This window comes from Gnatocerus cornutus, chromosome 3 (assembly GCF_029298725.1).
Source record: "Gnatocerus cornutus isolate USDA-ARS CGAHR chromosome 3, icGnaCorn1.1, whole genome shotgun sequence".
Taxonomy (NCBI): domain Eukaryota; kingdom Metazoa; phylum Arthropoda; class Insecta; order Coleoptera; family Tenebrionidae; genus Gnatocerus; species Gnatocerus cornutus.
Window position 1 is genome coordinate 2,738,288 of NC_142235.1, and position 72,089 is coordinate 2,810,376.

Here is a 72,089-nt window from a genome sequence, read left to right on the forward strand (position 1 = left end):
TTTATTTGTAAATCTTTAGCTAAATATTAAACAAATTGATTAAATATAATCTTGATTTTTTACCAAATTTCAATTAAATATTAAGCAATCATACGAAGGTCCAAGTCCTATGACAAAGCAAGAATTCTGTAGATTCTCGCCATTGACTACATCGCACTTAAGTAATTTTCTATTGTCAGTGATTACAGTTCCAAAACATTTCCGTCCAGGAATGCATGTCATTTCCGGATTTGTGAACATAACGTGTGAAGTTAAAGTTAAAAAGTCAAACTAATAGAAAATCTCATTTTACCTCAGAGAAATGATTTATTCTTCCTCTTTGAAAGTACAAATACGATGGAAATTTGCATAAAAGTCGCTCTGCCAGTCATAAAACTACAAGTAGGGGTAGAGTGGTCAAAGGGAATCATCAAGATATTTTCACTTGAAATTGTTTTATATGAAGTGGAATCTCAGTCTATCTGATACTTCAATAATGTCATTCAAGTATTTGTAGCGTTCGTAGTGAGGTGATTTATTTACGTTTCTCTATATTTCAGTGCCGCGATTATTTTTGTCTGAAAACTTAAAAGTGCAATATGAATGTCATACTTCGAAAACAGAGACATAATGCGTCTATTAATAATTAGACAATTTCTGTTTAAAATTCTCCTAATTCTGAATTCGATTGATTGGTTAGATTCTCTGGATTTTTCTCATTTCATAAATTTTTCAAAATGTAATGGGTTGCAGGGAATTTATTTCATCATTAGATTTGTTGATTTAACCTTTTTGATTTTGGGTTGATTTCATTTATTTAATTTTTAGGATTTTTAGGAAAAGTTTGGGTTCTTTACACAAATTTCGTGAGTTTTTTTTTAATATTTTGATTTTTATAGATTGTTTTGGATTCCACAGTTTAAAGTTTTTTTTTAAATTATCTCTTTTTTATCTCAAGTTCCGTTGCTACATTCTGCGCATGTTCCTTTTAAATTTCTATAGCGTTTTTTTTTTTGTAAATTTCTTCAATATTTTTTTAAATTAAATTTTATCTATTTGAATTATCTTTATTATCTCTAGTGTTTTTGACAAATCTTTTAGCTCCCTTTGAGTGTTGAAAATTAAAACGCTCAATTTTAGATCATATCAGCCGTACATAAGTTGTAAACTGTAAATTTGTGAAATCTAATGCTTCAAGAAAATAAAAATCTTTAAATCAAAGTCATCTTAATAAGTATTGAATGCTTTCATGAGCTTTGTTGTTTTGATTTTTAAGTTTTTTACTTTTCTTTATTAATTTTTTATATTTTTACAATTTTTAATTTTAATCCTAGTAAGAATATGACAATTGCTTCTGAACTTCAAACTAGCTACTAATAAGCGATTTATGATGGGTAATACTTTTATCTCGGCCTGACCTTAATCCTCTAGGTATTTGAACGCTTTTTTTCTTAAGATGTGTAAAAATGTTGCCCATCTTAAATCACCTAAGAGGCAGTTGGCGGTTGGCGGTCATAAATCTTACTAAAATCAAAACTTTTTTTAAGAATTGTTAAATATCTTGTTACCACATCTTTTAATTCACATTTTCATCATTTTTATGCTTTTGGCGATAAATGGAACATAACATATTAAGTTTGCCACAGGTTTTTCAATTTTGATTTTTGAAAAACGTAGTTTGTTTTTTTTAGTTTGTTTGTTTTTGCGTAGTTTGTTTTTTTATTGTAATAAGTCAATATAAAAATTGAGATCTTTGTTTTCTGACGCGGTGTTGAACAAGTCATTATCTTTTGGCATTTAAAAGTTACATGACAAAGAATATGTAGTGATTTTTAGAAAAAGAATGTTTTGATTTCGTCTCAAGATTTTACAAAAACTGTAATTTGAATGTTCACTGAATTGTAGTTTTTTGATAAACCTTACGTTTTTAAATGATTTTATTGGTTAGACAAGAAGATCAAAGATAAAAAATATGCATCAACTGTTAAAATGTTGTTAGTCAATTTTTTATAATTTCAATAAATTAAAAATTCAGTTTTCGTATAAATTATAGTTATTTGTGTACCAAAGCCAAAAAGTGTTTTTTTTTGGCCGAGTTTTTTTTTAATAGCCGAGGCCAGAAAGAAGGCGTGGGCAAAATGGCACTTTTTGGCCGTGTTACACACAAGATTTTTTAGGCGACATCATTAAATTTTCATGTTAATTAATTTTTATTTATGATTTATTGATTTAATCATTTATAATAACTGAATAATTGTAAATATTTATGAATCCTTTAGAAAAGTTCATATTTTCCTTATTATTATTTGCAGTTCCGGCATCTGTAGCTTCACAATTTGTATGAATTAGGTTTGATGTGCTTTTTAATGTTGTTGCTTGCAGCAGCATTGCTAGACATGTTCATTTTCAATAATTCAGCACGTTTTTGTTGCACTTTACAGCAGTTTGTCGATTTGATTTTACCCAAATAATTATAAAATTGGGGTAATGTCGGCATTTTGATGTAATTTGCAAAACTATGGATAGATGGCGCCACCATAGATCGGCCAAAAATGTTTGCGGCCAGAAAAGACTTACTTTTAGGCCGCTTTTAAGACCTAAAAATTCCATTTTCAGTTTAAGTAGCCTAAAAAGATAATTTTGTCGCCTGAGATAAAATTTTCATAAAATTGATTCAATTTCAAATATCAAAATTAAAAGTGGAATAACCGTTTTTAATGAATGTAATTAAAAAAAAATACCAAGCGAAATATGGCAACTAGATGGCCCTTGGAAGTCGATGGACCTTAAAAACCCAAAATTTGTTGAATAGTATTATTGTGGAAGCTCCTTTATTTAAAGAATATTTTAATTTTTTGGATTTTTGGCTCTTCTTTAGCATCGATTCTTTGGTTAATTTGTAAAATATTCAGGATTTTTTGATATTTGTATTTTTTCTCTTTGGATCTTTATCTTGAGATTGTTTTTTAGGTGATTCTTTGAGGAATTTTATGGAAAAATTTTGAAGGAAGGAAATTTGGCTCGTTTTTGAGTGATCACTCGGTTTTTTAATATGAGGACAATCCTTTGACCATAATCTTCTAATGTAATTTCTAGTTGTTTCGGACAATTCTTCCTCAAAATAAATTCTTTTAGATAGTATAGGAAACTTATTTTTAGAAATTCGTGGATAACTTTCACATTCAAGGAATCTTTTAGTATTTTAGGTTTTCCTGATTTAATTTTTGATTTTGAAAGAACAAACTGAGAAACCAAAATTTGTGAGAAAAAATATTGGCTTTCATGGAAATTCAAACGTTAGCATGCATGCGAAACCGAAAGAGCGAAAGATACCAGACACCGGGCCTTCAATTAAAAATGATCTTGGCGCTAACACCAGATACCAAAGAAACAACTCTTTATTTGAAGACAATTCATATACAACTTTGCCACAACAATTACCGTTGCCTTAATTAAGGTTTTAGTGATGTAAGTAGACGAGTCATCACACAGACATCTTCAGACTGCAACCATTGACCCCAACAGACGTGCTTGTACCATTTTACGGTAAAGCCGGTATGACGTCAGCCGGAGATAAGAATCTTATTGGTTTTATTAGCCGCTTTCGCCGCGCATTTTTACGTGAAGTTGAATTACACGCGTAATAAGATTTCTAACAAAGCTCTTGAATAATGGAAGAAATACGATGTCATCCAGTACAGGAAATCTGTCCCCAAAAATCTCAGTTGTATAACCGTGCCGATTTCGTCAAAAGTGTGTAAATCCGCAATTTGAATAAATAAAGTAAACAATGATTAAGAGAAGTTATGATGTCTGGTTTCTATTGACCATATATGCAAGAATAGAAACGTGTATGTATGTTTTATTTGATCCGATGTTTGTGAATTGTTGGTAAACGGTAAACCACACAAAAGCTAAAGGCAATAGGTCAAATATTCGTGAAGGAGGCTTTCATACTTTCACACTGGTGGAAGAGCTCATTTTGCTTTCAGTTTCGTACGTTATTATGAGGACTGCTGGGTCTTCGTACTGTGGTTTTGTTTGCGCAATTCCTTTTTGGAAAACACCTACGGTTAAGAAACCTATTAACAAAATGCCATTTTTCTCTTCTTTATGAAGTGTGACAGGTATTGATTTGCAATACTCTTTGTTAAATTGAAAAACGCTAACAAGACTTATACAATGTGTGCAATCTACTCTGAAGTGTTTATTGGTATTTATTTTTCAAAAGTGCAATTTTTTTAGCAGAAATTAATATCAAGGTGGCTGCAAGAATTTTTTTTTCGTGTTGAGGACATTGAAAAGAGTAACAAGAAATAACTGATCTAGGTATAATTTTTAAATTTTTGCTTACTTTCGAAATATATACAGGGTGATTTTTTAAAAACGGCAAGCGTTGTAGAATTTTTATTTATAAACCGATTTCAAAAATTTTAAAAACAATTTAAATGGTTTTTAATTTACTATAAACTGATGATTTTAGAATTTTTCTAAATGTCTTAGTATCTTTTGGGCGATATTCAACTTTCTTATTTTAAATTGGCACACATATTTTTTTTTCATAATTTGGAAGATATTAATTTTCTTGATTCAGTAGTATGTTCTACTTTTACAAAAAATATTTTTAAAAAAATTATCAAAAACTAAAAAATTTAGGCAATAAAAGTTAATAAAATCTAGGTTCGTGCTGTCAAATAACACAATACCATTATTGTAATGTCAAAAAGCAGCAAATAACAGAAAAGATTCACAATCTTTTTTGAAATTATTGATAACAAAAGACAATAATAATTACAAATCGGAAAAAACATCTACCTAATTTAATTAAAATACTGTTGAATCGCCATCCCGTTTTTTTCATTGCACAATTGTCACCATGCACTTAGATTTTATTAACTTTTATTGCCTATTTTTTTCAATTTTGATAATTTAAAAAAATATATTTTTTGTTAAAAGTAGAACATATTACACATTTCTGAATCAAGAAAATTAATATCTTCCAAATTATGCAAAAAAAATGTGGGTGCCAATTTAAAATAAGAAAGTTGAATATCGCCCAAAAGATACTAAGACGTTTAGAAAAATTCTAAATTTATCAGTTTATAGTAAATTAAAAACCATTTAGTTTGTTTTTTTAATTTTAGAAATCGGTTCATAAATAAAAGTTCCACAACGCCTGCCGTTTTTAAAAAATCACCCTGTAGTAGACCCGGAAGTGCCGGAAATTAAAAGTAAGACTAAAAAAACTGCCTAAATGGATTTAACTCAAGCGAAATATCAATAAGTTTGACACCAATTCAGGCAATTTTAATAAAAACAAACACTAAAAAGAAAAAATCTCAATAATCTGTCTGAAAATAATGAAAATGTCAGGTGTTCCAAGGTTCTAAATTCAAATCTTCCAGAGAGTACAAAACAATTATTCAAAAACCTAATTGTATTGCATTTTTTTGCATATTTTTTCATAAAATCGTCATAATAAATACATTCCACTAATAGGATTTTAATAAATTCTATGTCCAATTATTTAAAAATCTTTGTTTTTCGATATCATTTAGGGTCCATAAAGTGGCCCTTTTTAGACGACGCCTGTAAAATGATAACGTAAAACGGCCATTTCTCAGTGTCATACAATTAGAAATAAATTAATGTCAAAATGCAAACAATCTTTGTAACCATAAAAACGGCGCACTTTGGATTCTTTAAAACAATAGCTATTTGTGTACCAAGGCCAAAAAGTGTTTTTTTTTTGGCCGAGCTTTTTTTTAATGGCCGAGACGCTAGCCGAGACCAGAAAGAAGGCGAGGGCAAAATGGCACTTTTTGGACGTAATACATAAGATTTTTTAGGCGACATCAATAGATTTACAAGTTAATTAATTTTTAATTATGATTTATTGATTTAATCAATTATAACAACTAAACAATTGTAAATATTTATCAAATATTCAAAAAAGTTCATATTTTATTTATTTACATTTGCAATTTCGGCATGTGCAGCTTCACAATTTGTATGAATTAGGTTTGATGTGCTTTTTGATGTTGTTGCAGCAGCACTGCTAGACATGTTCATTTTTAATAATTCAACACGTCTTTGTTGCACTTTACAGCCGTTTGTCGATTTGATTTTACCCAATTGAATTGTTATGTCGCTATCTTGATGTAATATGCAAAACTATGGATAGATGGCGCCACCATGGATCGGCCAAAAAAGTTTGCGGCCAGAAAAGACTTACTTTTAGGCCGCTTTTGAGGCCTAAAAACTCCATTTTTAGTTTAAGTCGTCTAAAAATTGTTTTTATTATATACAATCGAAGATAAATCCGGTGGATTGAGGTAAGTTCGAACGAAATTTAGACTAGTTGAAATTTCTCAGTCTCTACTGAATTGAATTATGAATTAATTTGAACTAAATTTAAACAAAAGTTACTTAAGTTAACTAATATGGTGCTCCCATTTATTTCAATTCAATTTGAAGGGAATGTATCAAGGAACGTTATGTTTCAAACAAGCTTATGAGCGGGGAAAAGATCTAATTAACGAAACAACTTGAACAATGTTCTTAGATAAATTAATATAAGACTTCATTGAATAATTCTGAATTTATTTTTACGTACTTTTGAATCATAGTTTATAAAATAAATTGAAAGTTTTTATTATTGCAAAATCGGTGCAAATTTGGACTTAGTCCACACTTTGGACACTTTAGCGTGTTCTTTTGATTCTTAAAATCTTGCAGTTCCAAAATTTTGTGAATTCTTGGTTTCATCTCGTTTTTTTTTCAGATTGTGCAATTCTCAAACGTTCTCAATATCCTCTAAATTGTCTAAATATTTCAGGATTTTTTAGATGTCTCTAGCATTTCTTAAAAAATCATTCAAAATTCTGTAATTCTCAACAATTTTCTAAACTTTTCTAGTATCATTCATAATCTTATGTATAGCTCAGTCAGCAAAAACAAATAATTCGAAAACTTTTAAAATTTGAAAAATCAATTGACAGTTTTGATTCCAAAGCAATGAAAGGTATAATCGTTAATCTAAAAGTCATTACTGAATATACGAAATTACAAAATTTTACATCAAGAATGAAGAATTTTTGAAAATGTTTTATTTTGAGGACGAACTAAAAATCAAAATTGTCTAAAAATTTTACAACTTTGACAGTTTTAGTCCTAAAACAGTTAAATTGGGTGGAAATGTAATTCGAGAGTTGTTTTTTGAATATACAAAATTACAAAATTTTACACCAAGAATTCAAATTTTTTGGAAATTTTCCATTACACATACAGGGTGTCCCAGAACTCGCGCCCCATAGAGCAAGGGAGGGTGCCGACAGCAATGCAGATGGTAAATTTCAAAACAAAAATTGACTAAGATTAATAGTATTCAAGAACTGATAAAAAGTTAATAACCAATCCCGAAAGCTTATTCGAGAAGTGGAGTAAAAGGCCATCCCAATTTCCTAGGCCACGAGAGTCTAATATTCATGTGACCAATGGATGATAGTATGTGTCCATAGTTACCAATTTTCAAATTCTGTTCAGCTTCAGGATTGGCTACAGCTTTTTTTGTCTTATCTCGGTTATTTTTTGAGTTAAAAAATTATAATTTCGAAATTTTGGTTCAGAATTGTTGCCTCTATAAGCCCTTTTTCTCCGGGGCGCGAGGACACCCTGTATTTATAGGACAAATTGAAAACTAAAATTTTTAATATTTAAAACCATTTTTGAAACGAAAATCAAATAGGAACCATCCTAAAAATCTAAAACCTAGATAGTTAAAAATTTATAATTGCAGCTAGTTGACAAAAGTATGTCAAAAACCATAAAAAAAATTTAACAAAAATTATTTTAAAAGTTGTAGAAAAAATTGTATATCAACTCGTGGCTGATAAAATTTTAACCATTTGTTTCATAAAATACTATTAAACATTTTCAAAGGTTCCCAGGATTCTCTGGAATGAAAATTCATAGTAAATTAATCTTAATAAAAAAAAAGTCTTATGAATATTTAAAAAAAATAAAATTAAAATTGAAAGTCACACTCTGCTTATTTTAATCAATAATCAGTTGGTATTTCAATAAACTGGTTGCCAAAAGTTACAGGCAATGAGCTACAAAACGATAAAAGTTAAAGTCAAACAACCAAACTAGATTTTCAGTGCGTGTTATTGGGGTCATTTTCAATAGGCTCTTTAAAAACGACAACAACGTTTAGTACCTTGTGCCACATCAATCAAAAGTACAGCTCAAGATCTATCAACTGGTCAAATCTCAGATCGGTAGGTCAAATAGTATTCGAGTGGCTATCAAAAAAACAAAAATCCAAAATTTTTTACCGTTGGATTTTTTTTCTGTTCAAAAATCGATTATAAAATTTTAGATTTTTTGAAAGAGGATTATAAGGGAAAAAACGTAAGAAAAACTATGGTGTAGACCGTATCTTCCTAACTGTCATTCCGGAGATTTAAAGCTCTACATTTCCGAAGTTCTAAAATTTTGGCAATCAAATACCTCTAATTCAGTTATTTGTTGAGGTATGTACAAGAAAAATACAAACAGTTTTTAATTTGCGTAAAATGAGTTCTTATGACATGAATTTCCTTAACAAGTAAACTAGATATACACCAAAATAGATTTTTAGAGGGTGTGTTCGAGTCATTGCCAAAAAGTTTACCTTTTGGTACCTTTGAGTTATACATCAATCGAAAGAGTAGCTAGAGATCTATTAAACAAGTGGCGATCAAAAAAACAAAAATTTTCACAAAATGTTTTGTCAAAAAAACGACCATCGAATTTTGGATATTTAAGAGCGGATTCTAAGCGAGGAAAGCTAGAAAAAAACCATGGCAAAAACCGTTTTTTCTCTATCTGTCGTAGTTTTGGAGATATTGAGCAAAAAATATTCGAAACTTAAAATTCACTTTCCGAAACTCTAATTGCTTCTAACTCGGTTATTTGAGGACAATTCATAAAATCCGCTCTAAATGATGACTAATATTCCTCAAAGGCAATCAGGTCGAGGTGTTTCGCTAAAATATAATCCACTTGTTCTACATCTTTTTTCAGCCAACTGACAACATCGTTCTCTCTTATATAGACAAGTCGACATCTCTTGTAGGATCGTAAACAAGAAGAATGCTGTACCTGTTTTTGCCACTTTTTGGTGACAGGAAGAAAGCAAACCGAATGATTTTGTCCCAGCAGGTGGAAAAATTAATGCCAGTAAAGAGATCTCCCGCAATAAATTAGCCTTGCAAATGCCGCATTAACTCAGCGCCAAGCAGCTAAATACACACATTCTTCTTGTAAAAACGGTAAAACCGTTGTTTACAGATGTTCCTTCCATTTCCGTTGCTCTTGCGCAAATCCATCTCCGCGAGAAAACTCTTCCTCTTACTCCAGCTGAGTGAGGACACGGAAACATCGCATTAATCGCCGTCCAACGAAAAATTACCTCATCTATTCTTCCAGAATACAGTCACTATCACTTCTAATGACCGTCGGCGGAATATTGTTCGAATAGGTAATGTCCTAGGAAGCGTATGCTGTTCATGTCGGTTTTTATGGTGCTGATGGTTTGAATTTACTTTCACATAGTTTAGTGACCGACGATTTCCGATACAGAGCCCATAAACGCGGAAGTAGCAGAGTTCAAGTGTTAGATTTGGACACAAATTTCAAATGTCAGCAGGCTGCAATTGGTTCGGATGCTGCCACATTGAGAAATCTGAAGATGTACAAATCGACCGAGTTATTCAGAGCGTAACCGTAATGAGAATCTATATAATAAATTATTGCATAATTGTCCTCTTCGTTTCAAACGCTCAAGATGCGTACTCCTCCGATTTTACGGCTGTTTCGTCTTCTTGCGAAAGAATGTTAAAAACAGGCAATTACACGAAATTTGACACTCCGCACTTTAATTAAGCTGTTATATCACAACTTAAATCATCATCATCATCATCTAGTTGGCGTTGTTTTGAAGGCAACGCACGTCTGTGATTAATCCGTACCATCGCACTTCACAAATGAAAAAGTGGGGTTATATTGTCCAGATTTGTCGGATTTGTCACATAGAAACGTGACAATGTTTAAAGCGACGCCAACTAGATGGCTTTTTTAATTGAACACTGGCGCAATCTTGTACTATAAACTAGGTTTACTGACGTATTAAATAATGATAAGTGAGTGCAGACGCGTATAAATTTAATTGCTGATTCAACTTTCACCGTAAAAGGGCAAAAGTTTGATATTACTATGAAATTAACCTGTTTGTGTTACTTTAGCTATTGGTATAATAAACTATGCTAGTAATGTAGATGAAATAAAATAAAAAATAAAATAAGATATCTTTATATTATAACAGCAAATTTGAGTTATCACCTGAATTCTTTATCTGTTTGAACATGTGTTTTACCTCGACATAAAACATTTCATAATTGACAGATTACAATGGAAAAGTGTAAACAAGACATACGTTTAGAAAAAATCGGCCAACTAGATAATTTAGTTGATCGGAATATTATGTAAATTTCTAAAATCCGTCCCTGTTTCTCAAAAAAATTGGGATTTGGGAAGGATGGTCAACAGATCAAAAATTGTAGTCATTTCGAATTTCATTGTGTTAGTGTTAAAACTACCAAAGTTACAGGTCCGAATCAAAAATATTGCAAACTTTTGTCTCGTCTTGAAAATGAAAATGTTTAAAATCCGTCGCTGTTGTTCAAAAAATTTGGAATTTTCGAGAAACAATCAACAAGTCTAAAGTAGCATTTCTTCCCAATATTTGTTGTCCTAGCGCCAAAATTACCAAAATTACAGGTCCGAATGTCAAATGTTGAAAATTTTTGGTTTGTCATGAAAGTCAAAATTGTTGCTTAAAAATTTAGGATCTAGGACAGATAGTCAACACGTCAAAAATAGTTTTTTTTAAATTTTATTGTTTTAATATCAAAACTACCCAAAATTACATGTCGGAATGTAAAATATTGAAAATTTTTGACTCGTCTTAAAAATAAAAATTTGTAAAATCCGTCCCTGTCTTTTAAAAAAATTGGAGTTTAAGGATAGTCAACAGATCAAAGATAGTAATTTCATTGCGTTAGCGTCAAAACTACTAAAGTTACATGTCGAAATGTAAAATATTGAAAAATTTTGACTCGTCTTAAAAATAACATTTTCTAAAATCCGTCCCTGTTTTTTAAAAATATTAATTTAAGAAGGATAGTCTACAAATCAAAGATAGTAATTTCTCCATATTTCATTGCGTGAGCGTCAAAACTACTAAAGTTACAGGTTCGACTGTAAAATATTGAAAATTTTTGAATCGCCTTAAAAATAAAAATTTCTAAAATCCGTCGCTGTTGTTCAAAAAATTTGGAATTACCGAGAAGCAATTAACAAGTCCAAAGTAGCATTTCTTCCCAATATTTGTTGTCCTAGCGCCAAAACTACCAAAATTACAGGTCCGAACGTCAAATGTTGAAAATTTTTGTCCTGTCTTGACAATGAAAATTTCTTAAATCCGTCTCTGTTTCTCAAAAAATTTGAAATTTGAGAAGGATAGTCAACCGATCAAAAATAGTAATTTCTCCATATTTCATTGCGTGAGCGTCAAAATTACTAAAGTTACAGGTTCGACTGTAAAATATTGAAAATTTTTGGCTCGTCTTAAAAATGAAAATTTTTAAAATCCGTCACTGTTCAAAAATTTAGAATTTCCGACAATCAGCAAGACAAAAATAGTAAGTAAAAGGGAAACTGTTTCGCTCTTCGCTGTCATCGTGTAATTTTATTCTACATCCCATTGTTAAAAAAAAACAATTTTTAATATTTAAAATTATTCAAATAGTATCACAAAGATCCAATAAAAATCCAAGCAGATTCTGAAAGATTTCGAAAATATTTTCAAAAGTCTAAAGAATGAGAACAAATAGAAGAAACCAAAGGAAGAAAAATCTAAAGAATCTGAAACGAGACTCCAAAAAATGCGAAGAATCAAAAACAAAATCTGATACAAATATTCGAAAATAGTACATAATTTAGGTCTTTGTGAACGAGCTCCATAAAGTTTGCGAGCGAAGCCAATAAATAGAGCTAGTCTACAAAGCCTAGTTATGTACGAATTACATACAAAGCTTTATTTTCAATTGTAGTAAAGAAAATTTTCTTTCAAAAGAATAAATAGTTGGCATATCGTCGAATGCAAAGAATGAAGAAATTTACAACGTCTGCATGAGCAGAAATTATATTTTGACATTAATTTATTTATAATTATTTGACACTGACAAACGGCACATTTTTAAAATTTCAACATTTTAATGTTTGTCTTCATTGATATTGTCTAAATTTGTGTTTTATTTTTTGATATGTAATACGCTTAGACGTATTCAGAAACTCATAATTATGGACCCAAAATTGCAGATTTTAGAAAATTTAAGCGTTGTGCTTTATCATTACGGACACCGCTCATAAAAAGCCACTTTATGGACTCTAAACGATATCGTAAAACATAGATTATTATACAATCGGACATAGAATCATTTTGAATTACGAAATAGAAACTGTAGGCACTAAAAACTTTACGAAATTGAGAACATAGTCATCTCAGTTCCTATCCTAAAAAAGAATTTATCAATTTGAAAATGTTTGAAACATTTTTTTTTAACAACAGCCAGTTCGAACTGTATAAAAATACGTTGTCAATACCAACGCGTATTTTAAGGCTTCTTAAAACACGCAAATACGAATAAAAAAGTAAATATGTCCTAGATGGGAATAAAGTAAATAAATACGTAGAAAAAAAAACAAAAATCAAGCGCAGTCCACAATCTTGGAAGAATCTTTTAAGAAATGAAGAATTTTCTATGGGATTTTTACGGAATTTTGGGTTACTGGGGTTTGTATACTTCTTTTCAATTCATAGCGAGGCCCCAATTTTAATGTCAACTAGTATACATGAGTGACCAGTATATTGTACTATGTTAGTAAAATGCATGAAAGTTGGTACTAGTTGGGATGTTTTGAAGAAGAGGGGGATATCGTGTCATACGTCAATTTGTCAAAATAGATTTGTTTACTCTAACCTACAAGCTTAAATTTTTAAACTTTTCTGGCTCTTAAAAAGTGCACTGTAAGTTGAAAGTAGGTATTAAAACACTAAAAAGTAAGATACCGGCCATTTCAATAACTCGACCGATGCGTAAACTGTCATTGAAGACTTCGCAATGATAGGTTACGTCCAGTACAAAAAGGTACCCCTAACTTATACAAAGGCAATTTGGGGCAAGATTATATCAAAATATATCAAAATTCTTCAATCCTTTAATTGAGTAAGCATTATTGTTTCAAAAAAATCTGCGAGATTTTATTACTTCACTGTTAATAACCAACAAAGAAACCACTTATTAAAAACCATCTCAATTTGTAAGACAATAACTTCATATTTTTGGAAGAATTCAACAGTTTTTGATATTATTCCAACGCGAAATGTAAATGTCTCATCAATGTTTTCAATTATGACGTTCCTGTCAAAATGCTGTCATACATGTCGGCAACTTTTGGTGTTTAAAAATGTCCCTATAAAGTACATTCCTCGACACAGTTTTTGGGTACAGTCCCAAATTTCAGGCCAGGTTCGACCTTTGGACCTCGCTAAGAACTGAAATCTAGTATACAAAAATCATTCAACAATCTGTAGAATTGAATAGATAGCAGGCCCATGACAACAACACATTTTTTGACAATAATAAAGAATTGGATAACATTACCGAGTAGGCAACCAGCAATACTAGTCAGCTATTTCAATTTCTCTGCTTTCCCTCATTAGATGTCGTTGGACGTTTATTTCACTTATACAGTTATAGTAGCCAGCTTTTACCATGGCGTACCTGACTTTTAGCAGAGATAACTTCGAGATCGTCAAGTCTTATGGCAGAGTTTATCCCATTTTAAAGCAATCTCGTGTCTCTGTCTGATGCGCATTTTTCCCAGTATATCGTACTCTGCCGTTTAGGTGGGCTTAATTAATAGATGGCCCTACCATCGCGTTTAGTACCAGCGGATGATATTAGATGGATACCAATCGCTAAACTGTCAAAAGTCAGTCAAACAGGAAACTGTAGTAAAAATTTGCACAAATTTGCAACTAGTTCGCATGCGTATAAAGTTTAAAGAATTAACGGAATTTACAATTAACAACACGTTCTTCAAAATTTTCAAAATGTGGACTTAACGTAAGTTTTCAATTTCACTATCGCTAGTTATATGTTTGTTTTCCAAGTGATCTTTACGTCTTTATCCTTTTTAAGGATACCATTCTAAAATTATAAGTCAAATTTAGCTGATTGGGGTCACGGTGAATCAAGTATATACGGTGGCCGCATCTCTCTAGCCGAGCAGAATGATGACGTCACAGTCGCCCTGAAGAGAGGCGCTTGCATGAACATTTTACGATTATTTCAATAAAATTTCGCAGAAATAATGTTTAAACTTTTATTAACATATCAGAAAATTAAACAACGATTCTTTTCACTTTAGGAAAAAGCATTTTCTAACCATTTCTTAGCTATAATTTACCATAAATATTATTTAAACTGTTATTATAATTTTTAATTCTGTAGCATGTTCTATCTGTTTTTTAATTAAAAATAACAAAAAAACACATAATAATAAAAATTAAATGTATGTATCTAATACTAGTGTTGGTACCCATGAATTAAAAGGATTATACAAGACATAAATATAAGACCTAAAACTAGAATACACAGAGAAATACACAAAACATTATAATTGTGGGGTTCAGAGAAAAAGTGGACCAAAACCTTAAATAAAAAATGTTTCTGTTAATTAATGTATTCATCAAACAAAAGTTTATTTAGTATTTAAACCAAAAATGTCAGCTTTGACAAGAAAACAAAAAAGTTTTGATAATATATTAGGTTATAATTTTTTCATTTTTTTTTAGCATTTTTAGATTTTATGTGTGTACGTGACTTTCTTTTTGCCCCCGCGGATTCTTCTTGACTCGTATTTAATCTTTCAACTCTTATATACAGGGTGATTTTTTAAAAACGGCAGGCGTTGTAGAATTCTTATTTATGAACCGATTTCAAAAATTTAAAAATTGATTTAAATGGCTTTTAATTTACTATAACCTGATGATTTTAGAATGCTTCTAAATGTCTTACGGGTCGATTTCAAGTCACTGCGTTAACGCAAATTTGCAACCGTTGCCAAGGTATGAGCAATGTGATTGGCGTTGCTATGTTGCAAATGGGATTTGCAGTAACGCAAGTCACACTTGAAATCGACCCTTTAGTATATTTTGGGCAATATTCAACTTTTTAATTTTAAATTGGGAGTCTTTTTTTTTCATAATTTGGAAGATATTAATTTTCATGTTCTATTTTTACAAAAATATTTTTAAAAAAATTATCAAAAACGAAAAAATTAGGCAATTAAAGTTAATAAAATCTAAAAAATCTAAAAAAAAAAATATGCGTGCCAATTTAAAATAAGAAAGTTGAGTATCGCCCAAAAGATACTAAGACATTTAGAAAAATTCTAAAATCGGCAGTTTATAGTAAATTAAAATCCATTTAATTTCTTTTTTAAATTTTTGAAATTGGTTCATAAATAAAAATTTTACAACGCCTGCCGTTTTTTAAAAATCACCCTGTATGTGCGTTGAAGAATATATGTAGCAATAATTTCCCCTGGAAATTCTTTAAAAAAATTTTATTTCATTAGTAATAGATTTAACAATATTTTTATTTTTGTTTACGGCTTTACTGTGAAAAGATTTAAATTTATTTGCAGTCTCAAGCCAAGACACTCGGCACTTTTTGATGTCGGTGTCTGATCAAACGCCACCTTGCATTTTTTATCAACGCGTAATAAAATAATAAACACAATAGAGTTCAGAACGGTTGGTCATTTAAAACGTACTCATTGTATTTTACAAAACTATCAAGTTAGAAAATGCATTTTATCCTCATTTTCGTACGACGTATTGTTAATAATTTTTGTAACAAAATATTGTACTGTACGCCGTAAATTATTCACTGCTGTAAGCTGTAAAGCATTATTGTCACATATCGTCGGTTTAAGTTGTTAAGTTGCTAAGTCCATTTTTGAACAAAATGCGTTTTCAATTTTATAAAAAGAATAACAGAATAGTACAGCATTGGATCATTCTATTTTCGTTCCCCAAAAAAAAAAAAAGATATCTCGACCTCGGTTAAAAAAATGGACTTAGCAACTTAACGACTTAATAAGCTGACAATATATTTTTAACGCACATATATGAAGGTAAAAAGATTAAATACGAGTCAAGAAGAATATGCGAGGGCAAAAAGAAAGTCACAAACACACATAAAATCTAAAAATGCTAAAAAAATGAAAAAACCAACACTAGTATTATATACATACTTTTCTTTTTTATAATTACGTGTTTTTTTGTTATATTTAATTCAAAAAACAGATAGAACATGTTACAGAAACAAAAAATGTAACAACAGTTAAAAAACTAGGAATAATATTTCTGCTAAATTATAGCTAAGATATGGTTAAAAATGTATTTCCCCAAAGTGAAAGGAATCGCTGTATAATTTTCTGATATGCTAATAAAAGTTTAAACATTATTTCTGCGAAATTTTATTGAAATAATCGTAAAATGTTCATGCAAGCGCCTCTCTTCAGGGCGACTGTGACGTCATCATTCTGCTCGGCTAGAGAGATGCGGCCACCGTATCTACTCGATTCACCGTGGATTGGGGTGACCCCGTATAACAACGTTCTGATTCAGACAAGTCATATTCATTATTTTAGTTTTTATTGTTCACTTCTTGTCATATTTCTAGTTATCAAGATTTGCAAATCGCATTCTGGTTTTGTGGCACTTCTACTTGTACAAACGATAATTTCCTTTAATACTCTCCGAGGGTTTCACCGTCAGGACACAAAACCCCTAAAAACTCTGTCCATGATTCACACTGAAAAATGCGAATCCCTTGAGTGTTTTTAAGACGTAATGAAAATTCCTACCTGCGTAACTATATTATTTATGTATGTATATTAGTCTTAAAAATGTTATTACACAATCATATTGTAGTCTTAAGATCTCTAATTGTGTAATATATGATTTTTTATTAACAAGAAAATAGTCTGTACTCCTTTGAAATTGAAAATAATTATTGTAATAAATTATTTGTTAAACCAAAGAGTTTTATTTACATTAATCTGAATGCGAAGTGGTTAGAATTGCATTAAAATTACAATTTATGTTAATTATTATCGTTTAGATAATAATCAACATAAATTGTGATTTTAATGTAATTCATAAAAATTACTTTGAATAATGAAACCTCAGTTCAGTTTTTAAATCGAGCGTCTTTTGACAAGTAGCGGCATCTACACGAACCAGGCCGCAAAGTCGACCAGACAAGTTCTCAGGAGTAGAAAAGTGCCCGTACTTGAGCATCTCTAAGTTATCTCTGCTTTTAGAGTCGAATATTATGTTATTGCACTCATAATGTGGAGGGTTAAACAGGCTATTGTGTCCGAAAATTAAAATTTACGACATCTTCAAGTAGGTAGAAAAAGGTGGACCCGTGCCTCTTCCAGGTATTAGCTCGAGATAATTTTTATTGATCCCTTCAATGTTTTCTTTTAAAAACGTTATTAAAGTTTTAATTTTTGTTTATTAATTTGAAAAACCCAAGAGACATAAATTTTTCAAACTTCTTCATTAGATTGATCTAACCAAGGTTGCCACACCATGAAATAGGTTGTAAAGAAAACAAAGTGAACAAAATTCGCCAAACAGTTAACATCAAAATGATTTTTCATACTTACCGGTCGTCTTTATACATATTACCACTCCAAATAGATTGTTTAAAAAACCTTTTAGTTTAACGACATTTTAATGTTCGACTTAAAGTCCCCACTTTTTCTAAAAATGAAAGAATTAAGAACAAATACATAGTTAAACAGACTTCTTACAAAATATTCTGGAAACTACCTATTTGTGGATTAATTAAACAGCAAAATTGGATTGCGATAGAAATCTAATTTTGCGTATGTCAAATACGAGTGCAAATGGTACCGTTCTGGGAAAAAACAATGAGAAGGAAACGAATGTTTATAATTTATTTCGCAAATTCAGAGACATCTTGTTGATATTAAATTTTGAATTACTATCGCGAAATTAAAATTTCCCACATCAAATTGATTGATGTTTAAAAATTGTAAACTGTCCTTTGTCTTTATAACCTTAAAATTTATAAACGGCACAGCAAGTGTCAGAAATTTACTTTGTATGTCAGTCACAATGACAATAAAGGTTGCTTTACATTGCCATGTCAAAAAGTGATTAAAAAATTCTTTATAATTATGTAAAATACACGTTCCAACATTAAAATGATGCTAATTTTTTCGATCTCATTGTAAAATTTTGAAAACTTGATAGCCCTCGATTTTTTTAACTTGTTTAAAATTTGAATTAATAAACAAAAATTAAAAGCTTATCAACGTCATTAAAAAAAACACGGTGAAGGGATCAACAATCATCTTGAGCCCCCGCGCTAATACCTGGAAGCGGCACGGGTCCACATTTTTCTACCTACTTGAAGATGTCGTAAATTTCAATTTTCGGACACAATAGCCTGTTTACACCCTCCACATTATGAGTGCAATAAGATAATATTCGACTCTAAAAGTCAGGTACGCCATGGTAAAAGCTGGCTACTATACTAGATTCATGAATTTCACTCACATACTAGTTCTACGCTCCGCATATACTCGTATACGGCCTACGATTTTTCGTTTTTGAAGCGCATTTTGGACTTTGAAAAACCGCTCGAGTTTTGTATGTGTGCATCTCAGGGAGATCTATGGAGGTGACATCTTCGAATTTTGAAAAAGTGAAGGATTTGACTTTAATTAATTAAAAACTGAAAATTCCATTTTTCGTTTTTAAGGAATATGAAGCACATACAAAGTTCAAAAAAACACCAACTTGTAGAGAATTAAAACCTCTATGGAGATGACATTTTTGTTTTTGACATTATTTCATAATTTTGAAGATATTAATAAAAAAACAAATCAAAAATAGGCAACCAACAGTACAGACATCAGCAAAGAGTACTTTTCAAAGATGATATACAACCCTCTGTAGGGGGTAATTGATGTTCCGCCCAACTGTAATAAACTGTTATCGGGTATAAGGAGGTAAAGACCCAACTGGCCGCTCTCGGCAACAAACATCGAAGACACTTGTAGCAAGTGTATTGAGAATTAATATTTTTTATCTCTGATAAATTGTCCGGCAACATTTGTGGTCAGGTCTGGCCAGGTCAGGTCATGTCATGTGTAAATTATTGAATTGTGTAAAATTATTGTTTATTCATTGAAAAAGCTCTTGCGAAAACACTGTGTCCGAATAATTGAGGTAAAGTTAAGCTAAGTTGAACAAAGTATCGGTTTTTTTTAATTCCCTGTACAAAATAATGAACATAGTTATTAAGGCAGTAAACCTTCATATTAATCCTGACATTGTAAATGCTTCTTTAGCGATAGTAGGGAGCAAAGGTATTTTCAACTGCGTCAACGCAATTTTGCGCCACTGATTTGAAATCAAGTCCTAAGTTTTTATTTTTCAATGTAAATAATTAACTATTTCTATTTAGTGTCCAAAACGTGCAACAATCAACGTTAATCAAAATTGAAGTGACTTGTAAAAATTTGTAGTTTGCCATTGTCCGTCATAGTTTTTGAAAACTAACTTGTTAAAACAGCAATTTATGCTCAAATTTTAAACATAAGTTGCATTAAATTTAAGATGAAGCTGGTCACAGTTATGTTAAAAAAACAATTCGCGAGTATTTACGCCAAAACTCAAAACATCGCTAAAAATTACTCTTCTAATGCATCGCGAATTTTTGCTTTAGATTGTTAAGCTTGATCAACCATAAGCGTATGCAAAATTGCAAATATTTGTCTTTGAAATTAAAAACGATTTTGAGGGTGATCATAACTGTTGCCGGACTCGGTATAAATCACTGTTTTTCACACAAAATTCTGTTATTTACGCATTAATTTTACATTTCGTATTTTCCAGTTCTAAACTAAAAGACCATTTTTCCGCAATTACAAAATATGTATTATTGGGAACATTTTCTATTTCAAAAACTTTATCCGATAACTCTGACTTAAAACCGCTATTTACATTTTCACTTTCGGAACTATTCCTAATATTTTTCATCACCGTTTTTTAATAAAATTGTTGGCACAAATCTTGGTGTTGACAAAATTTATAGCTGACCAACTTTAATCGACAAAACTCTAGAAATTTAAAAAAGTACATTGATTTACAAGTCGAGCACAGTCAAAAACACAAGTATCTAAAGATTGAAAGAATTAAAATATTTTTTCAAGATATTTATTTATAGGTTTTCCGAAATACAATTTTAATTGCTTTTGGATGATTTGAAGTTTTGGGTTTTACAATCTTTTCTTGAAATGAAAATTATGGTGTTAGCTTCGACATTTTTGAAAGCAAATTGTCTTATTGGTAACGTGTAAAATCCACCGGCAGCGGGTAATGATTAGCTTATTAGAGAAGAGGATTTTTATGTAAAATTCGTACAATTAAAGACACAAGTTGATACAGGTTTTTTAAAAAATAGTTTTTTGCATAATAACACTAAACGCCAATTTTGCTTTTCCTGTGTGGTTCTGGCTTGATAAATATTAACCAATATAGAAACTATGATAATAAAATTGTTAAAAATGAATTAGGGAAGTATTTTTATTGATTAGCGGGATGTATTATTAAAAAGAGTTAATTTTAAAATCACAGAAAACAACAGAGTAAAAAGGCCCAAAAACTCATGTGTCAGGTAAAAGATTTGGTTAAAAAAAATTAAATGCGTTTTTCTCAAATAAAAATAATAAAATAATAAGAAATTTATCAAGTTAGTTTCCAATTTAATTACGTCAAAATTAAGAACTACGTTTACACCCATCTGTCAGCATCTTGTGTCACAAATAACATCCATCCTTTGGATCGCTTTAGATTGCAACAAAAGTCTTACTTGGTAAAATTGTCGCTTTGTCGATGTTAATTAACGATTTCTGGTGTCCATAAAGTGCAACATGCCCATGTTATAGTTTGTACGGTGAGAGATTGAATGACAGAAAAGTCACTAAATCTACGCGATAAAAAGTGTACCAAACGCGCGAAATTTAAAATAACAAAATAACCCCAGTTACTGACAACCCTGTCAACCCATTTCGCGTAGGAATTTAGTGTTTTTAGTGTATTTTGTAGCATAATTTGCTACCAACCTATATGTCAACTGTCGAAATATCCCAATCTCTCACCGGATAAACTATAATCAAAATTAACCTCTATAAGAGGGAATGAAGTGACTTGTGAAATTTTGGTGTAAACGTAGTTTGCCGCTGCGCTGTCATAATTTTGAAAACTAACTTGATAAAACAACGTTTTTTTCGCAAATTTTAAACACAATTTGCATTAGATTTAAAATAAAAACTCAGATATTTGTATCACAGTTATGTTGAAAAAAAATTGAATTCGCGAATATTTCTGCAAAAACTCAAAAATCGCTAAAAATTATACTTCTTAGGCGTCTCGACGCTAACAAAACCGTGATAAAAAATAAATTTTTTCTAGAGCTTCTAGAGCTTTGTCAACTATGAGAGTATGCAAATTTTCAAAATTGTAACTTTAAAATTAAAGACGATTTTGGGGATGGACCCTGTATAATTATGCGACCGTTTTAATTCTATTGTACCTTCGTTAGTATGATTAATTTAACAGAAATCTATAAGTTTCTCGTTTACCGCTCTTTCAATGGTGCTGTTTCTTGCTGAATAAGGACATTTCATTTCAATTATCGCATCAATTCCAATTAACTCATCTGGGGTGGCGCCCAAAAATTTATCGTCTATAAACAAACCGCAATTTTGAACTTTTAAACCCGTGATTTCCATAAATTTATTTGTGGCTTTTTCTTCATTATCAACTCCTTATTGTAATGCATTCGGTAGTTTTTTTGATCTCAAACTAAAACCATATAACAATGACTTTACCGTGCTTGACGTGTCTGTTCCGTCTCTCATTTTACAAATTTTTCCGAAATTACTCGCTGTCAATCTAATTTGCCGTTCTTTGTTCCATTCGTCACTATGCCGCTGCTGAACTGCTTTTCTTTCAATATCTAAACTATTGACCAATGACAACTTTATTACAAAAATAAGTTGCGCATTTACTGTGATCACCGAATATATGAGCAGGTCTATTTTGAATCTCTTGTTTTAAATTTTCGATCTTTTCTGAGAAAGGCAAATTTTCATTTTTTCTGTATCTAATCGCACTTACTACAGCTGTTCTAAATTTAAGTATATTTGTTCGCAAAAATTTGAACTTGAAGGTCTGTTCTGAAAATTTTTGAAATTTCGCGCATTTTTGTACAATATTTTTTGAATAAAATATGTTGGTCCATATAGTCTTGCTGCTGGAATTTTCTTATACACACTACTGTCTCCATCACCGATAATGAATTTAAATTTTAAATTATGCATCTGAACAGACTTTTTAAAAGCCTCTAAAATAACACCTGCCTCCATTGATGTGGATGATTTTTTCCAATTTACAAAACATTTATGGCGGGGCACTGATTTCTTATCATCGTTTACAAAACTTGCATAATTTATTTTTAACAGCCATTTGTGCAATATCTAAAGCGGCACAAAATACCGTTAATTGCGCATGACCCCCACCTACAACAATATTTCCGCAAATAATAGATTCATTAATTTCACATTTTGCATTTTTTGGTTCTGAACTGAAAGTATCTACAATTCCACACATGTTACACTTATACGTAAATATACTTTTTGGCCTCATGAATTGTAAACGTCAAATTAACATTCAATTGACATCTTCGGAAACACTAGATTTACAAGCGCCCTGGATGTTTACACACGCCGTGCGGTAAAAATTGCCCAAATCGTCTGCTCTTCAGATGCGTTTATAAATTAAAATCACTTTACCATAATGAAGATTGATCACCAAAGTGGAATATACCTAAATTATTATCTCAATTAAGACAATATTTCTATTTTTAAAGTAATATTAAAACGTTTTTTATACAGCGCCATCTTGTGTACTTTTTGTGCACCAACTACAAAATTGACAGAATTGACAGATGATGAAATTTATAAACGTCAGATGTGACAGTTCTCATGAATTTTGAAAAACCCAATTATTTAAATTAAAATTTTTCGGCCAAAAAGTTTAATACAACTCTTGTGCGTTAAACCATTTTACAGCGCGAAATCAGTTTGAAGCACGACGGCGTAGCGATAACGTAACGATAATTTTAGGTTTTTTAAGGAACCACATCAGAAAGAAATCAGTTCCTTAAGGTTAAATAGCCCATAGAAGTTGCTAAGTTTAAGTTAATTTTAATATATTTTTGTAAACTTTAATTTGTAATAACGTATTAAGGTGAATTGGGGTAAGATCAAATGTAATTTAGACTAGTTGAGAATTCTCAGTCTGTATTGAATAAAACAATCATTATGAGTCAATTTGAACTAAATTTAAGCAATGATATCTTTGATATACATATATAAAGGTTATTATTTAAGTTACTAATATAGTGTAATTTAGTGCTAGTTTGCAAGCCCAATTGGGTGTCAGCTTCGAAGTTACCGATTTACAACAGGACCTTAGCAACATAATTATTGTAGCAAGAATTGTAACTGATTGGTGAACTTTGAATTATGACGTTTGTGATTGGTTAACTTTAAATTGCTCAAATTTAAAATCGAACGAGATTAACAATTTTCTTTTCGTAGATTTACCATCAGAATTACTTAATGAATTTAAAGAAACTCGACGACATCTCTCAGTAGATAACTATCACATTCACTCATTAGCTGCTTGGTAATCCTGCCAAACCTATAAACACTTCTTAAGCAAATTTTATTTTTCAAAGTATTTCTCAGTCGATAATTTAAAAATTTGGCGAGATTGATCTTTTATAATAGATCTTTAAGACTTTTAAATTTGAAAACTATAGCTAAACAAACACAAATTCTACAAATTTTGAAACTTTATGAATAAAAGAAACTCGACTGTGACGTAAAGAGTGCCATAGTTCCAGTATTTCTTAGTCGATAACTGTTAAACTCGGCGACGTTAATCTTCTAAGTATGTTTGTTAAACCTGCAAATTTGAAAATTGTATATCTCTAGAGACTTTTTATACAAATTTTGAAATTTGAGAGTTGTCCAATGGTGCCACTGTAGGTGCCATAATTCCGGTATCTCTCAGTCGATAATTTTGAAATTTAGCACAGTTGATCTTTTATAACTGATCTTTAAGACTTTTGAATTTGAAGACTACAATCCAGCAAACACAAATTCTGCAAATTTTGAAACTTAATGAGTGAAAGAAACTCGACTACGACGTAAAGAGTGCCATAGTTCCGGTATTTCTCATCCGATAACTGCGAAATTCGCTGAAGTTTTGTGCCTTAAAGTGTTTGTTAAAACGGCCAAATTTGAAGATTGCAAACCTATAGACATCTACAAATTCAGAAATTTAAGTGTTATCTAAAAACCAGCCACTCTAGGTACCATAATTCTGATATCTCAGAATTTTTTCCAGGATTATTTAATGATTGGGATTCTTAGAGGCCATTAATAATGATTTCTTCGCAAAAATAACTCTTCATTTAAAAAAATACAATATAATTCTAATACAATTTTACTTCATACGAGATTACCTTTTTATGGAACTCGCTGATGGGAAGCCGATCCAAATACGTATAAAACTGCCTCGAACTCTTCATATTAAACGCTTTAACAAAGTGCTTCCGGAAAACGTCCCTTGCCAGCTCTAACAACAAAGGAATTTCACGCAAATCTCTTGGTTGGGCCAAATTTCGCTCGGCTCTTTGCCTATAAAGTTTCCTGAGCTTGACGTGCGCAAAGTAACTCACTAATTCGTCCACACTGTCCTCTGAGTATTTTTTAGGGTTTTCGAGAAACACCCCCAAATCTGCATTGATATCAAAAATCAAAACCGGCATAAAAGTCTTGAATCGTGACGTCCAACCCGACTGTTCTATATCCATTTGTAAGAGAATTTTAAAGAGTTCGCAGTACCCGTAATGTTTGTAAATTAGCACCAATTCGTGGTCGGTGATCCTCATGTTACAACTCAACAAGAAACAGTACTGTTTGGTGAGGGCAGACTCCGACAGTTCCATCATACATAAGTAATTACAGACTTTACTACTGACAAGATTGCTGATGAAGACGATGAAACTTGACCCGACGAAACTGTCCCGGATCAAATCTAAATTAATGAGAGGTATCACCATATCGTGCCAAACTCCTTCACATAGGCTTAGATCCCAGAAGATGTCTTTTAGAAGAGCCCCGAAGTTATCCAACACGACTTTGAGTTCGTTTGTGGAGATTTTACACAAACTCGCGAAGAGTTCGTGGGCGCGGAACTCCTCAACTTGGGGCTTCACGGACAGTTCGACTAAATCGTAAAAGAGTTGAGGATGGATTTCTGCGAGTTTGAGTATGACATCTAGGCGGACTTCCGGGCGTAAACACTCATCAAAAAGGTGCCAAAAAAGAGTTTCTCGCACGATTTCAGAGGTCTGGGTGAGAACGAGATGTTCAAAGTGTGACACTGAAGGTTCGGCCCCCATCATTAGTAGCATTAGGAAGAGGTCGTGGTTTCTATAAAGTGCCATTTCTATAGTGGTATCACCTTGGTCGTTACAAACGTGGAAATTGACGCCTTTTTCTATTAACAGTTTTGCTGTTCTCCAGTAGAATCTATCAAGGGCACAGTGTAGAGGCGTGTTACCGCGATAGCAGACTTTATCAATGGAAGCCCCCTTTTTAACAAGCTCATATGAAAAGTGCTCCTGCATCCAAATGTCATTACTAACAAAACCTTTAAGGGAGACCATCAGCGCTGTGTCTCCGCAGGTTTCATACTCCAACGGAAAATCAGGAAGAGACATCAAATAATCGAAAACTTCGACCCTAAAATTGTCCTACAATACGTGAAAATTCGTTCAAATTGTATACTTGTCTCGTAGAATTGCGATTTGTAAGAGATTATAACCCAACTTGTCCGTTACATTGTACCATTCGGGCGAATCTAGCAAGTCCTGGAGAACTCCGACTTGATTCTGCACCACGGCTGCGATTAAACGGTGTTTCTTGTGAATCTACAAAAATCAGAAAGGAATTGAGGTTATGTTCCTATAGAAATTTTACAATAGGGGGCCCATCCAACTCCAGAAAGTACTCCAATTCGTACTCATCAAACTGGTAGTCGTTTGGGTCAGGATCAGACATTTTAGGGCACAATTCGCAAGTTTAATGAGTGCACTTTTTAAAGTTTGGAAAAATCTGACAGGCAGGGGTGCCAACCTGTTTGGCGTGGGGTGGTCACTCTTATGAACCAATTGAAACCACGTTTCGGAGCTCCCTCTCTGAGATTGACGCATAAATAAATTTTGCAATTATTTCAAATTCAATCGCATAGGTGCCGCCACAAGTCATAGTTTCAAGCATGTGTGCTCGAGCATCAAGTTCAACCGTTGAAAATTTTACAAGTTCTGCAAATTCACAAGTTAAAGTGTCATGTCAGCCTATGTTTTCTTTATTTGAACTGTTGTTTGGTACCGGTGACTACAAATTTCGTTGAATTAGTGTTGCTTAGTGCTTTAAAAGGTGTTTTATCGATATTTTTTCATTGAACATGTGTGAAGAGTAGTGTGATGTTACTGATAATTGTACAGATTTTATTATTTCCAGGATGTATCTTGTGCTGTAAATACAATTCTAAATCGATATTGTATTTTATTTCAAAAAATTAACAAACCCCAAAACAATAAATAAGTTACGACAACAACCTCATTGCATTAGTGGTTCGTGTCGCGGCTGGGTCACTAAATGTCTGCGTCAATCTCATAGATGGCGGTAAAAGTCATATGGTTACAATAAGTGTAAGAGAGTGGTCTATCTATTTTGCTTCTTTATCTAGGCTGTTTGGTTGTTTTGGTTCTTTATCTAGGGCAGTGACATAATATACCTAGACGGTGAAAAGCTAGTGGTGGGGATAGAAATCCGTGTTCCTAGCATGGGCCATCTTGGAAATAGCATTTGTGTATGCAATGATATAAATCTGATACACCGGCGTATCAAATGTTGCCTATATTGCAAAATTTGTTTTACATTTTAAAAGGTAAAAAAAATGTTATTATAACTTTTCTAAGATGTTTATTCAACGATGGCATTAAAATAAGTTGACAAGCGTCGTTATTGATTAAATAATGAGTTAAATAATAATTTATTTGTAAGAAGTCAATGTTTTCTGTTTTCTTTTCTTTGTTGTAAAATTCTTAGTGATTTTTGATAAATCCAATGATAATGAGTGTAAATACTAAATGGTCTGTAGTTTTTATAATGTATAATGTATAATTTTAATGTATAAAAATAGTTTAAAATTGTAGGAGTGATCAGTTTTGAAAATTTTTAAAATGGTTAAATAAAACCTAGTTATTAATTAAAACTCTTGTTTATAATTTTGGTCGTTTGGTATACAACTTTAGTCATAATTTATCAAATTTTGCATGTTTCTTTAGACTTTTTTCGGTGGTTTATTTAAACTTAAAGTAAAACATTACACTTGAAAATTGCGGGTTGCCTAAAAATTTGAATCCACTACTTCCAGTATGGCTGGTGAGTAGGAACATCATGGCGGGTACTTTGCACCATCTAGGTTATTTAGTTAAAGTCAGTGATCTAGGGTCTTGTGTTCAACTGTCAACAAGTCACTGAATAGAGTGCGGACACTATCGCCTGTAAAGTATGCAACCTTCCACTATGAAGGATCAACAAACCGTGCAGTATTTAATTATTTTTTTTTTATGTTTTTACTATGGTTACGTTGAAATCTGTTAATATGTATTATCTATACTGCCAATGAGTAGTAACTGATTATTTTAGGACAGTTTTGGCGTAACTAGTGGTCTAAAAACGCCAACGAATGACGACTTTCCAAATTTGATATTTTAAAAATTGCAAAAAAGTTACAGGCATTTGTTGCTTGACGATAAAATGCTTTGTACAGTATGATTCAATAAATTTTTGATCAGCTCTTCTGTGGAAAACAAAAAAAATTGAAAACGTTTGACGTAGTGAACTTCGCATAATAAATTTAAGTTGTCATTTGGCTGTCATTAGTGTCATTACTGTCATAATTGAAAAGGTGTTCACCGTTGGAAAAGGCTTTTGCTATCGCGTCCTATTTTAGAAATGGTGCCAAAATGTAAATGAAAAAATGGGTGGACACAATGAATCACCCTAAAAACATTAAGTTGTGTTTTTGAGAGTGTGAAAACTCATGTGCGTGTGCAACCACTTTTAACATTTTTTTATTAAATTATTAAATTAAATACACTTGTTTTCTGTTCGCTTATTTGTTATTTATTTGCTTAGAGAAGCAATTGCACGTTGCACTACTGGTGTTTTTTATCCATGCTGTATTTACACTGTTTTTAGTAACATAACCTCAAACTTCGGCCTCAACATGTTTACGGTTTTCACAAGAGCGCAGACGGCCACCAAAAACTCAAATCTCTTGAATACTAGTTTGAATTATTATCAAATAATTTACAATTAATAATCAGTTTGACAGCTGCAGCTTGTTTCAACTAGGACCTACGTTTTCCATGTCTTTTGTTTTTCAGAGACGGGCTGATCACAAATTTTTTGGATCATACTGTACTTAAAATGAATAAGCTTTTATCTTCCTTAATTTTAGAAGAATGAATTTGTAAATGAAAGATTGTCCACGGGTTTTTGAATAAAGTATTATTAAATAAGCCTTTCCTTGGAATTAGACATCTTCGATTTTTGAAAAAAGTTGCTCAGAATCCATTCCTTACAAAAGTTTGACTTAAAATGCTTATTTCGATTTTTTTTAAATATTAAAAATCTTGAAATTGGATCGTTTATTATTGATAATTAAATATTATTATTTTGTACAATTTTATGTATTACTGCATAAAAAAACTTATGTATGTGATAAAATAAAAATTGGAAATTTTTCGTTTCAAAACTCTTCTTTTGGTATAAATGAATTTAAAATTCGATTCTAAGCATCTCCTCTCAGAATAATACCTAACTTTTAGAAATATTCCTAACGCGAAATAAATTAGAAGAAAATAGCTTTATTTAAAAAATCCTAATAGATTGAATTTGCCATATCTGCTGTATTTAGTATCGTCATGAGTTTTGCAAAGTTGCAAGTTGCATATAAATATCCCTAAAAAAAGAACATTACGATTTTATCAAAATTTAACTTAATATGCCAACAATTAACAGAGATACCAGCTTGTATTCTGGCTGAAATTAAACATTTACCATTCACTGATCAAAATTATCATTAAGGCAACACATTTTAAGACGTTGCAACCCAACTACAATACAAAAAATAGGTAATTAAATACTGCATCTTAACAACGCTTTCAATGATATTTAAATAGACCGGCACGGTTTGTTGATCGTCCAAAGTGGTAGATTGTATACTTAACCGGCACTCCATAGCCTATAAAATGATCCAATTTTTTAACAATTTTGGTATTCGTGTTTACCTTTGCTACTATCTACGTACAAGTAAATTTAAAAGGTAAGATAAGCTTAGACAATAATGTTCTGACAGCTCTGTGAATTTTCAGTACCAACTTTGAAATTTTACGTTTTTGATTTGATTTTTTGAATAATCTCGTAATTACATTTGATCCTAAAAACGACTGTCGAATTAGGAACCTCTTGAAGCACAATCCACTGTTAATTTAATTTAATTTAATTTGGGGTTTGGGAGAGCAGGAAAAAATTAAAATTAAAATTTCCAAGTTCATTTCCTATAGATATGTTGAGTATCCGGGGAACACCCGATACATTGGGGTAATTGAACATACAAAGATTCGTTTCTGGCACAATTTAATACATAAATGTGTCCCAAGATTGCCCGCTAACTTCACACAAGTGTCTCAATTCCCGCGTCTACAATGCACAGTCAAAACTTGTGGTTAGAATTGCTGAACGAAAACTTAAAGATTTACTTGTTTTACCCTTTTATGTTTATGTAAATCAGTCTAGTTTTAAGTGTACACCTTCATTAAGCTCAACAGGTTAGTTTAGGATAGAATTATTTGATAAGAAATGAGGTTATGTTTTTGTAATTCTAGCGCATTTCTGTTTTTCTTTCTTTGGGAAGTTTATTTATTAAAACCTCGACAGTTTTCCAAATTTGTTATAATGGTATTGTTATATAATATACAGGGTGTTGGGTGATATTAAGGCTATGACTAAAGGGGTGATGAAGACGGCTATGGAAAATTGTAAACCGCCCATTTAATTCCTAAAGCGGGCAAATTAGTGAAATTATAGGCTGAATTAGAAAATTCTTAAAATTTATTAATTTTGTGCTATGAAGTTGGAATGTGGTGCAGATAAAAAGTGAATCGATAATAGCAAATTTTCTGAATTTCATTGCTGTAGCGTTTACACTACCAGAATTACGGAGAGTACAAGAAAAATTTTGAAAATTTTGTTGGTCCTGAAAAAAGTATATTTCTAAAAATGTTCTTTTCCTATGAGTGCTAGGGTTTATTTCAGTAAAAAATTAACTCAAAAATTACATTTTGTCCAAATTTCATGTTTGTAGCCGGTAATTTAGTGAAATTACAGGCTGAATTAGAAAATTTTCGAAATTTTTGGTACGTCTTGAAAATGAAAATTTCTAAAATTTATGCCTTTTGGGCTATGAAGTTGGAATTTGGGGCTGTAGAGTTTTTTGGGTCCTAAAGAAATTTTTTTTTTTTAATTTTGCTTTTTTTCTCTGTGAAGCTGTAAATTTTGTTCTGTGAAGAATGAACTAAAAAGTTATAATCTGCTCAAATTTAACACATGAAGCGTGTAAATTAGTGAAATTGCTGGCTGAATTTTCAGCACGCTTAATTTGGTGCAGTTAAAGGTAAATCTAAGATAGTAATTTCTCCAAATTTCGTTGCTGTGGCGTTTAAGCTACCGTTTAACAAGAAAATAAATTGAAATTTTTGTGGGCTTTGAAAATTTTTTTTTTAAAACTGTGCCTTTACTTTTGTGAAGGTGTGATTTGCTTCTGTAAAAAAATAACTGAAAATTTGAAAACTGCCCAAAATTCATGCTAGTAGCGTGTAAACTATTAAAATTACAGGCTAAATTAGATTTTGAAATTCGTGGCACATTCAAGAAATAACATTTTCTAAAATTTGTGTTTATTGCTTTACGAAGTTGAAACTTGGTACAGTTAAAAAATGAAAGTAAGACATTGGCTGAAGTGTTAAAACTCCCATCGATTACTCAAAAGGTTACAAAATTCGAAGAGAGTGAAGGTGCGAAAAATACTTTTAAAATAATTTTTAGAGTTTTTGAAAGCGTCAGATTCTTCGTACTTTCAGTGGAAATCAATTAACCACACAATATTAGAACTGTTTCTTGCTTTCACACATTAATATGCAGTAATGAGTCGGACTTAATTTGATCCTTAACGTTACAAATGAAAAATTAATGACATTTATGCTACTTTATTTACGAGTCTATAAACATTAAGTTTCAGCTTCAAACAATTTTTTTTTATATCTCGAAGGTAATAAAAGTGATCATCTTTATAATGATACTTAATGATAATACTTTTCTTCAAAATGAAGCGCTCCACAAACATCGCAATACCAACCGTTGTCAAATTTAACAAGGAAGCTAATGACAACTCTTTTTTGATAAAAAAGATTTTATAAGTTGTTTCCAGATGATCCCCTCTGGATTATTCGCCTCCTCTACCTCGACTCTTTCCAAAACGTTTTCGTAAAATCCTTAACTAAAATCATCTCCATCACTATCGCACTATTGTTACTTTTTCAAACTGTCCTCTTCTTGCAAAGGTTTGATTTTCGGTACTTTATCAAGTATTTTCCATTTATGGCGTTTTGTTTATTGTAAGTACCAATCGGGTTTTAATTTTCACTACATATTTTTCTAGATTTTTTGTGCTATTTCGACAATACCACTGATGGTAACAGTGTACCAAGACCTAATTAGCAAATTAGAATACTGGAGTTGACCATGGCCAGTGTCGCCACCAGAAGAAGAATTCGTTTGGAAGCCCTCCATTTCAACATTTTTGCTGTGGTGAACACAGTTTTAGCCCTATGTGGTGCATTTACATTCATGCAGCCAATAAACGGTGACAGCGATATTTTCTTTCCATTGACTATCATTAAGCAGTTTTGTCCAAAAGGGGAGAAAGTTTTATCTTTGATTTTTAGATTGAGTTTTATTCCGACGCCGGCTGTGTTTTACATGACTTGCTACATCGTGGTGCATTTCCGCTTCGACTTCTTTTTACTGTTTGATTTTTTGGAAGGGATTGATGATGGCTTTCAACACGAAAAAACGTTGTTTTTTCAGAGAGAGTATCAAGAAGCAGTTGACCGAAAATTGAGAGCTACCATTCAGAGACACATATATCTACATTTGTATGTGTTTTCTTCTGTTTCTTTTTCATTTTATTATCTTTTTAGTACCGCTACAAAAATCTTACGTAAACTGAATCCGCTGATAGTTCTGTACAGTATCATCTCTGTCGTTTTGAGCATTTGTATCTTAATTTTTTGCTACACTGTAAGTACATCTGTATCTAACTTTATAACTTGCTCAAAAGTATCCAGAATCCTTGTCGAGGGAATACCCTAGAATCTACTTTCTTGTTCTACCAGCAACACTCTGTTTCATTACACTATATTGTCAGGACAGATGGTGGAGGATGTCGTAAGATTTCGGCTTTTTTCATTCATTTTTTTTTAATGATTTTTGTAGTCGAACGAATTGTGTTCACTGCTGTCAACAACAAATTGGTACAACTGGAATGCAGAAAATAAAAAGAATTATTGTATCTTTGTAATGAATGCACAGAAAACCCTTCAAGTGACGTTTTCAAGATCTATGACAATAAATTATGATTTAGGGGTTGCGGGGGGTATTCAATATAACAAAATTACACTTACAAAAGGGCTTTCTAGATTCTGACACGGATATATGCGATGGTTTCTGTATTAAGCCGAATGTCACACACCAGCAATTGAACCAGCTACGTAGTTAGTTAGTTCTAAAATAGCCATTTGTACATTTGAGCGTAAAACTACACATTGCCGATTGAAAGAGTAGGTTCTTTGTAGCGCGGCAGTTTTTAAATAAAAACTGTGATTTTTGTATTTGATTTTATGAAAATAATTTCGCCAACAAGCATTTCTTTTACTTTGTGCTCGAAAAATGTCAACCGTACGTTGGTGAATTTACAAATTTTTCAGTTTTGGCACATTTGTTAGATTTTATTCTTTAGCAGTTATATCTTATAATATATTATATGTATGTATATCTATAAGTAAAATACTTTATACGTACCTACTATTGAACAATATAACTTATTACTTATTACCGAAAACTCGTGCATCATTTTGAAGGAGGCTAACTGGGCACTCCTGCATAATCCAAAAAGAAATGTTTATTTAAATTACACAGTCTGTTTTGGTAGAAGAAATCATTTTTGACGCATTCACTAGATTTCAAGCGGCGCACAGAAAAAGGAGCGTTTTTGTCGTCTTTTGCGCTGTCCGTTCTGACAAGAAAGCGGTTCGGACTGTCTAAGCTCAGCCAATCGATCAGTACAAATTTGCACAGAAAGACGCGACGTCAAGTCAAGATTCAGTTTACCCTTCTTCGCTTATGGACTTTTCCAGTAGCGCACAATTAAAAATTGCAAAACTCATTATACTGTTCTAATTCTTCTAACGTTTTTATGTCCTCATTACCGCAAAGATTATAAGGATTCTCGAAAGTGCAAGCAACCCCATTGTAAATCATTTACAGGTACCCGAAAGTGGTCAAGAACGAATTTGGGACAGGGCCGGGTTTAGAATAAGAATTAAATTCATTAAAGTAAACACAATTACATATTTGTTCTTTTTTATTAATTAGAATGAAATTAATCGCTGTCGCTTTCAGTGAAATTTTCATCGCCGTCGCTTTTTTCCAAATCAATCACAAATTTGGGAAAATTAGGCCTGTCTTCAATTTGTTGAACATTAATGAGTAAATGAACAGTAATGAGTGAATATAGCATTGTGACAAATTATTGAAAAAATGTAAGGTCACTTGAATAATGAGGTGAATTCCTTATGAATAGGTTTCCAACTAAATTCACTAACAATTAAATTCTCTTCCACCAAGACTGCTTTTCTACCACATCACACCCAAACGTTCAGGCAACGGCCATACCACGTTGAAAGCACCGTTTCTCGTTTGATCAGCGAAGTTAAGCAACGTCGGGCGCGGTCAGTACTTGGATGGGTGACCGCTTGGGAACACCGCGTGTCGTTGCCTCTTTTTTTTTCCATAACAATAAACGGGACGAAATTTTAATTTTGTTGCTAGCCATGCATGTAATGTCGCGTCGACATTGTTCCCAAACACAATCCTCAATTTGCTTTGAAATTTCAAGTCTGAATCGAAATGATTGCCAAGTTGAATGGGGAAAGCGAGATAAAAGCGACAATTAAGGGTGCCTATAATAACGAAAATGGTACACAGAATTCGTTTACTTAAATAGTTAACAAAATCTAAAATACCATTTTTTTCTGTAAATCTTTAAAAATATCGTTTTTCTCATGTTTGCTATTTTGGAAAGTTTATCGTTTTTCTTGAAGATTTTATCTGACAACTCAAAAATGACATGGCATTTTTTAAAACGTTTCCAAATTTATTTAAATTATAAAAAACTTGACCAACATAATTTTTATTAATTATCTTCCATTCTGATCAGTGAAACCATGTAGAAACGGGAGATTATCAAAGAATCACAATTTTGTGAGTATTCACATTAATTTTTTTACAAAATTTAGTTCGGTCTTGAATGTCGAAGCGTTCGGACGTGTTTTGTGCCGAGAGTCGAGACAAGAAATCGAACCGCGATAACTTCAATAACAAAAAGAGTGATAAATACGCTATGTGCGATGTACGAGCAACAATTACAAACAACATGATGCAACAGCAGCAATCTCTGCAGGGACCGCCAACACCGGGAGAATTGCTGTTATCTCATCAAAACCAGGTCTTTATTCAGGGAAATCAGGTGAGAGCCGATAGTGAAATAAATTATCAAAATGCATGGATGGAGCAGGTGGAAACCATCAAGTTGCTAAATCGAACAATAGTCAACCTGCAACAGCAACTAGGTACACTACAAAAAGAGTTGAATCTAATTACTATCGCGGAATCAAAATTTCGAACATCAAACTGATTGATGTTTAAAAATTGTAAACTGTCCTTTGTCTTTATAACCTTAAAATTTATAAACGGTACAGCAAGTGGCAGAAATTGACTTTGTATGTCAGTCACAATGACAATAAAGGTTGCTTTACATTGTCATGTCAAAAAGTGATGTTCGAAATTTTGATTCCGCGATAGTAACTCAAAAAAACAACAAACGACCTCAACCCAAAATTCTGAAATAAATACTGAATATGCCACAGATGAAGAAGAATTGGCGAGAGAAACTCAGTGGATACGAGCAAAAAGCAAGAAGAGCAGCAAAAAACGAAAAATGGATACTAGCTTAACCTCACCACAAAGTCCAGGAAATGTTCCAGAAATGGAAGCTAAAACTAAAAAAGCTAAGATGCCACCACCTATCGTAGTAGATGGCGTCAAAGACTTCGGTGAATTACATAAAATGCTAGAAAATACACAAATTAGTTTTCTAATCAAAATAATTAATAACGAAAACATCAAGATAAATTTGACTGACAGCGATGGTTACAGATTAGTAGTTAGTATGCTTAAGGAGAGAGGATACTCGTGGCATACTTATGAAAACAAACAAGAAAGGCCTATAAAAGTCATAGTTAAAAATCTGCATTACTCGTGTAGAAGAGAAGAAATAATAGAAAATCTACAAAAGAGAAGATATAAATTATTGGATGCAACTCCAAAATTGAAATATGGGACTAAACAACCATTAAACATGCACTCAGACCACTCTCCCATCCTTCTTATATTAAGCGACGGGGCAATACAAAAAGAAAATCCTCCAAGATTAGTGAACAAAAAGACTAACTGGCAAAACTTCCGAAAAGACCTAGAGAACTTAATCAATCTCTCAGTTCCTTTAAGAACTGAGGAACAACTAGAAGATGAAGTTGAACTGCTTGTAAAGAATATACAAAAGGCGGCATGGAACAACACGCCGGAGATAAATACAGCATCAAAAAGTAGCAATTACCCCAAATAAATAAAAAACCTAATCTCTGAGAAAAGAAGACTGCGAAAAAAATGGCACCAAACCAGATCACCAACAGATAAAACAATACTAAACAATGCTGCCCAGAAATTAAAGAGAATAATACAAAAGACTAAAAATGAGGAGGTAACATATCACCTTAGTAAACTAACTAATAGTAGTAATACAGAGTACTCGCTATGGAAAGCAATCAGACAAATAAAAAAGCCGAGTATGCAGATACCACCTATAAGAAATTTGGATGGAAGCTGGGCTCAATCAAAAAGCCCAAAGATTTGCCGAACACTTAGAAAATACCTTTAAACCTCAAGAAGGAGAAGAGCTGACAGAACATTTAGATGCAGAAGAAGAACTAGAGATCAAACCATCTTCCCCAAAAGAAATAGCAAAGGAAATTAATGAAAACATCAGTTCAAAAAAAGCTCCAGGATTTGACCTAATAACAGGAGAAATTCTAAAGCAATTACCAAAAAAGGCTATTCTTCAAATCACACAGCTTTTTAACGCATCATTCAGAATTAAATATGTACCCAAAATATGGAAGGTTGCAGAGGTTTTAATGGTAGCAAAACCAGGAAAACCACCGCATGAGGTCACCTCCTACCGACCAATTTCATTATTGCCGGTGCTATCAAAATTGTATGAAAAAATTCTACTGAAAAGACTAAGAACAGTTATACAAAAAAAAAGAATATAATTCCTACCCACCAGTTTGGATTCCGACAAAAACATTCGACAATCGATCAAGTCCATAGGATAACAAGTATCATCGAAACATCTCTAGAAGAAAAGAAAATTTGTTCTGCTGTCTTTTTAGACGTAGCACAGGCCTTTTTAAAGAATTTTCTCAGATTCTCGAATCTTACATCTCGGATAGATATTTTAGAATAAAACATGAAAACGTCTACACAGAGCTAAAAGAAATCAAGGCAGGTGTTCCACAAGGAAGTGTACTGGGGCCTGTCCTGTATCTTCTATATACGAGTGACATATGTACCAGAAATTAAACATCAAACAATTGCTACTTTTGCGGATGATACTGCCATACTAGCAGTGGGCAGCGAAAGCGAAGAAGTAGCCAGAAAACTGCAAGACTCGATAAACAAAATATATGACTGGACTGTAAAGTGGAGAATAAAACTGAACGACAGTAAATCAGTTCATGTCAACTACACTAATAAAAAAATAAATTATATACCTCTTAGAATTAATGATACACAGATACCATATGCCAATGAGGCAAAATATCTAGGTATTACCCTAGATGCAAAGTTGCGCTGGAAAACTCACATCAAAAAGAAACGAGAAGAACTTGAAATTAAATACAGAAAAATGTATTGGCTTCTTGGAAGGAACTCTACGTTATCCGCATACAATAAGCTATTACTGTACAAACAGACTCTTAAACCTATATGGACTTATGGCATCCAATTATGGGGCTGTGCTAGCAAAAGTAATGTGCAAATAATACAACGATACCAAAATAAGGTGCTCAGAAACATAGTTGATGCCCCTTGGTACTTAAGAAACGATGACCTTCATAGGGATCTAGAGATGGATACCGTTAACCAGACCATTACCAAGTACGCTAGAAGCCACGAACAACGGCTACACGACCATATAAACGTCGAGGCTATCCAGCTCCTCGATACTACAGATTTGACAAGACGACTCAGAAGGAGGAAACCGTTCGAGTTAGTGTAAGTGCGCGAGTAAGTGACGTCAAAAGCAGAGTAAAGTGCGGTAGTGTTCACGAAAGTTAGTGTTCGTGAATAAGTGTCGTCAAAAGCAGAGCAAAGTGCGGTAGTGACCACGAAAATTAGTGGGCAACTAGATATTAGAACCTAAAGATCATTATTGAATGGCACTTTAGTCTTAGCGTATCATATGTGGTAGAATAAGTTAGACCAAAATTGCTTATTGATCACATCTATGATCAGATTGTAATTTTATAAACACTGGCAATGGTGTTTATTTAATAAAAAAAAACAAAACAAAATTTTCCAAAGTTAACAAAACCTAAAAATCACTCCATTTTCTCTGTCATGTAACTTTTACATAGCAAGGAAATATTATTAACTTTAACATGGCGTTAGAAAGCAAATATTCCACCTTTGTTAATGACGTGTTACATTAAAACCAACTTAGAAGTTCTATGGAAAAAAGTGTCAAATTTTAAAAAAACCGGTCGTTTTTAAAAATTTGTTATCAGTTTTTTTCTTCAAATACAGTATGATCCAAAACACTTTTGATCTCCCCTTCTCTGAAAAACAACAAAACATGGAAAACGTAGGCCCTAGTTGAAACATGATTCAACATGTCAACATGATTATCGGTTGTGGGTTGTAAATTTTTAGATAATAATTCAGATTGGTTTGGAGCAATTTGAGTTCTTGGACGTGAACGTCTGCACTCTTGTGAAAACCGTTGACATGTGGAAGTTTGAGGTTATGTTACTAAAAGCAGCATGAATGAAAGACATCAGTAATGCAACGTGCACTGGCTGTTCTAAACAAATAAACAAACAGTAAACAAGTGTATTTATTAAGAAAATGTTAAAAGTGGTTGCTGTTAGTTTCCAGGCACGTGATTCATTGTGTCCACCCATTTTTTCATTCGCATTTTGGCGCCATTGCTAAAATAGGACTCGATAGAAAAGCCTTTTGCAACGGTGAACACCTTTTCAATCATCACACTAATGACAGCCAAATGACAACTTATGCGACAACTTCACTACGCTATACGTTTTCAATTTTTTTTGTTTTCCACAGAAGGGCTGATCAAAAATTTATTGGATCATACTGTATCTTGGCAAAAACTGACTCTCCCGGCGACTTCCAGAGTTCGTTGAAAAGCCCATTTAATTACCTTTCCAATGATGTACAAGGTGTTTATAAATGTTTCTAGCATCAAGCGTGGCTATGGAATTCCTGTCGTACACTCTTTTGCCGCTTTGTTTTCATAGTAAATATAACTAACTTAAAAATTGTTTATAATGTTACTTACTTCAATGACGTTTTAGTTACAGTTTTGTGTCCAAGTGTTCGATTTTCAGGTTTTAAACCACAACTGGAACAGTTTATTTCTCAAAACTTACTTTGCTTCATGTTTGAGGTTAACTGCAAATGTTAGTTGACAAATCGAAACCCACATTTGTAATGAGCGGCAAATTTCTTTGACATTTCATAGCCACCCTTGATGCTAGAAACATTTATAAACACCTTGTATATAAATTATAAGGTTTCATGAGTTTTCATAAGTTGGTGATCAAAACTAAAAAAAAACAAAAGTGTATGCGGGGTATTAAAAAAATATAACTTACACAGAGCCTTGACCTGATAAAGCACATCAGTCTTTGAGTTTGGAAACAGGCAAATCGTCTTTAGGAATGACTCTCTACTGCAGTAGTATAAAATTCACCTAAAATTTAATTGACTAGTGATATTAAACTTAATGTAGGCAACCAAAAATACGATCTTTATCTACTTGTAGGAGAGAAATTAATTTCACAGTTTGGAAGCAAACAACATAGGGGTGTTCTTAAGCTAGCATTATCTGTATATACATGTAATCCTCCATTCCTCCATATAAACTACTACTACTAGAGCTAAATCAGGAACATTCGGATAAAGCGATGGCGTGGAGCACCTGTTTCGGTAAATGCGACTTCCGGATAATCGGAAGTCAAGTGTATCCACTTTTACGTTTTTTCACATGCATACCTACATTGCCCCTTCCCTATTAAAATTACTGCTACTTTCGAAAATAGACTTGACTTTATTTTTTACAAAATTACTAACTTAAGCATCAAGGCAAAGAACCTAATTGAGCTATTTTGAAAACTATCTAAGAACCTAATTTATCATAAATAAATGAAAGGAAATAATTTTACTAGCATTCTGGACGTTCATATAAAGCTTATTATTAAATTATTCACGGTAAAAAGCAGCATTAACCGCTGAAAAGTAGAGAATTGTTAGATTTTATCGTCATTTACATACAGAGTTTGCAGTATTAAGTTCTAACTGGTCAGACGCAGTTATATAAATTTCTTCATCGAACATGTTTCTATTAACATTTTTACAAAATTTAAAAGTAATTACTATCTCAGAATCTCAATACAGACAAATATGTCGTTTATTCGCAATCGACTTTTTTCAGATGAAACTAATTAAATCGCTCCTTATATTGACAGAATTGGTGCTCCTACCTCTAATCCTATTACAGACTTTTTTATTTTTGCATCACTTTGATTTTGAGTACTTTCTCCAATATGGAGCAATCTATTTCATGGCGAATTATGTAAGAAATTTTGGATGTACTTAAAAAAATCCATCTGGTTATAATTTTCTAGTCTTTAATCTGCGCAGTGACACTGCCATATTGTTTGAAAATCCTGAAATTCAGCACAGAAACCGTGGAGTCCTGGAACGTCGATGAAGACATGAGCCTAGAAGTCAAAGAAAAGTGTAAACAGGAAACGTTCCATGTTTTGGTTTTTATGGTTGCACATTTAGCGGTATTGTTAACAGTGATCATTTTGTTCCTTATTCCTCAAAATAATGACGAATTTTCAATGTTTTTTCTAATGCTTCTGAACACGTATTTTCCGGGATGGAAAAACCTCATAACTGTGGTGATAATCAAGTTTTTTCTCGCACTTTTATGTCTTGTAGCTGGTGCTGTTCCAACATATCAATTAATGTACGGTTTTATATCGATTAAATACACGGTGTATGTCATAATGGATCTAATGAAAACCATTGAGACGGATTTGAATCCTGATGAAATGCCAAATGAAGATTACCAAGAAAGCATCAAAGTGAGACTTCTGTATTGTATTCAGTATCACGTAAAAAAATGCATGTATGTTAAGTAGGAGTTTTTCTTTCTCTAAAATTGACATATTTGTTCTTTATGCTTGTAGGAATGGACGACAACTTGAAAGGAACATGCAGGTTTTAATTTTTCCTTATAAAGTTTGTGGAATACTTACAGTTATCAGCATAACTCTTTACTTATTTGCGGTGAGTTTTAAAGTAACGCTAGTCAACAAATTTTAGAAAAATTTGTCCGATTTACTCTACTAATTCCGGATTTTACCTTAATTTGTAAATGCGCACTAATCGATCAGTACAAATTTGCACAGAAAGACGCGACGTCAAGTCAAGATTCAGTTTACCCTTCTTCGCTTATGGACTTTTCCAGTAGCGCACAATTAAAAATTGCAAAACTCATTATACTGTTCTAATTCTTCTAACGTTTTTATGTCCTCATTACCGCAAAGATTATAAGGATTCTCGAAAGTGCAAGCAACCCCATTGTAAATCATTTACAGGTACCCGAAAGTGGTCAAGAACGAATTTGGGACAGGGCCGGGTTTAGAATAAGAATTAAATTCATTAAAGTAAACACAATTACATATTTGTTCTTTTTTATTAATTAGAATGAAATTAATCGCTGTCGCTTTCAGTGAAATTTTCATCGCCGTCGCTTTTTTCCAAATCAATCACAAATTTGGGAAAATTAGGCCTGTCTTCAATTTGTTGAACATTAATGAGTAAATGAACAGTAATGAGTGAATATAGCATTGTGACAAATTATTGAAAAAATGTAAGGTCACTTGAATAATGAGGTGAATTCCTTATGAATAGGTTTCCAACTAAATTCACTAACAATTAAATTCTCTTCCACCAAGACTGCTTTTCTACCACATCACACCCAAACGTTCAGGCAACGGCCATACCACGTTGAAAGCACCGTTTCTCGTTTGATCAGCGAAGTTAAGCAACGTCGGGCGCGGTCAGTACTTGGATGGGTGACCGCTTGGGAACACCGCGTGTCGTTGCCTCTTTTTTTTTCCATAACAATAAACGGGACGAAATTTTAATTTTGTTGCTAGCCATGCATGTAATGTCGCGTCGACATTGTTCCCAAACACAATCCTCAATTTGCTTTGAAATTTCAAGTCTGAATCGAAATGATTGCCAAGTTGAATGGGGAAAGCGAGATAAAAGCGACAATTAAGGGTGCCTATAATAACGAAAATGGTACACAGAATTCGTTTACTTAAATAGTTAACAAAATCTAAAATACCATTTTTTTCTGTAAATCTTTAAAAATATCGTTTTTCTCATGTTTGCTATTTTGGAAAGTTTATCGTTTTTCTTGAAGATTTTATCTGACAACTCAAAAATGACATGGCATTTTTTAAAACGTTTCCAAATTTATTTAAATTATAAAAAACTTGACCAACATAATTTTTATTAATTATCTTCCATTCTGATCAGTGAAACCATGTAGAAACGGGAGATTATCAAAGAATCACAATTTTGTGAGTATTCACATTAATTTTTTTACAAAATTTAGTTCGGTCTTGAATGTCGAAGCGTTCGGACGTGTTTTGTGCCGAGAGTCGAGACAAGAAATCGAACCGCGATAACTTCAATAACAAAAAGAGTGATAAATACGCTATGTGCGATGTACGAGCAACAATTACAAACAACATGATGCAACAGCAGCAATCTCTGCAGGGACCGCCAACACCGGGAGAATTGCTGTTATCTCATCAAAACCAGGTCTTTATTCAGGGAAATCAGGTGAGAGCCGATAGTGAAATAAATTATCAAAATGCATGGATGGAGCAGGTGGAAACCATCAAGTTGCTAAATCGAACAATAGTCAACCTGCAACAGCAACTAGGTACACTACAAAAAGAGTTGAATCTAATTACTATCGCGGAATCAAAATTTCGAACATCAAACTGATTGATGTTTAAAAATTGTAAACTGTCCTTTGTCTTTATAACCTTAAAATTTATAAACGGTACAGCAAGTGGCAGAAATTGACTTTGTATGTCAGTCACAATGACAATAAAGGTTGCTTTACATTGTCATGTCAAAAAGTGATGTTCGAAATTTTGATTCCGCGATAGTAACTCAAAAAAACAACAAACGACCTCAACCCAAAATTCTGAAATAAATACTGAATATGCCACAGATGAAGAAGAATTGGCGAGAGAAACTCAGTGGATACGAGCAAAAAGCAAGAAGAGCAGCAAAAAACGAAAAATGGATACTAGCTTAACCTCACCACAAAGTCCAGGAAATGTTCCAGAAATGGAAGCTAAAACTAAAAAAGCTAAGATGCCACCACCTATCGTAGTAGATGGCGTCAAAGACTTCGGTGAATTACATAAAATGCTAGAAAATACACAAATTAGTTTTCTAATCAAAATAATTAATAACGAAAACATCAAGATAAATTTGACTGACAGCGATGGTTACAGATTAGTAGTTAGTATGCTTAAGGAGAGAGGATACTCGTGGCATACTTATGAAAACAAACAAGAAAGGCCTATAAAAGTCATAGTTAAAAATCTGCATTACTCGTGTAGAAGAGAAGAAATAATAGAAAATCTACAAAAGAGAAGATATAAATTATTGGATGCAACTCCAAAATTGAAATATGGGACTAAACAACCATTAAACATGCACTCAGACCACTCTCCCATCCTTCTTATATTAAGCGACGGGGCAAAAAAATATAACTTACACAGAGCCTTGACCTGATAAAGCACATCAGTCTTTGAGTTTGGAAACAGGCAAATCGTCTTTAGGAATGACTCTCTACTGCAGTAGTATAAAATTCACCTAAAATTTAATTGACTAGTGATATTAAACTTAATGTAGGCAACCAAAAATACGATCTTTATCTACTTGTAGGAGAGAAATTAATTTCACAGTTTGGAAGCAAACAACATAGGGGTGTTCTTAAGCTAGCATTATCTGTATATACATGTAATCCTCCATTCCTCCATATAAACTACTACTACTAGAGCTAAATCAGGAACATTCGGATAAAGCGATGGCGTGGAGCACCTGTTTCGGTAAATGCGACTTCCGGATAATCGGAAGTCAAGTGTATCCACTTTTACGTTTTTTCACATGCATACCTACATTGCCCCTTCCCTATTAAAATTACTGCTACTTTCGAAAATAGACTTGACTTTATTTTTTACAAAATTACTAACTTAAGCATCAAGGCAAAGAACCTAATTGAGCTATTTTGAAAACTATCTAAGAACCTAATTTATCATAAATAAATGAAAGGAAATAATTTTACTAGCATTCTGGACGTTCATATAAAGCTTATTATTAAATTATTCACGGTAAAAAGCAGCATTAACCGCTGAAAAGTAGAGAATTGTTAGATTTTATCGTCATTTACATACAGAGTTTGCAGTATTAAGTTCTAACTGGTCAGACGCAGTTATATAAATTTCTTCATCGAACATGTTTCTATTAACATTTTTACAAAATTTAAAAGTAATTACTATCTCAGAATCTCAATACAGACAAATATGTCGTTTATTCGCAATCGACTTTTTTCAGATGAAACTAATTAAATCGCTCCTTATATTGACAGAATTGGTGCTCCTACCTCTAATCCTATTACAGACTTTTTTATTTTTGCATCACTTTGATTTTGAGTACTTTCTCCAATATGGAGCAATCTATTTCATGGCGAATTATGTAAGAAATTTTGGATGTACTTAAAAAAATCCATCTGGTTATAATTTTCTAGTCTTTAATCTGCGCAGTGACACTGCCATATTGTTTGAAAATCCTGAAATTCAGCACAGAAACCGTGGAGTCCTGGAACGTCGATGAAGACATGAGCCTAGAAGTCAAAGAAAAGTGTAAACAGGAAACGTTCCATGTTTTGGTTTTTATGGTTGCACATTTAGCGGTATTGTTAACAGTGATCATTTTGTTCCTTATTCCTCAAAATAATGACGAATTTTCAATGTTTTTTCTAATGCTTCTGAACACGTATTTTCCGGGATGGAAAAACCTCATAACTGTGGTGATAATCAAGTTTTTTCTCGCACTTTTATGTCTTGTAGCTGGTGCTGTTCCAACATATCAATTAATGTACGGTTTTATATCGATTAAATACACGGTGTATGTCATAATGGATCTAATGAAAACCATTGAGACGGATTTGAATCCTGATGAAATGCCAAATGAAGATTACCAAGAAAGCATCAAAGTGAGACTTCTGTATTGTATTCAGTATCACGTAAAAAAATGCATGTATGTTAAGTAGGAGTTTTTCTTTCTCTAAAATTGACATATTTGTTCTTTATGCTTGTAGGAATGGACGACAACTTGAAAGGAACATGCAGGTTTTAATTTTTCCTTATAAAGTTTGTGGAATACTTACAGTTATCAGCATAACTCTTTACTTATTTGCGGTGAGTTTTAAAGTAACGCTAGTCAACAAATTTTAGAAAAATTTGTCCGATTTACTCTACTAATTCCGGATTTTACCTTAATTTGTAAATGCGCACTATGTTTATTTACACGGCTGTAGATTTATAAACGATTTTAGCAATCACGGTTAACGATTAGCAAGTTTGATAAAATTCGTACTTTTAATTGTTGAAATTAAAAATCGAATTAGAAAACAACTCTCCTCAATCGTAAAGTAGCCTACTTCTAGGTTGAAAAGCGCATTTTTCTATTTGTACTAGTTTTGGGGTTATTGATGACATTTCGGAACACAAAATTCACTATCCAAAGTTTAAACGCTTTTAACTTAGTTATTTGTGGTCCTACTTGCACGGCTTTGGATTTTGCAAGAAATTCTACATTTCGGAACTAAAATATCTTAGCAAAAACTAACTTTTCCGGCGACTTCTATAGTTCGCTGAGAAGCTTTACCTTTCCATAATATATTATAAATTTACATATTTTTGCAAGTTGCTAAGGAAAACTGAAAAAAAAGTGACGCGGAGTACTCAAAAAAAAAATCATTTTGCAAAATACGAAGCAAAATGGGCTTTTGATTTAGGATCAGGAGACAATTCGTCTTTAGAAATGACTTTCCACTGCTCCAAAATTTGTTGACTAGTGTAATTATTCAAGTTTGAAAATTTTTCTTGTAGTCTGGTGGCGTTGCAGATAATCACCATTTACTTCGTTCTCTTGCACTGGCAAACAGTTTCTGTTTAGCCTTGGCTGGACTTACAATCACAGGTCAAAATGCAGAAAATCTGGTACAACTTTTGCGTTGTTAGCTGTATTTTGATTGATTTTTGTAGACTTCGGAATTATTTAATGCATTGTTGCAAACCAAATGGTACCAGTGGAATCAGAACAATAAAAAACTTTACTTGATGCTTCTAATAAACACTTTGAAGGCATTTAAAATTCGATATAGTGATAACATTTCGGTCAACTATCAATTGGCAGTTGAAGTATTAGTTTAGAATATTGTGTGAAGAGCTTATAAGTAATATTTTTTTTTTTAGGTAGTCAGAGTATTTTTTTCCGCTGCCACTGTCATACTGCAATTGAATGCTGCAAGAAACAACAATCAGCGAGTTTAAAAGTCTCTTTGGCAAAATTTTAATAATTTGGCACAGTAAAACCCACATTTCTCGTTGCTAAACTAACGAGAACTTCGATAAAGACATTTTTGGTCACTTGTTTATTAGCGTTTTTATTTTTAACCTTTCAATGGCCTGGACTGAAACTCGTGGACGTGGCACACAGCGATTTCTGCAGAAAACTTTAAGCATTTTTTTCTCGGAAACACTGATGTTTTGTAACTCGAAATTTAACCACCATTTCAAACTGCCCTGTCTGATATTGTGGTTAAAATCTTTTGGTTTTATTCGGGTTCACCCACTACACAGGATGTATTAAAAATGTGACACCAACTGGGTACAATGCAGTAGAAAGAAGCTAAAAACATGATCCCAAAATTAAAAGATTGCTATTCAAAAATTCACAAACTTACTCACTACTAAGTTTTTCAAATTATATGAAAATTTATAACATCGTAGAGTTGCATCGTAGAGTTGCATCATCTACACTTTTCCAAGAAAACGTTAATATCCTTTTTAATAATTTTCACTATTTTCTCCATTATTTTCTCAAATAGGGGCACATTTTCATACAATTTTTTTAACAATTGTAACGCGCCGTCCGTCTTATGTGGTCGAATAAACAAATTGTATAGTAAATCCAGTTGACATATACCTAGTAAACATTTTATGGCTTAAGTCAAACCACCCTTAGAAATAAAACTGGGTGTTGTAAACTGCAGCCGACAAATGTCTAGCTAGAGGGTTGACCGATGGTTGAATAGGCGTGCGTCTATTTTTATGATCCCCAACCGCAAGGATTAGACTGCCGGGCCTCTCATAATGAGGCCATAAAATTTACTAGGTGTATGTCAACTGGTTTTACTTTACTTGTCTTCTGTTTTATGTGGTTTTTATTTGAAATCTTACAACAACAATAAATGTTATTATAAATCTATAATATTCATGGTTCTATAAATTATAATAGTATTATAGGAGCATGTAATGAAACCTCTTATTTACGAGGTTAAGTTTGCAACACGGGCGAGCCTGCAAGCGAGTGGAGTAAATCTACCGAGTGAATAAAGGCCATGACATGCGAGTGTAGTACTATGCTTTATCCACGACCACAAAAAGTAGACACAAACGACGACCATAGTATGTGTCCATAGTTACCGATTTTCAAATTCTGTTCAGCTTCTGGATTGGCTACCGTTTTCTGTGTTAACTCGATAATTTTTTGAGCTAGAAAATTTTGCTTTCGAAATTTTGGTTCAGAATTGTTGCCTTTTTTCTCTGGGTCACGAGTTCTGGGACACCCTGTATAACGTATATAATAGGAGTAAAATTTTGAAAACCTACACCCATTTTTAATCTGTCTAAAATTTTAATTTTTTTCCCAAGGGAAAATTAAATTATTCTTTTAATAGGAACTTCAGACTTGGCCTTATTCGGAACTGACGTCGGATGGAGATGGTAGTATAATGTAACTAATGTAATAAAAGTATGCATATAGTAGGATTAGGAAGTAAAGTAGGTATGATAATCCAATGTTATAGCAATAAATTAATGACTAAAATGAAGGTTTTTTTAGTCGACTTAAACCAAAAATGGAATTTTTGGCCGATCTATGGTGGCGCCATCTATCCATAGTTTTTATTATTACATCAAGATACCGACATTACCCCCAATTTTATAATTATTTGGGTAAAATCAAATCGACACTTTGCTGTAAAGTGCAACAAAGACGTGTTGAATTATTGAAAATGAAGTGCTGCTGCAACAACATCTAAAAGCACCAAACCAAATTCATAGAAATTTTGAAGCTATACATGCCGAAACGGCAAATGTAAATAAAGAAAATATACTTTTCTGAAGGATTCATAAATATTTACAATTATTTAGTTGTTATAAATGATTAAATCAATAAATCATAAATAAAAATTAATTAACTTGTAAATTTAATGATGTCGCCTAAAAAATCTTTTGTGTATCACGGCCAAAAAGTACCATTTTACCTTTCATCTTTTTTCTAGCCTCGGCTGTCGCCTCGGCCATTAAAAAAGGCTCGGCCAAAAAAGACGCACTTTTTGGCCTTGGTACACAAATAACTATATTTTTACAAATTTAGTGTAAATAACGTACGAACTCGTCATTTTCCCAACGATTTCCCTGAATTGACTGACCGACTGTTACATACCCCCATCGCTGAGTTAAAAAATTAGGTTTACTAAATCCAAAGCGGTAAACTATTTAAAAACCGATTTTCTACAATTTTTACAAGGATCCGTCTTTCAACTATCCAATTCAAGTCGCTACCCGGCGTTTTATCAAAAAATAAGGGTCGGCTCCGATCGGAGCCGGTGGCATATAGACGCAATGCCAACTGGCTCCGATCGGAGTGAACGTGTTAATTCAAACAACCAGTACTCGAGTAATGTATTCTATCTTAGTGAATCGTATATGTTTTACCATTTATTTATTTCAGTTACCTTCTGACCTACAAACAAAGTCAAGACCATGTCGAGCTATTTTTTGCTTCAGTGAGAAGTCGCTTGGGATTTAATAACAATAACAGCATTACAGTTTATTGCAGCTTTTAAAAGACTATTGATTAATCTGGAGTTAAAACATATAAACAGTAATTGTATTGCTCAAGACGATCATCCATTTTAAAAGTAACAAGTGAAGTGACAAACCATTTTCCCAGATGGTTTAGCACTTTTTAAGTTCGATGATGATTCCATTTCAGATGATCATGACTACTGCAATATTTCGACCTCTCCTCTTGTGTCAAATTTAGTTGACGACATCGTTAGCTACATTGTGGGTTTTGTAGTTAGAGTTTTAGTCCCGAAACTAAATTGTGAAACCTGCATTACAGCTTTAACCACTACAAAATCAACAAAATCGCGCATAGTACATTTTAAAGACAGAGGGGGACTTATAAATCCTTCTTCAGATGTCATAACTGTTTGTAAGGTGGCTGAAAGGAAATGTCGCCAACTTCTGGTGGAAACTAACAATTGTCCTCCACAAGGGGACGAGGTTAAAAATTATTTAATCACCATAATTTTTGCTTCGTTGCCATCAAACTTATTTAGTTCGTTGAATCAACATCTGATTGACTTTGAAACAATGGAAAATAATCATGTTTATGTTTTAATTAAACAAATAATTTCAAAATTTTTAAAGATGCGGCTCAACCACATCAATAGACAATTTAATTTGAAATTATCTAGGGGAAGTATTAGGCAAAAATTAATCAAAATTGTGTTATTTAAACACCAATAATTCATTCAATTTAATCAATTTTATGTCATTTTTATGCACTTAGGAGCACGGTTTAATTTTTTTGCAAAGTTTTGCTTTACAGCACAAAATTAATTACAAATCACTAATTCAACAATAAACAAAAAATGATTTTTCTTCTTAGTACAGGCTGTTAAAGAACTCGTGATCCAGAGAAAACAGGCACATGCAGACAGCCATACGAAATCAAAATTTGAAAATATCTATTTTTAAATCAAGTAGCTTATGACTTTGTAAGTATTAAACCTTTTTGTTTTCAAAACGAAAGTCTTTATGCTGCTCAAACACAATTAACGCAAAACGAATGTAAAAAGAACAAAATTTTGTGAGAGCAAAATTCGTATCAATGTTGGCGACTAGATAAGTTATGATATGCATAATAATTTTCCTTTTATTTATTTATTTATTTTTTTTTGAAATCCCCGTTCTTCATTTTTGGTAGTGTGTAATACACCCTATAGGTTTAAGTAATAACTATATTAAATTATGTAACTACAGGGTGATTTTTTTAAAACGGCAGGCGTTGTAGAATTTTTATTTATGAACCGATTTCAAAAATTTAAAAAGCAAATTAAATGGTTTTTAATTTACTATAAACTGATGGTCTTAAAATTTTCTAAATGTCTTAGTATCTTTTGGGCGATACTCAACTTTCTTATTTTAAATTGGAACCCATATTTTTTTTTTTCATAATTTGGAAGATATTAATTTTCTTGATTCAGAAATGTGCAATATGTTCTACTTCTACCAAAAATATTTTTAAAAAAATTAACAAAATTGAAAAAAAATAAGCAATAAAAGTTAATAAAATCTATTGCATGGTGTGAAATAAAAGAATGCCGTTATTGTAATGTCAAAAAGCAGCAAATAACAGAAAGGATCGGCATTTTTTTTTGAAATTATTAATAACAAAAGACAATAATAATTACAAATCAGAAAAAACAACTACCGAATTTAATTAAAATACTGTTGAAACGCCATCCAGTTTTTTTCATTGCACAATTGACACCATGCACCTAGATTTTATTAACTTTCATTGTCTAAATTTTTTCATTTTTAATTTTTTTTTTAAATATTTTTTGTAAAAGTAGAACATATTACACATTTCTGAATCAAGAAAATTAATATCTTCTAAATTATCAAAAAAAATATGGGTGTCAATTTAAAATAAGAAAGTTGAGTATCGCCCAAAAGATACTAAGACATTTAGAAAAATTTTAAAATCACCAGTTTATAGTAAATTAAAAACCATTTAATTTGTTTTTTAGATTTTTGAAATCGGTTCATAAATAAAAATTCTACAACGCCTGTCGTTTTAAAAAAATCACCCTGTATATTAAAAAAACCTGCAAAAGCAACCTTTTTTCTGTTTTTTTAACTATGTTTCAAATTGATATAGAGGAAAAGTGAACCAAGTCCATAAATTAAAATTTTGCATTAACTAATATTTGCATCAATCAAAAGTTTGTTTGGTGTTTAAACCAAAAATGTTATTTGGCCTTAAGAGAAGAAGACATTTTTTTAGAGAAATCAAAAATGTGTGCATTTCTAAATTTAGTACGTACTTTGTTTAGATCACAAAACATCAACTTTCAAAAAAGGTATTTAAAATTAGTTTGAATTTATCGGGCATTGTTATAATTTATGATAATAATTATTAGTATAATAACATTTTAAGTTTTTTTTAAGTTAAACAAAATATTGCATTGTTTATCAGTTGTTAATAAAAAATAATAAAAAATCACATGATTTATAGATGTTTCTTTTCAATAAAACAACACTTTTATTTACTTTATTATACCTTTGCACCACCTTATTAATCGGCAACCCCCATTTACCCTATGCTCAAAACACAGCATTTGGCTATTTCCAATATGGCGCCCTTCTATAAACAGTTTTGGTTACCCCCTCTACCACCTTTTCATTCTCTAGTATAGTTCAGCCAAGTTGGTCTGAGCTACCATAAAAGCGTAAAAATTTGCGGGCTACCGCAACGGGACCGCTTCAAAAGATCCTCAGGCCAGATGTTTTCATAAATGACAAAATACCGCAAACTTTCCGGTTGCGGTTGCCGTCTACTTTTTATGATTGTATGGTGGCTCAGACCAACTTGGCTGAACTATAATATTAGTACCAACTCTCTGTCAGGCAACGGCCATACCACGTTGAAAGCACCGTTTCAAGACTGTTCTATTCTTCAACTAAAATTCGTGTTTTGAAAAATATGCAACCCAACATACTACCCATTTGACACATGCCAATCATCCATAAGACTGTTCTACCCCTCAACTAAAATTCGTGTTTTGAAAAATATGCAACCCAACATACTAACCATTTGACACATGCCAATCATCTATAAGGGTGAAAATCGTCTGTAAAATTAGCATATTTTCTACAACAGTTCAGCAATAAACCAGGCAGATGAATTTGCCTTGCTTTGGAGTTTGTTTCGAACGTTTTCCCGATTTCGAAATATTATGTCCCTCGAAAATAATAAATGAATAATAAAGAGAAATAATAAATGATGGGGCATCATCTAATAAACTTTATATTTCAAGTAAAAAATGTGTACCATCATAATTTTATTTTCAAAATTACACTGTTCAACAAATTAAATTAATTTTGAATGTGTTATGTAATGTAAACAAAGTACATACCAAAAGAACATTCTTACCTAATAACCTTCACGTTTTTTTTGTTACGTTAATTTTTAACATAAGTAGTTAAAAAAAACATAGAAAAGAGATTCTTTTTCTATTTTACTTATGATTTTATTGTTATGGAATGGTTATCAATATTTAAAATACATATAAAATACTAAAATTTCAAAAAATTATACGCAAATCATAACTTGTTTAGCCGCCAACTTTGATACGGTTTTTTTACTATTTATTACAACATTCGATTTTATTACAGTAATTTGAAATTGATTCTATTTGATAATGTAAACACATTTATTTTGGAAACAAAAATATTTAAAACTTACAAAGTCATAAAATTTTACTTTTAAAAATTTGGTGGTGACTTGCGCTTAACGGCATATGTTTTTTCAAAAGGTGGGTTACCTATAGAACATAACAGTTTTTTGGCTACTAAAATTTTGTCACGCAGTGTTTTAATTGATAATAAATTTAAATAAATTAGATTTAGATATTAGTTCATCTTGTCATTTCTTGTGTTTCAACGCATCCGCGGGTATTTAATAAAATCAATTCTATCAAATTTTAAAACGGATATTTGGCTACTTACGAATAACACAAAATATTACAGGTAGGTAAAGAATACATATGTTCTAGAGCTACAATTTTTTTTATAAAATTAAAAAAACACTCGATCACGATTTTTTTTTCGATAAATTGCTTATGCCATAGGTATTTTTTCCATGGCAACATAGAAGGTAGTGTGCGGTTGGGTCTTAAAAATCTAAAAATTAGATGTAGAAGTTGTTTTTAATAAAAAAAGATCTAAGATTGTAGAAAAAATATTGTGTGTATTTCGAGCGCAAATTCAAATTGCCGTTTTCGAAAGGTTGCCGCGCAACTTTAGACTTTTTGTCTCTTTTAATCGGCAATGTAAATTTTCACGCTTTTAATACACAAATAGCTAGTAAAATTGTGTAGTTGTACTTTTGCCATCAGCTACTTATATTAACGTGAGTTTTAAAATTATGAAAGGTATCCATCGATCTAGAAGGATTCTAAGTAATACTGGTGTATTAAACTTTAACACTAATTTGTTTTTACTTTTTATACGTGGACGTCAAAAAACTATACATTTTATAAGCATCACGAAAAATTAAAAAATAACATATCTTCACATAACTAAATATTTCAAAAGTTGAGAACAAATGTCCACATCAATGAATGTTTTCATCATTTTGGAAAAGTTTAAAAAGTTGCTAAAGTAGCACAATTTGAGATATGTCAAATCATTGAAAATGTAAAATCATGTTTTGGGTAATTATTTTAACAAAGTTGGGGAAATTGCCCAAACACAGAAGTAACAATATAGAGCTATGCTGGTATCTAAAAATCTAATAGTTACGGGAGCGCTAAAAAGCTTTCAATCGTCTAATTTTTTTGTTTTAACCTGACGGTCATGTATGGGAGACAATTCGGTGCTGACCTTTTTGATCTTATGGCTACTTGAGAAAACATTCCACACTGCTTGCGGCAATGGACCAAATGGTCAAAGTTGCAATAAAATGCATAACAATCAATGTTTATGAAATGCAATTAATCCGTTGTCCCATATACAATAGACTGTTTAAATGCAATGTTGTAATGCAAGTTGTTAATTGCGGTTTGCTTCAAGAGTCAAAAGCGAATTTTTTGTCAATAAAGATGAGTTTGATTGCACTAAATCTAAACTCAAAATACCACACAACTGAGAAAAATAAAGGTTTTGAACAGTGACTTTTTAGTTAAATTAACGATTAAAAATCTCTTGCAATCGTTAATCTAATTATTAAAATGTCGACAAAATGTTTTAAAATTTATTTTTAGAAATCTTGCATGAGGGTTAAAATGTTATTATATTCAGATGCGGCAGTCTTCAATTCTTGGTAGGAAATAGGTATAAATTTGGGGTCCCAATGGTCAATCGCCGGTCGGTCAAGCTGTAGTCGTCGCACCGTGATTAGGATTAGAGACCCCCTGTTGTGAGGGGCTGTAAATCATGGGAACATTGAAGTGTTGGTTGCCGACTTTTAGAAAATTGAGAATAATTTTTACATTACATTTTATTTTTTTCTAAACAAACTATTCACGTGGGAAAAATATCAAGGAGTTTCCCGGATGTAGAATCAAATTCCTCATCTATCGAGTCGTAGTTCAAGCAAAAATTCCTAAAACTGCGCCCGTAAAACGACATGGCGTTTTTTCAGTTTTTATTTTTTTTAAATAAATTTATAAGAAATTTTTGAAAATCAAAGAGTTTCCCGGGTACATTTCGATGTTATCTACACGTACAAAAAAAATCAAAACTTCAACTCTTAATTTGTGGCCGTAAAAAGTAATGGCGTTTTGCGCTATTTCCTATGCACTTCGGCCGGGGTAGGACAGAGCCATAAGGGTGAAAATCGTCGGTAAAATTAGCATATTTTCTACCACAGTTCAGCAATATAGTAAACTCAGTTGACATATACCTAGTAAATTTTATGGCCACATTATGAGAGGGCCGGGCAGTACTAATCCTTGCGATTGGAGACCATAAATGAGCACGAAATGAATGCGAGCCTATTCAACTATCGGTCAACTCTCTACCTAGAACTTTGTCGGCTGCAGTTTACAACACCCAGTTTTATTTCTATGGGTGGTTTGACTTAAGCCATAAAATGTTTACTAGGTATATGTCAACTGAGGTTACTATAAATCAGGCAGATAAGTTTGCCTTGTTTCGGAGTTTGTTTCGAACGTTTTCCTGATTTCGAAATATTATGTCCCTCGAAAAGACTTTAATAGAGAAATAACAAATGATGCATGATCTAATAAACTTTATATTCCAAGTAAAAAATATTTCGTGTATTTCGTTTATTTTTAAAATTACACTGTACTCAAATTCAAATAAATTTTGAATGTGTTATGTAATCCAAACAAAGTATAGAATTCCCAGTTTCTTAAGGTTATATTGCTTACGCTATTGTTGTGAAGTCATTCCTCTTTCAATAAGCGAAATTATCCAAACTACCCCCATCATAAATTAAAAATTCTTGCCTGGCTACCTAGTTTACATTTGGCTGTTTCCCCGGATTACAGCAGGCCTTTGATTTACAAGCGTCCCCATCATTTTAACAATGGTACAAATTATGGTGGGTGGCTACCTCTTAAACGAAGTTAATTAGGTTTATGGAGGCCATATAACCTTATTCCAATGGGAATACAATACATACCCAAACAACATCATTCTTCACATGTCAACTTTTAACATAAGTAGTTAAAAAAACATAGAAACGAGATTATTTTTCTATTTTAATGTATGTATGGTTATCAATATTTTAAATACAAAAATTATATGTAAATCATAACTTGTTTAGTCGCCAACTTTGATACGATTTTTTACAAAATTCGATCTTTTTACACTAATTTTAAATTGATTGTATTTGACAATGTAAAGACTTTTATTTAGAAAACAAAAAAGTTTAAAACTTACAAAGTCATAAGCTACATACTTTATTTTAATATTAAATTTAAAATTGGTGGTGACTTGCGGTTAACGGCATATGTTTTATAAAAAGGTGGGCTACCGATAGAAAATAACAGTTTTTTGGCTACTAAAACTTTGTCAGGCAGTGACAATTTAAATAAATTAAATTTAGATATTAGTTCATCTTGTCATTTCCTGTCTTCAACGCATACAGTTTATCAAACGCTCTAGTGCGGTTATGGCTTTGACTTTTTAAACCGATTTTAGCCACCTTACCGGAAACTGCCATAATCATAATAACCCTCAAGTGGTTGGGTCTCATTTGTCTTGAAATGAACCGTAATAAATATTCTCAATCTCTTTTCAAATATGCAATTTAAAAGCGAATTTCGAGTTATTGATTCAAATCGTGCGTAATAGTACGACTATTTGATCTAAAAATAATTTTTTGGACATATTTTTACAGTTGGTTTCTTATGCTTCTAAGAAAAATTAGATTATCTGGACTTAAGTCCCACTTAGTAATAGAAACTTTCAAAAAAAATTAATAATGTTTTTACAAAAATAAAGATAATACGTTATGTGAAATAATGGCTAACAAAGATATATTAAAATTAACCCAAATTCAACAACTTTTCTGGACTATTTAACCTTAAAAATAACGCCCACAGATTTCGTTCTTGTGACACCAAAAATGTGGAAATTAAACCGCGTTCAAGTTTTTTTTGTAATTTTTTTAGCTACTCGAAATAAAAATTTCTACAAATTCTCCTTTTCGCTCTAAATTTTTGTAAATCAGCACTGTAAATAAGAGAGTCAAGAGTGATAATCTGCACAAATGTCATTAAAATTACATAACAAATAAAGTAGTTGCAGAATCTTAAAAAAAAATTGGTGGCATTTTTATGGTCTTAAAACGAAAATTTGTAAAAATTTGCTTTTTTAATTAAAATTTTTGCAAATTAGTGATATTACTAAAACAAACAAAAGAAACAACATGCATAAATTTCGTTCCTGTCGCACTAAAAATAACGAAATTACGGTGTTGCAAAAATTTACAATTTCCCTGTTGTAATAAAAATTTCTAAATGTACTCCTTTTTGGTTTAAATTTTTCTAAATTGGTACTATTAATAAGACCATCAAGACTTATAAACTTCACAAATTTGGTTATAGTGGCATTAAAAATGAAGAACTTACAGGTCGTTTAAAATTTTTGGTCACATTTTTTAAACAAAAATTTTTCTTCGCTCCTCGAAATCAAAATTTCTAAAAATTCTCTTTTTCGGTCTAAATTTTGCTAAATCGATGCTCTTAATAAGGCAGTCGAGAGCGATAATCTCCACAAATTTTGTTAAAATCGCATAAAAAATAAAGGATTAAAAAAAATTGGTGGCATTTTTTTGGTCTTAAAACGAAAATTAGTAAAAATTCGACTTTTTGATCTATATTTTTGCAAATTAGTGATTTTACTAATAAAAAATAATAAAAATTTCTAAATATACTCCTTTTTGGTTTAAATTTTTCTAAGTTGGTACTATTAATAAGACAGGCAAGACTTATAAACCCCACAAATTTCCAAATGTTCCAATACACGGATTTTTTTCGTTTATCATCAATTTAAGTAAGTTTGGGTCAGTTAAGTAACAAAATCACCTCGACATGTAGACCTGTAAGGAGTTGGTTTGTAAGTCTGACCAGCTGGGAAAAAATATTTATTAGATGAGACCCAACCATTTGAGCGTTATTATGTTTATGGGGGTTTGCGGTAAGGTGGCTGTAAACGATTTAAAAAGTCAAAGCCATAACCGCACTAGAGCGTTTGTTAAATTGTACGCTGAAAGAATATGTTCTAGAGCAACAATTTTTTTTTGTTGCTTTTGACAACGCAAAGTTGATGTTTTGCGAGAAACATTGTCACTTTGTCGCTCTAGCGCCATAAAATTGAAAAAACGCTCGCTCACGATTTTTTTTTTTATAAATTGCTTATGCCCTAGATAGACTTTTCCTCAGCAACATTGAAGGTGGAGTGCAGTTGGGTCTTACTTATCTAAAAATTAGATGTAGAAGTTTTTTATCGCGGAAAATGCAAGATAGTAGAAAAAATAATGTTCGTATTTCGAGAGGTTGCTGCGCGACTTTAGACTTTTTTTGTCGTTCATCAACAATGTGAATTTTTGCACTCTTAATACACAAATAGCTATTAAAATTTGTGCAGTTATACTTTGCCATCAGGAATTAACGTGAGTTTCAAAATTATGAAAGGTATCCATCGATTTAGAAGGATTCTAAGTATTACTGTGTATTAAACTTTAGCACTAATTTTTGTTTTCTTTTTATACGTGCACGTCAAAAAGACTATGCTTTTTATAAGCATTACGAAAAATTAAAAAATATCTTGACAAAACTAAATATTTCAAAAATTGAGAACAAATGTCTACCTCAATAAATGTTTTTAACATTTTGGAAAAGTTTATAAAGTTGCTAGAGTAGCACAATTTGAGACATGTATAAAGAAATCATTAAAAATGTAAAATCATGTTTTGCGTAATTATTTTTACAAAGTTGAGAAAGTTGCGAAAACACATCGAAGTAACAATATAGAGCTGTTACTAGACTCATGAATTTCACTCATACTATTTCACTTTAAATTACACTCTGATCTTATTTCGGAAATTGTAATCTGAAATTTACTTTTTTTTCACAACTAGAGGAAAGTAAAACAGTTCCAGAGTCTGCAATTAACCTTTTCAGGACCTAAATATGTATGCTGGAGTTAGAAAATGTGACCTTCTACTTCTGACTCTTATAACAGAAGATACATTGAGATGAATTTTCTTTATGGAACTTTGCTTTCGGAAAATGATTTAAAATTGGCGCTTTCTGTGACGTCACGCTACCAATAGTGTGACGTCACAGAAAGCGTCAATTTTGTTGTTTTTGAAGAAAATTTTAAAATCTTATATGCAATTTTGGTCTTTTGTAACACTAGAATTTCTCTAGTGAAGAAAACTAAAATGTCTTTCCGACAAAAAAATGAGACAAAAAATTGGCAATTTAAGTTAAATAAAAATTTGCCGCTCGTTACAAATATGGATTTAGATTTTTTAACTGACATTTGCAGTTAACCTCAATCATAGAGCAAAGTTATTTATAAAAAGACTGTTTTAGTTATGGTTTGAAGCCTAAAAATCAAAGACTTGGACACAAAATTGTGACTAAAACGTCGTTGACGTGAGTGATTTTTAGGTGTAGTTAATCATAGTTATATTCACTATGAAAACAAAGCGGCAAATTAGTGCATGGCAGGAATTCCAGAGTGACTCTTGATGTTAGCAACATTTATAAACACCTTGTATGTAGTATTCAATTTTTAAATTTGCTTTTGTAACTGATATGAAGATGATACATTAAATTTTTGTTGGGAAAAATGCAGTTACGATTACTTTATATTATTATGCTACTTACTGCAATTTAAAAACTAAAAGTACCCCATCTTGTACACCATTCCCTTATTTCTTTTCTGTATATATTTTTGTTAAAACCATTTTTATTGTTTAGATGGACCGAAATTTTAATATTGTTTGAGGATAAAGTGGTACATTTATTGTAAATTTAACTGAGCTACATCTTTGTCATTTGCTTCTTTTTTAGCAAGTTTTTGAAATTCCCTATCATCAATTGACTTTTTCCTGTTTTTAATAATTTTTCTATATTAGAAATTTTGCAGTTTTTTTTAATATTATATTTATGTAGTCAGAAAGCACAGTCAGCAGCAAAAGAAATGAGCTAGTGAGCGCGTGGTGTAGATTTCAAATTTTCAACTTCTCAAAAATTCAAACGGCCATAACTTAATTATTTGTTGACGTACGTTATAAATTCGCCCGTTTTTGGATTCTACATGAAGTTTAGCCTAAAATGAGTACAAATAACTTGAGTTTGCTTCACAAATAATCGAAACATTGACCAAAATCTGTTTTCAAGTTTTAGTCATGCATTTTTTTTTCTAAGAAATTAAATTTGCGACTTTCGGAAAATCAAAGAACAAATTTTTAGCTAAAAAATGTCGAGAAAAACTATAGCAAAAACCGTTTTTTTAATCTATCATAGTTTCCGATATATCGAGCAACGATGCTTTCGAACCTTCAAAAATTGAACCTTTTGGCGACCACCCAAAAATTTAGACTTAATAATATGTCAACGTACGTTAAAAATTTGCTCGGTTTTGGATTCTGCGTAAAGTTCTGCGTTAACTAAGCACAAATATTTTCATTTTGTTTCACAAATAAACGAAATATTGACCAAAGTTTGTTTTCAAGCGGTCTTTTTGTGGTAATTTTCAATAAATTTTTTCGGGTTGAAAACGACGTTTAATTCTTTTGAGTTATACATCAATTGAAAGAACAGCTCGAAATATATCAACTGGCCATATTTCAGATTGGTAGCTCAAATAGTTTACGAGTGGCGGCCAAAAAACAAAAAATTGAAAAAAAATTACCGATGAAGTCGGAATGTTTTTGCAAAAATTTTTACTACACTTTATTGCAAGCCATTCCCCTTAAGAGGTCATTTCTTTTGCTGCTAACTGTACGTACAATCTTTGAGGATATTTTAAGATTAATTTTATGTCTGAAAAACTTGTTAGAGTTATATCGATTGGTTGATCAACAAAAAAATGTTGTATCAACTCAACTCGTTGGTGATTGGGCGACTAATAATCTCCACTATTATAGCCATTTTCTCCCTATCGTTTGAGCTTTAAACAATTAAACTGCATAGTTTATTAAATAACTTTTTACAAACAATTTTTAATTATATGTAATTTTAACTAGTGTGATGTTTTATCTTCTCAAACCAGTGTAGTTACTATGTACAAACTACAATATTTTTTCTAGCTCTAATTTATAGAACCATTCGTGTGCTGAACCTGACTCAGCACGGAAACCATCGAATATATCGATTTGACAACCTAGAAAAATCTCTTAATTTGATTTTATCGGTTCAAATACCCACCGCGACGCCCAAATCGTAATTCAACGTCATAGTTTTTGAAAAACTCAGTTGAAAAGTCTTTTGAGTATTCATTACAAACGTGATATAATTCTTCTTATTTTCCGCATTCCAATTGTACCAATTCGCAGCTAAGAGTACTGAACACAATTCGTTCGACTATAATTATAAAACACTAAAAGAAAGACTCGAAAGAAGATGAAAGGAAAGTCTTACGACGTTTTCCAACATTTGTCCTGTTAATATAATGTGAATGAAAGTTAATGTTGCTGTTAGCATCAAAGAATAAATCCTCCCGTATAGTGGTGTAAAAGAGCCTTGGTACTTTTAGAAAAATTAAAAAGTTTAGTACTTTCATTTCTACTTACAGTGTAAAAAAAACGAGAAAACAGATTCCCAAAATCGCGCCGGTGAAACTGTACAGGACTATTTGTGGATTTGTTTTACGGAGAACATATTTAGTCATACTGAAAAGACAAAATTAAAAAAAGAACAATGCAGTTATAAACAATACAAATAAAGATAGTTGTGTCTCTGAATAACAATTTTCAGTTTTCGTCCAACAGCTTCTTGGTATTTTTCCTGATAAAAAAGCGTTTCGTCACCTTCAAACCCATCACCAATTCCTTTCAAAAAATCGATCAATAAGTACAATTCGAAGCGTAGTAACTCCCCTACGACGAAGTAATGCATGTAGAACACAGCCGGTATCAAGAAAGAAGTAGCAATATAGCCTAATCTAAACAACAAAGATAAAACTTCTTTCCATTGTGGAAAAAACTCTTCAAAGATAGCAAAAGGAAAGAAAATATCAACATCACCGTCTATCCACTGCATGAATGTAAAGCAACAAAGTATAGACACCGCTGTGTTTATTACAGTATAAGTGTTGTAATAGAGGGCTTCCAAGCGAATTCTTCTTTTAGTAGCGGCACTCACTGTCTTTAAGTTGAAGTACTCAAACTTACTAATTGTGTCTTGGTATATTTTTGCCGTTGGTAATATTGTAGAAATAGATCCAAAAAACTGAAATAAACTTAGAAAGGATTATATTTGTTTGGTACTTACGAAAAGAAAGCCACCGTACGAAGGGAAGTACTTGATAAAGTACCAAAAGTCGAACTTTTTCAAAAAGAGGACACTTTGCACAAGCAATAACAGTGCGATGGTGCCAGCGACGATTCCTGTTATAACTTTCACAACGATGTGTTGAAAAGCATCGAGATAAAGGAGACGAAGGAGCCAAAGATGATCATCTAAAAAAAAAGATTTTGTAAAAATTGGGATCTTTTCGACAGTTTTGTACTCTTTTTGGATCGAGAAACTGATTTTGCTTCAGCGACGGGCATTGTGGTCTTTATGGAAAAATAACTTGAAATTAATTCATGTTGGTATAAAGTGTCGTTATAGAAACTGATCAATAAATAGGTCAATAATAATTATTAGCGACATAATGTTTGTTGCTACACAACAGTTATTCTGAATAATATGATTAACAGTAATTTGAGAAAACTACGGAGACCTTGTACTTTAATTTTGAAGCTTTGTGGTTGACGACCTCAATAGTAATATTTATACTGGTTTTAATGTTATTTTATATTTTCTATCCTAAATTGTAAATTTAATGTAAAAATGTAATAGTTAATTACAGTCGCGTGTGGTAACTTACATTTTACAGCGCGAAATCAGTTTGAAGCACGACGGCGTAGCCGGAGTGCTTTAATGATTGAGCGCTGTAAAATGGTTAACGCCCAAGAGTTGTATTAAACTTTTTGGCCGAAAAATTTTAATTTAAATAATTGGGTTTTTCAAAATTCATGAGAACTGTCACATCTGACATTTGTAAATTTCATCATCTGTCAATTCTGTCAATTTTGTAGTTGGTGCACAAAAAGTACACAAGATGGCGCTGTATAAAAAACGTTTTAATATTAGTTTAAAAATAGAAATATTGTCTTAATTGAGATAATAATTTAGGTAGATTCCACTTTGGTGATCAATCTTCATTATGGTAAAGTGATTTTAATTTATAAACGCATGTGAAGAGCAGACGATTTGGGCAATTTTTACAGCACGGCGTGTGTAAACGTGCAGGGCGCTTGTAAATCTAGTGTTTCCGAAGATGACAATTGAATGTTAATTTGATGTTTACAATTCATGAGGCCAAAAAAATTTTTACACATTCGTGAATTTATGAACGACGATTTTAAAAATTACGATTAGGTGATTTCCCAAGTTTGATACATTTGCAGTTTTGATTGTTTGTCTTGAGTGGGTAAAATGTTTAATATAAGTAATAATAATAAATTAGCAATAAAAAAATTGGAATTGAAAATTTACAATCTCAAACTTTAATTGACCATAAATAAGTTTTTGTTGTTTGTTGTCGTACGTGGATTTTAAAGTGGGCTTTTAAGTTTGCGTGAAATTCTGCGTAAAATGAGCCCCAATAAAGCAAGTTTGCATAAATAATAAGCCAGAAATCGACCGAAGAATGTTTACATAAAGTCCTAAAGAAAGTTTACATAAAAATAGTGGTTAAACCTGGGCTGACCTGGGTGAGATGTATTCGTCAAAAATTATTATTGGTTTATTGTCTTTGCGTTAGAAATAACTATCATTTGTTGAAGTAATAAGTGATGTTAGTGTTATGGGACTTATTGGGACTTGTCGTCGTCAAAAAGGGGAATCAGTGATGGGCACTCACAGAGACACTCAATGTACTTAATTAAAATGTATATTAGACAAAAATACGTTTACAGGGTAACCGCAACGTACGATGGTAAAAATGGAATTGAATTATAACAGGGTGGTGGTGGTTTTATATGAGTTCTAACAGATAAAAATGGGTTAAAGACCAAATGTCTAATGGGGGTTGCATCCGGATTAAAGATCAAATACATTATTCTATTAGAAATACAAATTAAGAATATCTAGCCGGATCAAAGGGCAGACGTCGATATTAGGGTAGTATCAGGAGCAAAGGTTAAGCTTAGTTATCAGAGATAAACCTACCACCCACTATACTTTAAGTAATATGAATTGAAAAAAATAATTACAAATACATAAAATCTTATTAGTGATTATAACATTAGGCAGAGGAAAAGCGAATTTCCTAAAATCGAAAAATTTGCAATGCATCAAACAGGATCACTGCCGAGAACTTTTTAGAACCACTCGAATCTTAGTTTTGGGTGATTTTGTTTCTTATATATTTTTTTATTTTTGGAAAATCTAAAAACCAATTCTCAGTAAACAAAATGCGAGATAAACGACGGCGAAAACCGCATTTCTCTATCTGCCATAGTTTCCAAAAGATGGTGCAACGACATTTTATAATTTGGCTCTCGGGCGACTACTGAAAATTTTAATCGGCTATAATTCCGCTAATTTTGGTGCTAAATAACGATTTTTTGCACATTTTGGCTGTTTTATAGGTTGTATTTGTGGAATAAAGCTCGAAATCCAGAAAACTACCAGTTTTTATTAAGGTTCAGCAGCTAAATCGCGAGAAAACAGCAAAAATCTGCACGACGTCTGCAAAAGTCGTAGAGAAATCCGCTAATTTTGTTGCTAAAGGACGTTAAATAAGCACATATAATTTCAGTTTGCTTCACAAATAAAACTTTTTCGTGACAAAAAAACGTTAAAAACTTTTGAGCAATCGAAAAGCAGTTTGAGATCTTTCAACTGGCTAAATCTGAGGATCAGTTGGTCAAATAGTTCACGAGTGGCAGTAAAAAAAAAACAAAAAATTCAAAAATTTTCATCGGTTGAGTCAGAATTTGTTTTTTGCGAAATCGAATTTTACATATTATTTAAAAGCGAATTCTAAAGAAAATAGCGCGAGAAAAACGATCTCGGGGACCGTTTCTTTCTCTGTCGTAATTATTGAGCATTATTAAGCATTACAAATTTCGGAAATAAAAATTTTTTGTCCAAAATTTCAATTGCCTATAACTCAATTATACAGGTGCCCCGGAACTTGCGCCCCAGAGAAAAAGGGCTTATGGAGGCAACAATTCTGAACCAAAATTTTAAAACTATAATTTTTTAACTCAAAAAATAACCGAGATAAGACATAAAAGCTGTAGCCAATCCTGAAGCTAAACAGAATTTGAAAATTGGTAACTATGGACACATACTATCATTCATTGGTCAGATGATTCTCGAATAAGCTTTCGGGATTGGTTATTAACTTTTTATCAGTTTTTGAATACTATTAATCTTAGTCAATTTTTGTTTTGAAATTTACCATCAGTATTGCTGTCGGCACCCTCCCTTGCTCGATGGGGCGCGAGTTCTGACACACCCTGTATGTTGTTGTACCTAGATGTTGAGCTTGGATTTGTAATCTGCGTAAAATTCTGCGTAAAAGAGCTCCAATAACGCAAGTTTGCTCACAAGTGAGAAATCAACCGAAGAAAGTTTACGTAATTTTAGCCACTTTTTTTTTTCGAAAAATTCAAATTTTTGACTTTCCAAAAATCTCGGAACAAATTCTTAGCACACAAAATGCGAAAAAAACGATGGTGAAATGCTTTCTCTCATGCAAAATGAGGCCCAAAGAATATAATAACAAAGTGTATGTTCACCTACGTGAATCCTAATATTTTGAAAATATTTTGGTATCTAGTGACAAGTGAAAAATGTACTCACCTTGTAAATCCTTATGCGACTGTGTTAGATTTCCAGCAGCCGTTCTAGAAAGTCGGAAGCAAGCGTGTTTGAAGAAAAATAAAAAATAGTTAACATCAAATTTTTGCTACATCAAGAATTAGAAGCCGCAGATTTTGCTATTTTCAGCACCTCTCGTGGACGTCTTTCTCTGCAGTTTGAGGACATTTTGAGGAAATTTAATGAACTAAAGATTTGCAATTTTTAAGTACAGAATTGAATTGACATGTGCAGCTCAAATGAAACTAAGAGAGGCAAAAAGATAGAAACTCCAAGACATAACAGAACATAAAAATACTGGTTTGACGAAGAAGGTAGAGAAGTTTTGGCAGCAAGAAACTTAACAAAAATTGAAAAAAAAAACAACATTGAGAAAAATAAAAGAATATTTGAAAAAAAAGAAAAAGAGAAAAACAAATATGTAGACAGAAAAAAGTATGCATCAGAAAACAAAATATACAGGGTGATGAAAAAAGACGCTCATGAATGGAAGTACCATGTCTTTGTCAGTTAAACCGACTCAGAAATCAATTATCAAAAATACATTTTATTTCCAAATACCAAATTTCGTCAAAAAATGCTGACGCGCGTTTTGATAGCAATTCTACCATCATCAGAGCGATGATTAAACTCAAAAAAAGCAGAAATCAAAGCAAAATTAATTTAAACCCATTCCTTTTTATAATGTGGACTTTTTTAAAGGAAAAATTTAGCAATGCTGCTCAACTTTTTCTAATAAAGTTACATTCGGCAGTCTCCGTAACTAAGCAACTAATACTAAGAGCTTTACAATGTTGCAACATTAAAATTTTTTTACAAAGCCAAGAAATGATACTTTTAAAAGTTTAAGCAACTTGGTTTAAAGGAGTTTTTGTTTTTTATTTGATACAGAATATTCAAATAGAGTTAGATCGTTTATAAAAGAAAGCTTTTATCTTAGTTAGAAAAGCACAAATTTCGTTTAGATTTTAATTTTGGGCTCAAAAAAGAATTAGCTGCAACGTGATAGGTAGCATGGGCGTCTTTTTTTTATCACCCTGTAAATATCTGCAAAAAATTGTGTGACGCGCTAGCAAAACTAGAAATCCCAAATAAAAATTGAAAACGATAGAAGAAAGATTTTCAGAAGAATTCATAATAAAAAAGGAAGTTAGACAAGGTGACAGATCTCTTTAACTCGTGTAGGAAGCAGTCGTACGAAATTGGAACGTGATGCAGCAAAATATGGGCTAACGTGAACGAATAGAAGAAGAAATACATAAAAATGGGGATAAAACTTCAGTAAAGTAAAGCAAGAAAAGGAAGAGAAATTGAAAACAGGATACTGAAAGATAGTAGAGAGCAATAAAATTACTAACACTCCTTCTGCAGACAAAAAATATATCGCGGACAACAAAGACTGGAACATACAAAACAATAATACAGCCGGTCGTTCTATATGAATGTGAAATTAGGATGCTCATTATAATAAACTTGAAATTTGGGAAAGAAAAATGTTTTAAAGTTATTTGAAGTAGTCTAGGACACAGAACAAGAAATGGAGAAGAAGAACCAACCGAAAAGTCATGAACCGTTTCAAAAAAACAAGAATCAGCCAGAAAATAAGAACACAAAGAATAGCTCGTTAGAACATATCACGCGGATGTCTAATCACAAAGTCACAAAAAATGTCTGGACGAAGGAACTGGTGGGAAAAGAAGAAAAGGTCGTTTAAGAAAATAAAGCATAGAAGGACTTAGCAAGAATTGGAGTGACATTGCGTTGAATCGAAAGAAATTTAGACTGTTCATCAAGAAGATTGAAGCCAAGAGTCTGCTGCTGCTTTAGCGACTTTTCAAACCCTTCCTTGCCATAAGGCTATCAAGCAGCTTCCATTGTGGTCGACGTTTGTTCCCAATTTTTGCAAGAATTAGAGCATGGTGTGTGCTTTTGTTGTTTTTCGTTTATTTTTAAGCTATATTATTCTTGCTCCAATAATGCATCACCCAATATTGCATTGTAGTTGCATAAAGGCAATTTTATAAATAAGAGCGTTTGCTCATCGCTAAACACAATCAGAATTTTGATATTTGTGTTGAACTGTCTTTTTTTGAGTTTGTCTCGCTTTTCACATTATTTAGTACAGTCTTGTATTTGGGCGTGTTTTTAATTTGGGTATTTACGGTATTGTTTTATTTATAAGGCACAATTATTGTGGACCGATTGTTAGTTAGCTTGCAATTATAGTTACCATAACAACAACTGATAACAACAACACGTAATTTAGAATTATCTCTACATGTGATTGCGTTCGTATCAGAAAATGTCCGCTTCTAGAGCTCCAAAAGTCGTATACTTTTCCAAAAAAGGTACAAGAACACAGCAACACCTTAACTTTGATCACTGCTTTTTTAAGATGATCAACTTTGGATCCTTCGCCTGTTCTATATCGATCTTTTCCAGAATATTTATATGAAAAAGTTAACAAAAATCGTCACCATTACCATCACGCTGCTAATGCTTTTTCAGACTTTTCTATTCATGCAAAAGTCCGATTTATCGTACTTTAGCAAGTATTTCCCAAGTTTCGGATGCTATATTTTTGTAAGTATTAACACAAACTACTTTTTTTCTAAGTTATTCTTAGATTCTCGCTACAATTTCTACAATCCCACTGTTGGAACAACTGTATCAAGACACAATTATTAAGTTTGAGTTCTGGGACACGAACATGGCGAGTTTTTCAACAAAAAAGAGAATTCGCTTGGAAGCTCTATACTTTAACACTTACACTGTAATGAACATAGCTTTATGTGTTTTTTCTGGCTTTGCATTTATGCATCCAGTGGACCATGAGGCTGACGTTTGGTTCACTTTTGCTGTCATTGAAAAGCTTTTTCCAAAGTGGGAAAAAGTTTTATCGTGGTGTTTCAGATTAGAACATATTTTGACATCATTCATGGCAACTGCTGTATTCTGCATGATTTACTACGTCTTGGGGCGTCTACGATTTGAGATCTATTTACTGATTGATTTTTTGAAAGGGATTGAAGATGGCTTTTCTGATACCAGAACGTTGTTTTATGACAAAGAGTATCAAGAAGCTGTTCAGCGAAAATTGAAAATTGCCATTCAGAGGCACATCGATCTTCATTCCATTACAGATGTCCTAAGAAAAAATACTCCACTAATCGTTCTATACAGCGTCACCGGTGCCATTATAGACATTAGTATTGTAATTTTGGTCTACACTGTAAGCACCAGCTTTAAAACAATAACATATGGGTCGGTTTAATCTTTAATTAAACCTTAACTTTATAACTTAATTTTTTATTTAAATTATTGAGAAAGCCGACCCTATGATAATTTTAAATTTGTTAGCGTTAAAAAAGAATATTTTTCAAATCTCAGATTTCTTCGCAAGGACAAGACGCTAGAATCTATTCTTTGTTTTTGGCGGCAGTATTGACATTTATTCACATTATTTTATCAGGACAAATGGTGGAAGATGTCGTAAGATTGGTTCATTTGATTTCTTTTTTTCAGTGCTTTTTGTAGTCCAACGAGTTAAATTCAGTCCTGCTTACCATAAATTGGTACAACTGGAGTGCTGAAAATAAAAAGATTTATCTTATATTTGTGATAAATACTCAGAAAACCTTGCAAATTACGTTTTGTAAAACTCTGACATTGAATTACGATTTGGGTGTTTCGGTGAGTACTTGTATCAAGAAGATTAAACTAACAGATTTTTTTTTAGCTTTTGAGAACAATGTATTCGGTGGTTTCTGTGGTGAGTCAAGTTCAGCGCGTGAGTGGGCCAAGGAAAAACTAGTTCTAAAAAAATTAAGATTGATTCACCAACACCAGTTAGTATTTGAATCGACTATTGAAAAAGATGTTGATGGTATCAACTACGATATTATACATTACAATAATTTATTATTATTCGTATTGCTCTTAAATTGATTCTTGATGTCCACAACATATTGTTCATCAATAACTAAAAGTACAACTATTTGCCTAGAATATGTTCTCTTTTAGTCAAATCATCACAGATATTCTATACTTAATAATAATTTTCAAACAATTTATAAATTATGGCTAAAATTGTAAACTTACCACACGACCAAAATAATGAACAAGTTCGGTTCGATTATTTTTAATTTTATTGATTTATTGATCACTTCTACATTTTTATTCATTTTTATATAAAAACTAGACAATTTAGCATTTGCACTTATTATTATTGGATACAGTAGAAACTAGTTTATCAAAAATTACTGAGAAATCTCCGGCCAGCCATTAAGAAAACAGATCAATATGACCTTCTTACATGTAAATTTTTATTGTGAAACTCATTATTTTAGTGAATGACGACGCATATCAACTTGTTTTTATAATATATTCGTTGAAAAAACAACTAAGAAAAAGTATAACATCTTTTTTGTCTTACGAATTTGAAGACAAATTGAGCCATACAGGCAATATTCGATACGCTGGTGTATCAGATGTATATCATTGCATACTTAAATGCTATTTTCAAGATGGCCCATGCTTGGAACACGAATCTCTACCCTATCACCAGCTTTTCACCCTCTTGGTGTATTATAACATGTCACTGCCTCAATCATAGAACAAAGTTAGTTTTGAAGATTGGTTTTAGTTGTGGTTTGAAATCTGAAAATGAAAAACTTTTAGACCGTATTTGAAATGTCGTTGACCTGCTATTTTAAATAATTTTCAACATAATTATATTCACTGTGAAAACAAAGCTGCAAACTAGAGTAGAGCAGGATCTGCAGAACCATCTTTGATGCTAGAAACATTTATAAACAGATATAACAATTTTATTTTATTTTTTTTGACAAAATGTAGTACGATTCTCATCATGTCAACAAAAAGGGAGTTGTTGAATATTAAGGACACAAAAGTCAACTAGCACAACCAAACGACGTGTATTGTGCTTTTTGAATGGTTTTCGGCAAGGCTTCTTCCTAACTTATTACTCAACTGCGTAATTGTTTTGGGTAACGCAAGTTATCACTCCGCACAACCGAGGAAAATTCCAAATACCAACAAAGAAATTATAGATATTTTTAAGGAACATGACCTATTTTACGACAAGAAATTTAAAAAGTCAACTCTTGAAGGTGCCGCGGACAAAGACATTTGAAAAAAAAGTCATTGATGACAGTGATGAGGATAACGATATTGAATAGTTATTGTAGCTGTTGTTATGGTAACTGATTAATTATTTACTAATTGAAAGCTAATTAACGCAAAACAATCTCAGTCCGTGATTACACTGTTTAACAAACGGAATTAGAGGAAAATGGTGCAAAACGGATAAATGTGTTATTTTTATTTATGTTTGTTTTTAAGGTAGATAATAAAAATTTATTCCTTGTACGTTTTTAATTGTATTATTTTTTTTCTTTTTTATTTTGCTTGAAAAGCATAAATTTTTCTCCTAACGATATAACGGAAAAGAAAAATAATTACTTACGACAATTAAGTAGCAACTAGCTATCACATTAAGCCATTAATTTTATTATAAGCGATAATGACCTGTTGGCGACATCGAAGAGGAATTTTTTCGAAGTTGCTTTGGTGGCTTATACAGGGTGTCCCAGAACTCGTGGCCCAGAGAAAACAGGCACATGCAGACAGCTGTACGAAACCAAAATTTGAAAACAAAAAATCTTTAGGGCAAAAGATAATCGACAAAAATACGGGAGCCAATCACGATCGCTGAACCGACGATGACCAGAGGAATTGCGAGGGGTTTCTTTTGATTGCTAGGATACCCAAAATAGACAGTACTGTTGTCCATTTGTGAGGCTGACATTACGGTCTTGTTGCCTAGGAAATTAAAATAGCCTTTTACTTCCCCGCCATTCTACCTATGCAAAAGCTTTCGGGAATGGCTGTCAGTTTTTCGAATACTATTAAGCTTAGACTAATTTGGTTTTTGAATTCGCAGCCTGTATTGATGTCAGCATCTTTCCTTGGTCTCTGAGTCTTGAGTTCTGGGAAACCCTGAATAGGGTGAAATCCAATAAAGTGCAAAGATTTTAACCCCAATATCAGATTAACACAATGGTCTTTTGTGTTACGAAACTTCACCGTTTCCGAA

At 32.1% G+C, this 72,089-nt stretch overlaps 1 protein-coding gene, 1 long non-coding RNA gene and 2 other non-coding genes across 4 annotated transcripts; 2 read left to right on the plus strand and 2 right to left on the minus strand.

Annotated features, from left to right (window-relative positions):
• Nucleotides 1-24,727: 24,727 nt before the first annotated feature.
• LOC148176840 (uncharacterized) lies at nucleotides 24,728-26,483 on the minus strand. Its single transcript, XM_088033064.1, has 3 exons — nucleotides 26,326-26,483; nucleotides 26,134-26,276; nucleotides 24,728-26,088 (listed from the first exon to the last, which is right to left on the minus strand). The coding sequence occupies exons 1-3, from the start codon at nucleotides 26,404-26,406 to the stop codon at nucleotides 24,774-24,776; spliced, it is 1,539 nt and encodes a 512-aa protein (XP_087889190.1). The 5' UTR covers nucleotides 26,407-26,483; the 3' UTR covers nucleotides 24,728-24,773.
• Nucleotides 26,484-34,420: 7,937 nt separating this feature from the next.
• LOC148176841 (5S ribosomal RNA) lies at nucleotides 34,421-34,539 on the plus strand. The gene has a single exon (XR_015769875.1). It is a non-coding gene; the product is annotated as a 5S ribosomal RNA (ribosomal RNA).
• A 7,647-nt stretch (nucleotides 34,540-42,186) lies between these two features.
• On the plus strand, nucleotides 42,187-42,305 carry LOC148176842 (5S ribosomal RNA). Its single transcript, XR_015769877.1, has one exon. It is a non-coding gene; the product is annotated as a 5S ribosomal RNA (ribosomal RNA).
• Nucleotides 42,306-61,552: 19,247 nt separating this feature from the next.
• LOC148176843 (uncharacterized) lies at nucleotides 61,553-61,895 on the minus strand. The gene is made up of 3 exons (XR_015769848.1): nucleotides 61,809-61,895; nucleotides 61,663-61,761; nucleotides 61,553-61,618 (listed from the first exon to the last, which is right to left on the minus strand). It is a non-coding gene; the product is annotated as an uncharacterized LOC148176843 (long non-coding RNA).
• Between the last annotated feature and the right edge of the window lie 10,194 nt (nucleotides 61,896-72,089).

Coding starts and splice junctions, on each gene's coding strand:
- LOC148176840 (XM_088033064.1), bottom strand. CDS start 26,406: ATGTCTGATCCTGACCCAAACGACTACCAGTTTGATGAGTACGAATTG. Junction 26,277..26,325: donor AGTTGGATGGGCCCCCTATT/GTAAAATTTCTA, acceptor TGATTTTTGTAG/ATTCACAAGAAACACCGTTT. Junction 26,089..26,133: donor ATCGCAATTCTACGAGACAA/GTATACAATTTG, acceptor GGACAATTTTAG/GGTCGAAGTTTTCGATTATT.